The sequence below is a fragment of the Saccostrea cucullata genome, unplaced genomic scaffold, assembly GCF_032062105.1.
Source record: "Saccostrea cucullata isolate Sc308-1 unplaced genomic scaffold, CSIRO_AGI_Scuc_v1 ctg2015, whole genome shotgun sequence".
In the NCBI taxonomy this organism is placed as follows: Eukaryota; Metazoa; Mollusca; class Bivalvia; order Ostreida; family Ostreidae; genus Saccostrea; species Saccostrea cuccullata.
The window spans coordinates 38070-110158 of NW_026940845.1; the positions used below are offsets into that span (position 1 = coordinate 38070).

The 72089-nt window shown below is 34.6% G+C and overlaps 4 protein-coding genes across 7 annotated transcripts in view; 2 read left to right on the forward strand and 2 right to left on the reverse strand.

The window, feature by feature from the left end:
• Nucleotides 1–2535: 2535 nt before the first annotated feature.
• Nucleotides 2536–38535, reverse strand: LOC134256429 (CNK3/IPCEF1 fusion protein-like). 4 transcript variants are annotated; one of them, XM_062739074.1, is made up of 20 exons: nt 38437–38535; nt 31127–31290; nt 30568–30785; nt 28662–28791; nt 27785–27901; nt 27458–27517; nt 27011–27079; nt 25305–25573; nt 14387–14643; nt 13643–14190; nt 12634–12689; nt 10440–10494; nt 10284–10326; nt 9631–9782; nt 8702–8778; nt 6647–6715; nt 6216–6292; nt 4263–4352; nt 3040–3257; nt 2536–2943 (listed from the first exon to the last, which is right to left on the reverse strand). In XM_062739074.1, exons 1-20 carry the CDS (start codon nt 38507–38509, stop codon nt 2842–2844), a joined length of 2844 nt encoding a protein of 947 aa, XP_062595058.1. In that variant the 5' UTR covers nt 38510–38535; the 3' UTR covers nt 2536–2841. The 4 variants fall into 4 exon arrangements, with proteins under 4 accessions (XP_062595058.1, XP_062595057.1, XP_062595059.1 ...); XM_062739073.1 differs by having other exon boundaries at nt 13424–14190; XM_062739075.1 differs by lacking the exons at nt 30568–30785; nt 31127–31290; nt 38437–38535 and adding an exon at nt 30192–30268 and having other exon boundaries at nt 13424–14190.
• On the forward strand, nt 14961–20057 carry LOC134256431 (uncharacterized). The gene is made up of 5 exons (XM_062739077.1): nt 14961–15006; nt 16832–17012; nt 17551–17741; nt 18172–18275; nt 18516–20057. Exons 2-5 carry the CDS (start codon nt 16994–16996, stop codon nt 20011–20013), a joined length of 1812 nt encoding a protein of 603 aa, XP_062595061.1. The 5' UTR covers nt 14961–15006; nt 16832–16993; the 3' UTR covers nt 20014–20057.
• A 1743-nt stretch (nt 38536–40278) lies between the features above and the next one.
• Nucleotides 40279–51680, forward strand: LOC134256433 (calcium-responsive transcription factor-like). The gene is made up of 11 exons (XM_062739080.1): nt 40279–40494; nt 40804–41046; nt 41796–41926; nt 42368–42557; nt 42877–42973; nt 44833–44970; nt 47435–47632; nt 48217–48367; nt 48468–48612; nt 49288–49427; nt 49739–51680. Exons 1-11 carry the CDS (start codon nt 40326–40328, stop codon nt 50135–50137), a joined length of 2001 nt encoding a protein of 666 aa, XP_062595064.1. The 5' UTR covers nt 40279–40325; the 3' UTR covers nt 50138–51680.
• Nucleotides 51681–60923: 9243 nt separating this feature from the next.
• The window catches only part of LOC134256432 (beta-1,4-N-acetylgalactosaminyltransferase bre-4-like), a 23414-nt gene continuing 12248 nt past the window's right edge, over nt 60924–72089 (reverse strand). Inside the window, exons 3-7 of the mRNA XM_062739079.1 lie at nt 63767–63954; nt 63234–63356; nt 61339–61443; nt 61050–61194; nt 60924–60929 (exon numbers count right to left, since the gene is read on the reverse strand). Of these exons, the coding sequence (XP_062595063.1) occupies nt 60924–60929; nt 61050–61194; nt 61339–61443; nt 63234–63356; nt 63767–63954 (567 nt within the window). The remainder of the gene's footprint in view (nt 60930–61049; nt 61195–61338; nt 61444–63233; nt 63357–63766; nt 63955–72089) is intronic.

The window sequence follows — 72089 nt, forward strand, 5'->3', positions numbered from 1 at the left end:
AAATTGTGACAGAGATGCCAAGCGGAATCTCTGGTAAGAGATAGATGCAGCGTGGACATTAAGTACTTTCCTTTAAGATGCGTTTCTCTGTTGGAGAAAGAGGATGAAAGAAGTTGGGGAACATATTGTTTTTACTCTGTTTCTTATTATTATTATTATTATTATTATTATTATTATTTTTCTTCTTCCTGGGAAAATTTTGTCCACGAGTGATGTAAACTACACATCCGACTTAGGTGAAACCTTTTTTTAGAGGCATGTTATGTAGAGTTGCCAAACAAAGGTATTTTGCGCGCACTCTCTGCATTAGGTGAAATTACTAATATAATGGATATTGTCGTAACTTTTCTATTTTTTGATGAAATTTTTTGAAACTCATAATGTAATGATACATTAGTGGTATAGACAAGATAGCATGGTCAAAATAGCAAGATTTCACGCGCATGCACGTGCGCTTTGCTCTGATTGGCTGAAACTAAAGCTTGTTTCTTGTCATAATCTTAGTCCTACATTATAATGTTCTACCGCATGATATATAAGAATTTTCATGAAATGCATGTGCGTGTGCTCTGAAACTTTAAATGGCTATATCTCCTTTGTTTTTTGACGAAATTCGTTGAAATTTAAAAAGTCATGCATTGGGATATCCTACAAAATGTATAGAAAAATATCATGAAATTAGCATGCAAGAAATTTGATCGGCTGAAACTTTAAATTGCTATTTCTCCTTTGTTTTTTGACGAAATTCTTTTAGTCATACATTAGGATTTCCTACAAAATGATATTAAAAAAATCATGAAATTACGCGCATGCATGTGCTGAAATTGGCTGAAACTTTAAATGGCTATAACACCCTTGTTGATTTAGAACATAGATAGATGTAAGGGACTCCTACAAGAAGGTATGATCATCATGCACATGCACGCACGTGCGTGCATTTAATTGAAAGACAAGATGATATGGTCATAACACATGCTTTTGCAATGTTAAAAATTGAATATAATTGGTATCCTTCTGGAAAAACGTTGTTAAAGTCAAAAATGCACAGAGTTTGTTTTATTTAATGAAGCTTACAGGGAATATGGCAAGCGTTTGAACATCTGTAACGGTTCCCGTTACAATTAGCACTAGTCTTGAGTATGAATTACTAATTTTGAATAGGAGTTGCTAGCTCTCTCACAGTAAGAATTGATCTCTTCAAGTGCAAATTGTCCTCTTTTGATTTCAAGTTGCGCTTGAAGTATGAGTTGCTGTCGTAAAGTGAAAGTCGCTGTCTTCGAGTGTGAAATGCAATCATTAGGAGTTTTACGTGTAAAGCTGTATGATAAATGTGATGACTTAAATTTTTCAGTCGTCAACTTCCCTTACTTATGCAGAAAAAAACCTTTATTACTTGCATATGGTGTTTATATTTCTCGGTTGATTCGATACGCAACAGCATACTGTTCGTATGTGCAATTTCTAAAAAAAAAGGTAAATAATTGACAAACAAGTCGATGAAAAAAATATCAGCAGTCTCGTTTAAAGTCTTCATTTCGTAAGTTCTAAGGTCGATTCAATGACATTGTCAGCAAATACAATTTATCATTGAGCCAAACTGACGTTTTCCTTACTTATTGTTAGGCCATTACTTACACACTGAATTGTCGACAGATTTTTCCTTTATTTCCCGATCGTGACAAGGAAACATTGCGGGTGTGACCGGTCAGCAGGGGATGCTCACTCCTCCCTGGCACCTGATCCCACCTCATATGTTTTGGAGGTCCGTGTTTGCTCTGCTAAGATTTTGTATTGTTAAATGGATTTTTGAGCTTGAATACTGTTCGTTATCTCCATATAGGTCATCTTGGTCATTCTTGATAGAGACAAATCATTAATTGTAGCATCTATTTATCACTTTATTCATGTATACTGTAAAGAAAAAAGACAAAAACATGAAGCATGGTTCCTTTACATACTTTACTGATTTGGTAGCGTGATACTATTAAACAAGGTTTCGGGATAATCTTGAACAAGATGCAAGAACTACAATGGTATTTAACCAAGTTTTTGTCCAAGAACCAAATGCAAGCTATGACTAAATAGCACAACACCATGAGCCCTGTTATCAATTATATCACGCCCATATTTTTAGAAACGAGAAAGAAATATATTTATTTTTTTCCATAAAACACAAATTGGAAAAAATGAACTTATGTCTATTACAGTTACCACAACCGAACAGCCTCAATTTGACATAATGTTTTATTATCATAAAGAAATCATAAGATGATAATAAACACTCTAAAGATAGCTCAAAACGTTCCATTCGAACGGGAAATTTTACCACTTCAATGCGCTTCATTGTATCACGAATATTTATTTTTTTCCATTTGGAAAAAATGTATTCTTGCCCAGCCTAGACATAATTAGGCATTATCATCATAAATCTGTTCATCGACTTTCCTATTAAGCCCCCAACCTTCCAAAAAGGAGGGAGAACGGAAAACATTCCAAGGTTTCATTACCTTCCTTTAGTAACTGTTATTGTTACAAAAGAATTACATATGTTTATTTATATATCACAATCCTAAATGGAAACTTACAAAACAACATAAGCACAACACATTGACCAATTAACATTAAGTGCAGAAATTAAAAGTACATGTACAAGGAAATTCCCATTACAAATGTTCAACGTAATGTCCGCCATTTCCATTATATGGAGGGTTCTCTCTAGTTTTCCTTCCGGAATTTAATAGTCATTAATTCATTTTTTACTAAAAAAATTTTGGTTTCAATCCTGCTATCAAAGGTAACTGCGAGAAGAACTCGATGAAAACAATGGCGCATCCCTTAGAGTCACATGGCATCTGGGTGATCCTCCTTAAAACTACGAAGGAGAGCTTTTTTATTTTCACTTTTAAGTAGATTTTCTAATTCCTGAAGCTCCAATTCTTTTGCCTGGTAATAAAAACATGAATTAAAATATTACTTTTTGGCGATATCAGTTATATCTGCACATATTTTACGACAAGAAAGACATTATCATATCTTCACCTTTAATGTTCGCATTAATGAATGTTTCCGTTTGAGTTTCTCTATACCATCAGCAGACATTTCGTCTGATAATCCTTCCTGTGGTAATATAGCGCTAGTTCTCTGTTTCCTTTTGTCCTTGCCGTCAAAAGTAAGCTGTTCCTTGTGAATATTATCCATAAGGCGAGTCAAATCACCTGCACTCCTAGAAATCTCTCCTGAACTAGTAATCATGTTCTCTGTTAAACGAAAACAATCTAATAAATTATGAAAAAATGCACGGAAAATCACATAATTTTTAATCAAGGTAGGTAAATATGTAAAATACAATCATGGTTTTACATAAAGTTTAAGCCATCTAGAAAGTTGAAATCTTGTAAGTTGAAAGATATGTGTTAATGTTAAATCAGCACATCTTCGTTCAACCTTTACAGGTCAACTGACTGGTGCTCTGTCCTACACTGTTAAGTGACGCCATACTTACCGGTGCTCAGTCCTACACTGTTAAGTGACACCATACTTACCGGTGCTCTGTTCTACACTGTTAAGTGACGCCATACTTACCGGTGCTCTGTTCTACACTGTTAAGTGACTCCGTACTTACCGGTGCTCTGTCTTACACTGTTAAGTGACTCCGTACTTACCGGTGCTCTGTCCTACACTGTTAAGTGACGCCATACTTACCGGTGCTCTGTCCTACACTGTTAAGTGACTCCGTACTTACTGGTGCTCTGTCCTACACTGTTAAGTGACGCCATACTTACCGGTGCTCTGTTCTACACTGTTAAGTGACACCATACTTACCAGTGCTCTGTCCTACACTGCTAAGTGACTCCATACTTACCGGTGCTCTGTCCTACACTGTTAAGTGACTCCATACTTACCGGTGCTCTGTCTTACACTGTTAAGTGACTCCGTACTTACCGGTGCTCTGTCCTACACTGTTAAGTGACTCCGTACTTACCGGTGCTCTGTCCTACACTGTTAAGTGACTCCGTACTTACTGGTGCTCTGTCCTACACTGTTACATGACTCCATACTTACTGGTGCTCTGTCTTACACTGTTAAGTGACACCATACTTACCAGTGCTTTGTCTTACACTGTTAAGTGACTCCGTACTTACTGGTGCTCTGTCCTACACTGTTAAGTGACTCCGTACTTACCGGTGCTCTGTCCTACACTGTTAAGTGACTCCGTACTTACCGGTGCTCTGTCCTACACTGTTAAGTGACTCCGTACTTACCGGTGCTCTGTCCTACACTGTTAAGTGACTCCATACTGCTAGCTGTAGACGGATGAAAATCTTCATCAGAACTCTCGCTGTAATATTCATCTAGAAACCAAAAACAATATGATACAAAATTTTATTTGTTCAGCATATTTATAATTAGGAACATTTTGCGCTTAGTCTTTAAATGATAAAGATTCCTGAACTATCATGAACAAGAGGCCCATGGGCCACATCGCTGACATGAGTAACTTTGGCAATGCTGTTCTCAAACAGATTCACCATCTTTTTGTTATGACCTTTTTTACCCAACCCTTCCACCAGGGGCCATAAACAATTGAAAACCTACACTACCCCAGCATGTTTCCACATATGATTCAGCTTTTCTAGCCCAGTGGTTCTTGAGAAGATTATTTAAAGATTTTTCCAATATACTTCAATGTAAAACTTGGATTCCCTGGTGTGGCCTCGCCTTCCACCGGGGTCACGAACTGAACAATTTAAAACCACACTACTCAAGGGTGCTTCAACAATTTAAGCTTTTTCGGCCCTGTGGTTCTTCAATAGATTTTAAAAGATTTTTCCTGTACATTTCAATGTAAAACTTGGATTCCCTATTGTGGCCCCACCCTTCATCAGAGATCATGATTTGAACAATTTAAAATCTACAATACCCCGGGATGCTTTCACATAAGTTTCAGCTTTTCTGGTCCTGTGGTTATTGAGAAGAAGATTTCTAAAGAATTTTCCTACCGGGTAAACCAGCGGTTTCTCAATGTAAAACTTGGATTCCCTATTGTGGCCTACTCTTCCCCCAGGATCATAATTTGAACAATTAAAATCCGTACTATAAAATCCCCTTTACCCAAGAATGCTTTGTATCAAGTTTGGTTAAAATTGGTCCAGTGGTTCTTGAGAAGAAGTTGAAAACCTGAAAATTTTACGATGGACAACAGATGATCAGAAAAGCTCACTGAGCTTTCAGCTCAGGTGAGATTAAAGAAAACAGAGATCATATGCTTCACTAACAACACTTCCAAAAAACTCTTAGCATAGAAACATTTATAGTTATTTTCCTACCAATTATCCTCCGAATAAGGATCTCCGAATTACAATCCAAAAGCAATTGTGGTCACTGCTTAATTCGGAGGTAAGTCACTTTTTTCCGTATGAAGTAACACTGAGATCCAGCAAGATTACATTAGATTCGTATGTATGAAATTTTATAGTATTTAATTACGCTGACATCCAGAAAGATTAAATATAAGTTACTGTAACATAACTATAGGAATGTATCCTGAGTAAATCATCCGTGCAGATCTGGTATATATACAATATTACATTACTTCACAATAGGCTTACTTACAACTTTATAGGCATTCATCCGTATATATAAGCCACAATTTCACCGTATTACAACATTAAAGATGCTGTTGTCCATGAGTCGAACTTTTATGAATAAGCAATATTCAACATGCTGTATAACTTAATTAAGGTCATATTTCTTTGTATAATGTTTCTTTAAAGGCTTTGATACTATAGAATACATTTCACCGAATAAATAACAATCAAAGGACTGTGTGACCATATATCTCTGCATTGTAACATTCAAAATGTTGTGTCATCGTAGGTCATTTTTCTCTGCATCACAACATTCAAAATTCGGTGAAAGTGAACGCTGTCTTTCTATGTATAATATTCAAAATTCTGTATACCTATAGGCCAGATTTTTTACGACAATTACGTGCAAAATGCCTTTTTATTAGTAACTCATATTCAACAAAATAAAATATTTTAAAATTTGCTTTCAAAGTGCTATTATAGACCACGGTAAAAATACCAGTTTGGTAACATTTAAGGTAGGTTACATCGTGGAATTTTCAGAGTGGGAGGCATTGTAGTCTTAAATGCTGCGTTCAATATGCCGCAATATGACCAAGTTAACGGCCTTCAATAGGTCACACTTACTGGTTTTAGTCTGATCTTGTTTGATTACCCTCGGAGGAGAGAAGGATATAGCAGCTAACCCCATCTTATTCATCCATCTAGAACAAAGAAGCCTAACGTTATCACATTTCTTTTAAACAAACTAAATTAATATAATTGTGAACTTTGACATTACTCACAATTCTTGTCCAGAGTGAATACATTCATTTTAAATTGAAAAAAAGGGGGTGGGTGGGTCTCTGAATTAAGTCCACCAACCATGTCCATCGGTTAATTGTTTGTAACTGATATGTTTGTCATGAAATAAATGTTTTGAGAATCTAGACTCTGAATGACATATTTTTTAAGGTTGTACTTGTGCTTGTGTGTTTTGTTGACAGTTATTGATAAAGGTATGCAGTATACAAAATGAATGACTGTTTATAAAATTATCACAGGAATATCAGCATTACTTTTTCATATCTTCTTGTCGCTCCGAGGCAAAAACAAATGATGTACCAGCATTATGAATTTTGAAGGCACTGTAAAGAAAGACAAACAATGAACATCAATAACAGAAAAGTACAGCTTTTTCCAACTTGCGTATTTTCATAGGAGACAGAAAGAACCAAGATATTTTGAAATTTGGATATGAGAAAGCCCTAAATCAATACTGACTGAAGGAGAATTTGAACAAAACAAAATGCATACATGTATATTCTTTAAAGCATTTGAACAAAAGAAAATGCATAAATACAGGATATAATATACACTTAAATAATTTTACTTTTTAAGCAAATAGTAAACGATGAAAATATATAATATGTAAATCTGAGAAAAGATGTGAACTTATACAAGTGTTTGCTATTATAAAAACAATACAGCTGTTAAACAGTTCTCAGATTCAATTTTTATGCCAATAGCTACAACGCTACATGCAAAGAATTATTTGCATTAACATACAGCGTGTCCCTGGAAGTTGATTTATTTACATGTATTAAAACTTAATTAAATCAAGTATAGAAATAGTGAATTCTATTACCTTAAGCTTGCATTAAAATCATATGAAATGGAAAGTTTAAAGACAAAGTTAAATCAGCACCAGAAAATGAAAATGTTAACAACGCGTGTAGTGGAGATATATGATCGATCTTTATGCACCCATCTCTAAAAATTCTGACAACCACTGTGAAAGTAAGGTATATTTTATATGGTTTAATCCTGCGACTCAAAAACAAACCCCCAAAAAAATAAATAAATAAAATTAAATAAAAGAATACAGCAAAACTGAACGACTACGAAGACTTTTTCTTCGACAAAAAACCCCCACCTTATTTAAAAATAATCATGATAACAAACTTCTGTCAATTATTGCTTCTGAATAAGTAAAACATCACATATAAAATGACATTTGTACAACGTGAAACGTTGGTAAGATTATAAAAGGCTTTGATTACCAATGGTAAGAAAAAAGAAAAAAAAAAGAATGCTTGTAAAACGAATTCGAAAGAACATGCAATACACGAAGAACGTGCAATTTTGCCACTTTGCTTAAGAGAAAATGTTCCATGCAACAAAAGCGATCTCCTATACAAGTTGATAGAGGACAAAAGAACGACAACTGACAACATTAACTACTTACAAAGGACTTCAGGTTGAAAAATAAATATATATAGATGATAAACGTTTTCATTCAATGCATCATGACTCTAAATTTAATCAAGGTGACAGTCAAGAATGAAATACATGTATCATGATACTTACACATCTACTTCATACATATTAAATTCATCTCAATTCAACCACTTCATATAAAAATATGTGAAGTAGTTTTAAATAATAAATGATTAAATTATTTAAAGAAAACGTTTTTACTCGTTGAATCGCTTGACGACCAAATTCAGTTAAGCTGAGCCAATAATGACCAAGAAAAAGTGACAGCTACATTTTGTACGAAAAATGATTTTTTTTAAAGCCACCTCTTGAAAAAAATTATTTGGATAAAAGATGTTGACAACTATATATAAATCCCAATTACAGAAATTCGGCCCTGGATACAATTTTATCTTTAGAAAACGATAGATTTTCACACATAAAATAGAAAAATTATGATTTACTAGTAATTCATTGATTGTTTGAATTAAGTCCCTCCGAGAATTTTTCACTCATGTCGTGGATAATTTTATGTTGAAATCTTAAACAAGTTACCTCAATTCTTTGAAACGTTTTTATACATATATATCAATTTACAAATATTGCTTTTTGTTTGTTAAAAACAATAAGATTAGCACAACTTAACTAAATTTTAAAGTTTCAAATAATAGTAAGCTGAATTATCAGAACTGCAATGCTTGATACAATATTTCTAAAGTTACAAATATTGAACATCTTGAATGCTTATCTTAAGAAAGAGATTTTAGTAAATAAAGTACGTCCAAACAAACTTTATCCGAAATACTGATTTCAGTATCAAAGTGCTTGAATTTTTTTAACTTCGCTGCTAAATCTCCACAGTTAAATGTACTCACAATTTTTTGGTTTTGACTTCAGGTGCAGGAGAAACTTGAAATGCTGGCAAATGTAAAACTCCTTCTGCCTTCAGATCCTAAAAAAGACGAGACTTCATTCATTGTGAGCTAAGATGTAGCAAACATTTCTGTTAGATAACAAAGATATGATAACTATTTCATAAAGGATTGAGAGGACTTTGATAAATACACACGTATTATGAAGACGACCATTATAAATTATTAAATATGTAAGGTGAGGGAATCATTGTTAAGACTATCTAAAATGTTGTATAGAAGATCGATAAACCGGTAAATATACTATGACAGTCTGAAATATCTGACGTTTTCTTGGCCTTTTTTACGATTTTGATGTTTATGTGTCAGGAGAACGTCAGAACCGACGCCATTACGAAAATTTGGAACTTCTGTTTGACTTTTGTTACTTGGGAACCGAATGAGTTCACAACTTATCCATAGTACAAAGTCTTAAGTTTATTATTTATCAGCATCGTTTTTATGGTTTGTTCTCAAAATATACAGTCCAGTGAATCATTTTACTAGTATTAGATCGTCTAGTTTTGTTTTCATTTAAAATCTTGCAAAAACATGTTTCGAAATATGAAGTTATATTTTCTTTTCATTGATATTGTTAAGTAATAGAAGCATATTGCTATTAATAAATTAAATTGCATATTAGGCATTCAGTTCGAAAATTTCGAAAATCAGCTCCGATTTAAGACGGTGAAATTTCCAGTTTTCGTAATGGTGCCGGTTCTGACGTTTTCCTATCAAAATCGTCAGAAAAGCCTGGAAAACCTCAGATACATGTATTTCATTGTTAAGAATACCTAGAAAGTTGTACACCAGAGTGCTAAATGTAAGGGAGGTCATTGTTAAGACTGCCTAACTAGTTGTATACTAGTGCTTTATGTATAGGAGGACCTTACCTCCACGTCTCTGTAGAAGTACATGTTGTACTGCTTTATGACACACCAGCGCTTCACCCAGTGTCCCGACATGAAACCCCCTTTGTCTCTTTTCTTGTACAGCCAGCCTTCACAATCCCCTGTACCAAGATCCTTACAACTCACTCGACGATCTTAAAACATAAAAATAACGCATGTGTTACTAGTACCTATCAATGCGAATTCTTAAGATCAGCATTACCATGTCTATTTGTAGGAAGTATCTGTCATCAAAAACCAACTCTGATGTACAGAATTTCTTTAAGAAATAAATTTTTTCTAGATATTTGTGAACTTTGTTTCAACGAAATCGGCCCAAAAAAACCCAGAGATTTCTGAAGGAATTTTTATAGAAGGACAAACAGCTACAGAGTTCTGATCTACAACCTATGGAGCCAAAAGATCCCTATAATTTAGCTGTAGTCAAAGGTAAATAAATCATTATTTACTTATATAATAAACGGAATGATAAATTATAACGGATCTAGTAATATTTGTAACTACCTGGGTCAAGTTGAAACATTCAGAAAGCGGCAAATCCCCCCAAACATGCTATAGATATTTTAGTCGATTGATACACTATCTTGTAGTAAAAACACACCCTAAAAACCAAGAATTTTAACAGAAATACTTGCCGACACGTTTTGGTTTCTTTTTATGTCTCATGACAACGGCAGGCTGAAAAAATGGATACAAAAAAAGTATCAAAATCAAAAAGGTCTAAGAGGAGGTAGGATAATGTATAATGATAATAGACTGTTATCGTAAAACAATGTTGTGGATAGACGAACCTCATTTGTGACGGGGATTTTCTGAACTACTCCGCCCACCACGATTGTCTTGTAACTACTCATTAAGAAAAATATCATTAATAACTTAAAAAGAGTAGTTAAATCATTCATATCAAATTTTACATAAATAAGTTAATGTGAAGATTTGTCGATCTGTCTTACATTTTTTTTAACAATTCTTAAATAAAAATAAAATATGTAAAGCAGCAGTGAATTTAAGATACGGAAACGATTGAAGACACAGAAAACATTTGACACCAACTCTCAAACAATTTGATTTAATACAACTTAACATTCTCTTTTTCTATTTCTAAAATTAACACTCTTAAATTTCAATTTTTGAAAAGGATAAAAATTTAAATCCTTGGTGGAATCAAGTGTATACACGAAATATACACGAAAAACATGTATTTGATGGTTGAAACGATAATCACGAAACAAGTATGGTCAATTATCACCAACTTAAAAAAGAACAATGTATTAAATCTTTTCGTGCATTTTATGATTAACCACTTAAAATTTTATAATATACAATATATACAATGTATCATAAAATATAATGTCCATGTATTTTGTTATCTTATTGTATGTTAACCAAGACCTACATATTAATAGTATTAATTATTATACTTCTATTAAAATGTTTCCTATATAAAGTTCAGACGGTAAAATAACTATCCTTTATACTCCACGCATAGCAAAGCTATACCCCGGGGTATAGTTTTTGCTATCCACCCTCGGAAAATTTTCATGCAATTGTTGCCGCAAATTTTGATTTCCAGCGATAAATCTTTGAACTGATGATGTCATAATGACTTCATCAGGTTTCAGATTATTCTTGCAGAATTATCTTACTCCAAAAAAAATCAAACCTCAGAAATTATATTATACATCAGTATAATAAAACGCTTATCCGCTGGTTGTGAGTGGGATAGCTCTTTTATCAAACCCTTGACAGGAACTATTCCCCTCGGGCAAGCCCTCGGGGAATAGTTCCCTGTCGCGGGGTTGATAAAAGAGCTATCCCACTCACAACCAGTGGATAAGTGTATTTAATATAAATTAAAATGTAACAAATCGCCAAGTTTCGAATCTAATTTTATCCTAGACTTTTGGAATCAGGCATAACAAATCCTAACAAATAGACATAATGAGGAGAGAGTTAAGTGGATACAAATTCTTAAATAAATGAAAAAATAAAAATAAAAAAGGAAGAAAGAAAAATAATGATATTAAAATAAACAAATAAATAATAAAAATAATAAATCTTTTTTTTTGTTCACTTACAGATCCAATGCTCTGCCATCCTTCATTTTATTTTTTAAACAATCAAATTCCCTGATGAGTGAACAAGAATACACGTAAATAAAGCAAGAGGAAACAAATGTATACTTAATAGTATAACAGGAAGGACGATTTCTCAGTCCAAATCAGTTTAAATTGTCGCCTTCTATGATATACACTTGACCTAACCTTTCAGTGCCTTCAAGGGAGAGAGTCTTTAGGTAAACTGTTCATTTTCACCGCTCTATTTTACATTGATAAAATCTCACAGAATACGGAAGCAGACTAAGAGCTTATTCATAAAATAATCTGAAGGGCGCAAAACCATTTATTAGAAAGGCTTATATTACTCCATTGAAATTCTTTAAATATAAATAAAGATTAGAACACATCAACAAAACAGGGAACACATCAGCAGTCTCGTGTAGTGCTTTTTTGCCTAAAGTTTTTTCCATAAATTATTTAGAAACAAACAAATAATGTTATCTAATAAGTGATATACAGTGAAGATGTCTGAAATGATATCAAATTTGTTTCAGATCAACAGAGGGCAATCACAATATTTCTCAATTGTAATTTAATTATCAAAGACGATCAAGAAAAAAAGCACTTTGCGCACGGAGTTCACAACCCCCGCCCTGCGCAACCCTAATGTGAGTATAATGGTCATTTTTTCCAAATAATTATATATCAGATTTTGTGTAGGGGTGTGAAATTCTCAATAAATTTTATTCAGTGGTTGTTCTTCATCGTCGAGAACATTTTCTTTAAATGTTGGATAAGAAAATCAGAAACATGGCTAGAGTAAAATGATGTCAAGGGAGCGTTTTGTTAAGCCTTTTCACGAGTGATTATGATACATGTACTAACTTATACATATCACTGACTTCATAACAATCATGAAATTTACCTGACATTTTCCTCCTGTTTTGTTGACTCAGAAAAAGCGACTTTTTTGTTCCGATTCTACAAATAAAACAAAAAATACAATGTTATCATTTCAGTCAAGTAAATGACAATGAGGAGGTAAGCAAAGATTGTTAGCAATGATTGTTACATAAATTACGTACATTGTCATCAATAACCAAAAAATAAAAATCAGATACAAATACAAAGTTAAAACCAGACTACATGTATAATTTCAATAATTCTTCATTAATGTATAAGTAAATGATGATAAGTAAATGCATTTTTTTTTTTAGAAAATCACAAGAACTGTTGCTATGGATAAATGATCAATGTTTTTTTGTAAAAAATTACAAAATAAAGAAAGCATATACACGTTACACACTTTCTTTATCAGAGGCAACGGATTACGTAAAATATTTCGTGCCCATCATTTGAGCGTAAATCATACAGAGAAAATATTAGGCAAATTACAACAAAAAAATAGTCAAATAATCGAAGAGAATAGTTGAGTATGCTGCTCTTCAGTAGATAAAATGCAAATAGAACACTGAAAAACAGCATAATTCATTAACCCATGCTTACTTTGAAAAAAATAAGGGGAAAACCCGTTCTTGTTTAGTGTTATGTTATGAAATACTGATTATCAAGAAAACAATCTGTAAGTCTAGACATCTCTTGGATACATGTTAAGTATTAATCAACTATCTCTTGGATACACGTTAAATATTAGTCAACTATTTTATCAGATTAATATTTGTTACCCATCACCGTAACATAATGATGTTACATACCCCTCCTTCTATAAAAGAGTCAATTTTTCGAATTTTCATCAGTTGAGGTTCACTCTTTTCTCTAGTAGAGGTAGCAACAGAGGAAAAAGCCATATTTCTAATGGGTTTTCGCATATCAACATAGGAGGCATCCAGATTTTGTGGAGCAGTTTTAGGCATCAGGGATAAAGGCCACAGTTCACTTGTATCCAAATGTGCCTCAACTGTGTGCAGACTTACCCCAGATGAATTCTCAGTGTGGAGATCTGGAATAGCAGTATCAAGAGTGGTATCCTCCTCAATTCTGTCTGTACCATCAATAGACTTTGAGCTAGGAACTTTCTGCTCATTCTCAGCAGGGCTGGTCTCTTTAGCTGGACTTTTTACTTGGTGTCCACTATCCGCCTCTTCCTCTGCGCCATTCTTCTCGGAGTGGTCAGTTAAGGTATCAGTTGATGATGGTGAAGACATACATTCTGGTTTCTCTACTTCCTCTACATTGTCTGCTGTCCGCCTGTTTGGATTTTGAAATCTAGAGGGTACCTCTAATAAGTCTAGAACTTTCTTTTGATCTAACAAATCTTGGAAAGTTTTCTGTTGTTCTTCACTAGCTGATTTTGGTGTTGATATTTCAGACTTGGGTTCTTGGACAATCGGTACCGGTTTCTTGACCGTGAACTCTAGAGACTGCGGGGAGGTCTTGCCTGTCTTGTAGTCCTGTCGCTTCTGCTGAGCGTTCCCTGCCTTTCCACTACCACTTCCTAGTTTGGTTAGATTACTGTCTTCTCCTGTAAAGGGAGTACACAATAGAACGACGACATATAAATGATCATCGAATTTTTTATCCGCTGCTTCATTTGTTTCGTTTTGTACTTGGTTCATAATGCATCTCGCTATTAAATAAGTAAAGTATCTTCAACTGAGTTTCAATCTTAAATGTAAATTTAACCTCGTTTGAAATATGAATAGGAGAAAGAAGCTTGCCCATTATGTCTTTGTATTCAGCTGGCGGTAAGTCGGCCGAGGCCACAGTGAACGATTTCGGTCTGGTGGGCGTGTCTGGGTCTTCTATCCCCAGGAGAGTGCGACTGAGGGTCGGCGATCCGCCGCTGACGGTGGCGCGGCGCTGTTTGGGATCAGTGATCACCGGAAGGGAGAACTGGGGCGACTCGGATCCGCTCCTGAAGACGTCACTGTCTGTATCATTCCCATCATCCTTTTCGTCAGTCACTATCTCCTCCCTGTTATAAAATACAGTGTTTTCAATAACATCCATTTTATTAAATCTGCTGCCAGAAAGCACATTCAGGAAGTCAAAAACAAGGGATTAAATAATGATAACATAAAGTACATGCCAATTTAGTATCAGACGACTTTTTGGGGAGTAGGGGAGAAGACATTTATCGCATGAAACAACACTTCAAGTCATGAAAATATGAGATCAGTTAACATAAAAGCATCGCTGCATAAAAACCGACACAAGTAAGAGTGTAGAATAACATGTCTAACAAAGGAACATTTCTTATGTTAACAAAATATATAAAAGTAGCTACTTCCCGGATCGTCTGTAAGCTGCCGTACATCATATATATATTCTCCGTTTGGTTTGTATTTGAATATTATTTAACAAATGCTTACTTCCCTATAAATTTTATTATATATATCCTTATTAACATTGCATCATTTTACATTTTTTAAAATTCTATTTTTAAAAGTTTCCTTTGAATTGTGATTTGAATGTGTATCGTCGCACAAAATTCATATCGATAAACAAAATTATCCGTCGGAACAGATTTATGGACGTATACGAGATTTTTTCATATCCTTGCATGAAAAAAGAGAGCGTTTGTCTCCGACTTCATTTAGTTTCTACTGTTCTCTGCTTATTGATGTTCAATGTCCTTTAAATATTTGGAGAAAACCAAGGTGAACTGTGATGGAAAATCTGAAAGTTTAACAACCCATCCAGGGATGTTTCTTTATGTATACTCGGTAATAGTACATGTGTAATACTGGACTGCGGAGCAACCTTTCGCGAGTTTTGCCTAACATGCGGAAATACTGCAATACCATGGAACTCAATGTTTGTGTTTAATATTAGAAGGTTCAAAGTGGGCAATCTTGACACAAGGAAGATATAATATCACGATCAACATTCTACTCTTAAAATATAAATTTTATGTCATATTTATCCTCATAGTGATTCTTTTTGTTAAGTTTTGATATTTACAATTAACTCGTGATTTCCCCCGTCCCTTTTGAGCCTTGAGTTTTCTACATTGAATTGTTGTCTAGAAAGATCCGGTTGTCTAGAAGCAGAGGGTCAATTTCAACCAAATCTATCAAAAACGTTCACAACTACGTAGATTTCTACAAGATCAAAGAAATAAGAGTAACCCTTTTCGATGCATTGATAGAGGAAAAACAGTGTAGTGTCATTTAATATCAATCAAAAACCACCAGGGCAGTTTAATTATTCAAGAATCTAAAGTATTGTGCAACGTTAATTTGTTTGAATGAGGGAATTACGATAACAATTAATTGCAGACTAATATGTTCACGTACAGAAATATTCTATTTTCTATTCCTCTTCTTTCCCCCATCTATTTGCCATACTTTACTCGGCACTGCGACACGAGAACTCGAGAATACGGTCTCATCCGAAGGGCCGATCTGCACGCCCCACAGTGGGATTCGAACCCGCGACGTAAGGATCAACTTCTTACTTCCCGACTCTCTAGAAGACGCTCTAACCTAACCACTAGTGGCGAGTTGACTTTGCCCACAATACATCACTGGGGATTTGTTCGGGAATTCTCTAGATTACTGATTTTTTTCCCATGCAAATTGACAATAAAAACCTCCTTGAGAGAACTCGCGAAAAACCTGATGATCTTAAAATAACAACCTCTTTTTCGGTTTTAAGGGTGTATAACTAAGTAACCGCGTCTTCAAATATCATAACGTTTGGGCCCCTTTCTGTCAATAACAAACATTTCCCTTGAAGTTCCTCGGATGTAAGGATCAATATTTGTATACATGTATATCTTTGTTACTGATTTCTACCTGGGACTCAGATGCAGTGAACATGGGAGGATATCACGTTTGGGTAAAAAAAAAAACACAATTTTTTGAAATCAAATGTGCTTCTCACCAATCGTTTATGAAAAAGTTAAGAAAGAAAAAAATAATTTAAATTCAATGGTAACAATTTAATCTTAAAACGATCCAACGAGCAGTAATACCATCGAAATAAAACAAGACAAGTTTAATTGTGGAGATGTACAAATGTAATTTTATTAATTAATTCATTAAACAAATATAACCAATTGATATGTCAGAAACATTGTAAGGATTTCTGCAAATCTATTTTATATATTATATCCTTATAATATAACCATAAAAATATAAATATGCATTTAATTACAGGTACCATTTTTGTTGCTGTTTCTGTTACTCTGTGCTCTAAGAATTCAGGCCAAGGTACAACCTTATCATCTCCCCGACAGTTTGTTTAACTGTTTCCGAACCTTCTCTAATGAGACTTACTTCCAACAACTTCCAGCAGAGAAACTATCAGCGACCTGCTTAATGCGTTATATGTGGTCAGGTGCGTTCTACTCAAGTTTTCAATGACAGGAGTTAGCGAGGTTTTTTATTGCCTTATGGTATGTCACTTGTCAGCATTTTAGAAAAGTTCAGGCAGATTCAATTACTTCAATTTGCATGATTTGTTCAATTATAAATATCATTCAATCTATTTTACGCAAAATAACATTATATTTATCGCCATATTTACATTAGGTAAAATATGATAAAGATTTTAGTGATTAATCAAAGAGCTACAATAATTATTTAAGTGCAAAAAAAAGTCAACTTATTTATATCGTAACTCAGTAACATGCACACTGAACCCCCATTTCTTTGCGATTTTGAGAAATGCTATGTGAGTACTTATCTAAAATAAACTTCTCTCAAAATTCTTGATATAACTAATCTCACGAGTGACATACCTTAATAGGATTTAACCCTTGTTCAAGCGGAGTATCTTTGGCGTGAATTCTTATATGACAAGATTTTGGAGTGCTTCAACATCTTGATACCATAAAACGTGAATACATTTTTCAAACACCTCTTTCCTATTGTAGATGTTGGGATAAATTGTCACAACATGACTCAGCCCGAGTTAGACTACATTGGAGAACTACTAGGGAAGTTTCTCAATCGTCGTAAAAAGCGTCAAACCAACAGACGCAGACGTCGTGAGTACAGGAGTCTATCCCAGGGAGACAGGACCATCTACCATAATGCTGTCAGGTCCCTCAAGTCCAGAAGCCCTGTACGTACTCAATACTCCCTTATTCATTGACACTATTTTCTAATAAGATTTCTTTAATATCATTCAATGTGTGAGAGAACTCCGTAGGATAAGAATTTTTCAGCTAAACACTACACAGTCTTTAATAAGTGCAAAATGTTACAAAACCTTTGAATACATTCTAGAAAAAAGATTGAGTACCTCTTCCTTTTGTAGATGATGTTATGATTATACATTCAATACACGATAGATATAGTAATTAAGAGGTTATATCATTGGTATCCATTTTTCTTTATATTAACTATGTATCTAAGATATTGCTCTGCGTTGTTGATCTTTATTTAAGCTTAGGGTTCTAATAATCAAGCATTTCCGAAAAAGAAATTATAACAGCACTGACATGCAAAAACCTTACTGAATTTTAAAAAGATGCATGCCTTTCTCTATTAAGCCCCGGAACTATGACACGATAGCAAGATACCATCAAGCCAACGTCGGAAGATCGGCTCATGGAGGTCCTAATTTTCCAGGGTGGCACAGAGTGTTTCTTCTTATGTCAGTATCATCAATTATAATTCTATAGATATCTTATGACGTAATTTGCAAATCACTTAATCCTACGAATGCTATAGTTGTCATATTTATAAATTCCCCGTGACCACTACAACTGCCTCATTTCAAAATTTAAACCTCAATGTTTTAATATTTCAAGAACTCACGGGGGAAATTTGCCATTTATAATTCTCTATTACACTAAGAGGTACGTTGCTGAGATCTGTTGTCTTTGTACTTCAGATACGAGGAGGCCCTTATTGAGGCGAGTGGTGGACAGCTGCAGGCCCTCCCATACATAGACTGGCGACTGGACTCCCGACTCAGCGACTCCACACAGTCTGTCCTGTGGACAGCTCAGTTCCTAGGAACTGGAAATGGACTTGTAAATAATGGACCGTTTGCTAACTGGAGAGTGGATGGCTCGTCACTCATCCGTAATGTAGGACTGGGACCTCGTCTTACCTCTGACGCTGACGTCCGACGCCTTTTCAGAATTAATAGTGTCCGTAGATTTGGGACAGATCTAGAGTTTCTCCATAATACCGCCCACGTATATATAGGAGGACTGATGTCAGAGGTAGAGAGAGCCACATTTGATCCAGTGTTCTTTATGCATCATTGCTTCATTGACTATCTATGGTGGCGATACCAGTGTCCTAACAACAGATGTATAAGTGACAGGTTCAGGTATCCAGGTACCAGAAGGGATGGATTACATGCTCCTAACAGATTTATGGATAATTTAACATTCCAAAATCAGCAACTTCGAAACAGGAGAGGTTACGATCGAGATTGGTTAAATTACTTCACGTATGAAAACTCGCCCGCAGAATGTACCAGTGGTTGTTCTTCCTTTTCAAATCCTGGTGCACTTGACTGTACAGTGACCACCTGTAGATCTGCCAGGGCTGGTGGGAGTACAGGAGGAAGTGGGGATGGGGGCGGGGGTGGAGATTATGACGACTATGATTACGGTAGAATTCGAAAGAAACGACAAGCCATTCCACCAACCCCATTCCAACAGACTTTCCCTAGCAATGAATACTTCATAGCTCGACCAGTACAAAATCTCTTTACAATTAATTGTCAAAGTAATTCGAATCAGTGGGGATTCATTCCAGTCAAAGTGGTTAATGTACGGTCCAAAACAGAGGTGTACAACTCGTATCCGGTACGAACAGGCAAAGTTCTGGTCTCTTCATTGAATGATATATACGATCAGTTGCCGGGCATAGAAAAAATAGATAAACTGACAAGGCCAGGTCATCCCAAGAGTTATCAAAACTGTACAACTGACGATTCCGGAGCATTTCGGGTCACGATCAACTCATATGGCTTAAATTACTATGGTTACTATCAAGATTATGCCATCATGGACAACAGAGCACCTTTGTATTCGGCGATGACGTACATTGCCGTCAGACGTCCGACTAAGTATAAGCCAAGCTTTGTTTACCTAACATCTTTTGACAACTGTGGAAGATTTTGTACCCCCAAATGCCTTGAGCCTGGGTCGAAGCCACCAAGGTATAGAAGCTGTACAGGTGCCATAAAAGTTGACGACAGCTTACCACGGGGGTATGGCACCTCGTATGATGATGCAGTTCTCCTGTATTATAGTTTCCAGGGTGCTGGAAGTTGTCCTCGTACTACTGAGCAGAATGTTCCTATCATATTTTACTGCAATAAGGCAGATAACTGGCTACCAAGGGCAACAAATTCTAATTATTTTGGTTAAGTTTCCAAATAAATTATCAATACCAAGTGTTGAATATCATTTACCATCTTCACCATCAAAGGGGCATAGACACATCATTGAAGTTTTTATCTACCAGAATTTTCGGTAGAATTCCATGACATTCATGTACCACATATTTCTGGATTTCTTTAGTTTCGATAGTTGAACACGGAAAAGTCCGATGGTGCAAATAATTAGACGTGTTCATAGTATTACTGTGCCAATTTGAAATGCCATACAATGCCAAGGTCCGATTGTTTTCAATAAATACCTGATAGCAAGCGTCTAAAATTGTTGTTAAAATTGAGACAAATAATCCAAACATGCATTCATGACGTTTAGAATTCCGTCCAATGTTAACGTTTGCTATAGACCTTATTAAATCTCAGTCTCGAGCTAAAATGCGTTATGAAAACATGAAAGTGATCAAAAACAAGAGGCCCACGGGCCTTCTAGGTCACCTGAGTATCATATCACAACTTTCCAACAATTGAATTTGATTCTTGTTTTAAACCAGAGGCCATGAAATTCACAATTTTGAAAGAGGCACCATTGCTTATCATAATTACATATATGTATAAACTTCGCATACTTACGCTATTTATTTATGAGTAACAAAGAGAAAATGCACTTCGAACCACTTTATCACCAGTTGTGCACCCCACCCCAAAGGAACCAATGACCCTGGAGCCACATATTTCAAAGTTTTGGAAATTTTATCATAAATTTTATTTCATCATATATGGTTGATTAATACCAAAGAGCAGATTTCAAAGCATTAATTTATTTTCAGACTATGTAACCCCCCCCCCCATCCAATGCCTCTGACCTAGGGGGCATGAAATTAACCATTTTGCTAGATGCACCTTTCTCCATCATAAATATATATACTTGGATCATTAGCATAATACCCAGGAGCAAAGGAAAAGATTTTCAAAGAATTAATGTATTTTTACTATATAATCAAAAGACCCCCCCTCCTCTTTACACCAAATGGCAAAACCTCTGACACTGGGGCCATGAAATTCACAATTTTGGTCGAGGCAATCTTGCTCATCATAACTATGTACTTAGTTAGTTTATCTAATACTGGGAGAAGATTTTTGAATAATTAATGCATTTTCACTATATAATCAATAGAGCCCTGCCCTAACACCAGAACCCCTGACCCTGGGGCCATAAAATTCACAATTTTGGAAGAGGCACTCTTGCTTATCATAACTATGTACTTAGTAAGTTTATTTCATACCCAAGAGAATAGGAGAAGATTTTCAAAGAATTAATGCATTTCACTATATAACCAATAGAGCCCCGCCATAACATCAGAACCCCTGACCCTGGGGCCATAAAATTCACAATTTTGGAAGAGGCACTCTTACTAAGCATAACTATGTACTTAGTAAGTTTATTTAATACCCAGGGGCAGAGGAGAAGATTTTCAAAGAATTAATATATTTTCACTATATAATCAATAGAGCCCCGCCCTAACACCAGAATCCCTGACCCTAGGGCCATAAAATTCACAATTTTGAAAGAGGCACTCTTGCCCACCATAACTATGTACTTAGTTAGTTTATTTAATACCCAGAAGCAGAGAAGAGGATTTTCAAATAATTAATGCATTTTCACTATATAATCAATAGAGCCCCACCCTAACACCAGAACCCCTGACCCTTGGGCCATAAAATTCACAATTTTGGAAGAGGCACTCTTGCTTATCATAACTATATACTTAGTTAGTTTATTTAATACCCAGGAGCAGAGAAGAAGATTTTCAAAGAAATAGTGCATTTTCACTATATAATCTATATAACCCCACCCTAGCACTAGAACCCCTGACCCTAGGTCCATAAAATTCACATTTTGAAAGAGGCACTCTTGCTCATCATGACTATGTACTTAGTTAGTTTATTTAATACCCAGGAGCAGAGAAGAAGGATTTCAAAGAAATAGTGCATTTTCACTATATAATCTATATAGCCCCGTCCTAGCACTAGAACCCCTGACCCTGGGGCCATGAACTTCACAATTTTGGTAGAGGACTTAATAGACATTACATTCATGCTAACAGTTTGCCGGCTTGATGTCCAGGAGTAAAGAAGAAGATTTTTAAAGATTTCATTAATTTTAGTGGTTTTCATTTGGCCCAACCCATCAGGCCCCAGGGGGGCAGGGACCATTAAAATCACAATTTGTTCCCCTTCACCCATAGATGCTCTATATAAAATTTGGTTGAAATTGGTTCGGAGATTTCAGAGAAGCTGAAAATGTTCAAATGTTAACACACGATGGACAACGACGGACGAAAACGGATAGCAATAGGTCACCTGAGTAACTCAGGTGACCGAAAAAAGGTGTTAAAGCTGTAAACTTCAGCTTTAAAAGTATGTTTTGAAATTTTTTTATAGGGAAATTATCAAAACTGCTTCAGGTTTAATTTTAAACACATTTGATTGTCATTGGGATTTCATAGCATTGGAGTATTTGACTGTCACTTGGTTAAGGACAATTTCTACGAAGGTTTTTTTTCAACAATCATGAAAATGATAATCAAGTTTAGCAGCATGATGTTTTTCATTTAGCAGAAAACATCCTGGTACATTGATATTTCTTCCTGTAATTACATAATGAGCTTATACTAGTTACTGAAAATACAGATACAAGTACCCGGCATTTGTTGTTAAGCTCTCAAATTTATACACTACATTTCTGTGAAATTGTTTAACATCAAATTCACATAAAAGGAATAAGAACAAAATTGACATTGCATTGATTTAAGTAATAAAATGAAGTATACAAGTAAATCCCTGCACTTATGATAACATTTACAATTTCACATACATGTACAATTACTTATTTTACAAATTTTAAATACATTTCTATATGTACATTTGGGTTTTTTACATCATGTGTCTAACTAGATTGGATGTTGACTATGTACTGCATTTTTAAAACAAGAGGCCCATGGGCCTTATAGGTCACCTGAGCATCATGCAACAACTTTTCAAATGATTGAATTTGGTTCATGTTTTAAGCTAGATGCTATGGCATTCACAATTTTGAAAGAGGCACCATTGCTAATCACCATACACTTAACAATTGTTTAGTTTGTCTACTTAATACCCATAAGCAGAGTAGGGGAACAAAAAATGCATTTCAGCTAATCAGTAATATTCAGCAATAATCAGAAGTGCCGCCACCACACATGAACCCCTGACCCTAAGTCTACACATTGCACAATTTTTGAAAAGGCACACTTGCTTATCAAAAATGTTTAATTAATAATTATTAAATACCAAAGAGCAGATTTCAAAAAATTCATTTTCAGTATATAAGTAAAGCCCCCCCCCCTTTGGAATCTCTGACCCAGGGGCCTTGAAATTCACAATTCTGGAAGAAGAGCCCTTGCACACCATAACTATATAGGTAGCTCATCTGCTTATTACTCAGGAGTAGAGAAAAAGAATTTTCATAGATGTAATGTATTCTCACTATATGATCAATAGAGCCCCGCCCCAAGACCAGAACCCCTGACCCTGGGGCCATAAAATTCACAATTTTGGTAGAGGCACTCTTGTTTATCATAACTTTTTACTTAATTAGTTTATTATTCTTAGGAACAGAGAAGATGATTTTCAAAGAAATAATGCATTTTCACTATATAATCAATAGAGCCCCACCTTAACACCAGAACCCCTGACCCTAGGGCCATAAAATTCAAAATTTTGGTAGAGGCACTCTTGCTCACCATAACTATGTACTTAATTAGTTTATATATTACTTAAGAACAGTGAAGAAGATTTTCAAAGAAATAATGCATTTTCACTATTATAATCAAAGAGCCCCGCCCTAACACCATAACACCTGACCCTGGGGCCATAAAATTCATAATTTTGGTAGAGGCACTGTTGCTCATCACAACTATTTACTTAGTTTGTTTATTTAATAAACAGAAGCTGAGCAGAAGATTTTCAAAGAATTAATGCATTTTCATTATATAATCAAAAGAGCCCCGCCCTAACACCAGAACCCCTGACCCTGGGGCCATAAAATTCACAATTTTGGTAGAGGCACTCTTGCTCATCATAACTATGTACTTAGTTAGTTTATTTTATACCTAGGAGCAGAGAAGAAGATTTTCAAAGAAATAATGCATTTTTACTACAGTGTATATAATCAATATAGCCCCGCCCTAGCACTAGAACCCCTGACCCTGGGGCCATGAATTTCACAATTTTGGTAGAGGACTCAATGCTGATTACAATCATACCAACAGTTTGACTGCTTATGTCCAGGAGTAAAGAAGAAGATTTTTAAAGATTACACTAATTTTAGTGGTTTTGGCACCACCCCCCCCCAGGCCCCAGTGGGGCAGGGACCAGGAAATTCAAAATTTTTGTTCCCCTTCACCCATAGATGCTATATGCCAAAATTAGTTGAAATTGGTTCAGTGGTTTCAGAGAAGAAGCTGAAAATGTTTAATTGTTAACGCACAACGCACGACGACAGACGAAAACAGATAGCAATAAGTCACCTGAGTTTACTCAGGTGACCTAAAAATGAATTATAACTTTTATATTTTTTACAGGAAATCTTTCTAGAACTTTAATTACCTAATGATTCAAAATAATCCAGATATCAGGATATTAAGGCTTGTACAACCTTAATTTTGGCCTACATGAGCACTGTCTGCATATTTATTAAACCATTCTTAGCCATGCTCTCTACAGAGGATACAAGTAACTAAAATGACCTAAGTATGGACATTCTTTTGAGATATTGAAATTTTGGATCTATCTTGTTTATCATTACTAAACAAATCTGATTTTGATTGGGAAGCTTTAATATATAAGGAAGTTGAGCTATATCTTGCCCTTTTGACAAAGATTCTTCATGAGAAAAATCAACTAGTTTTTACACTGTATATAAAACAATTAACACTCTATTACATCCCTTTGAAACCACAAGGTTTGAAATATATGAAAAAAGCACTGTTACAGTAAAATTAAACTTAAAACTGCAGGTAACCCACTGTTTTCCTGAGAACATGAACAAAACTTTAGCCTTCTCTACATAATGAAGCATTAAAAAGGCTTTGCTCTGCGTAATTTTGCCAGAAAATCAGTAAAAAAGGACTTTCCATTTTACGATTTTCTCATACTGTACAATGCATTTTTTAAAGTTTTTATTATTATTAGAATAATCATTATTGAACATACTTAGTTGTATGAGGATCATCCATTGGTGTTGAGCTAACATTTTGTTTTGTTTACAAATATACATGTACATACCTTGTTGTATAAAGATCGTCTGTTGGTACAGAACTGGACAATTCCTGGAGGGAGGGTCTGGGCTGTTTATTATGCTCCCCCTCTCTAGATCTCCTCTTCTTGGAGGGTAAGGTGTTGACTTGAGGGGGGTGAAGGTTGGTGTTTTGGTGACGTCTGTTTGGAAGCTGACCATACGGACTAATGTGATGAGGACGTTTTTTCAAAAGAAGATGCACTTCCTTTGGTCTTTCCTTCAGTATATCAACCAATCTCTGAAGCTGCCAACCAACCTAGACAATAACAAGACACACATGGGTCTCAGCCATTGACTGAATCATCTATGCTCTTGCAGCTGAACTTCAGGAAAGAGATATATTTTTCTCTCTAAATTCTACTAAAAATCATGAACCTTATCACTGTATTTTATGGATTCTGATGTTATACCACTCTGTTTTACTGATTCTGATGTATTACCACTGTATTTTACTGATTCTGATGTATTACCACTGTATTTTACTGATTCTGATGTATTATCACTGTATTTTACGGATTCTGCTGTTATACCACTCTGTTTTACTGATTTTAATGTTATACCACTGTATTTTACTGATTTTGATGTATTATCACTGTATTTTATGGATTCTGATGTATTACAACAGTGACTGTATTTTACGGATTCTGATGTTATAAAACTGTATTTTATGGATTCTGATGTACAAATGTATTACCACAGTAAATGTATTTTACAGATTCTGATGTTATACCACTGTATTTTACGGATGGATTCTGATGCATTATCACTGTATTTTACGGATTCTGACGTTATACAACTGTATTTTACCGATTCTAATGTATTACCACTGTATTTTACTGATTCTGATGTATTATCACTGTATTTTACTAATTCTGATGTATTACCACTGTATTTTACGGATTCTGATGTATTATCACAGTGACTGTATTTTACGGATTCTGATGTTATACCACCGTATTTTACGGATTCTGATGTACAAATGTATTACCACAGTGACTGTATTTTACGGATTCTGCTATACCACTGTATTTTATGGATGGATTCTGATGCATTATCACTGTATTTTACGGATTCTGAAGTTACACCATTGTAGTTTACTGATTCTGATGTATTACCACTGTATTTAATGATTGTGATGTATTTAGTGTATTTTACCAATTCCTATGTACGACCATTGTGTTTAACTGATTCTGATGTAATACCATCTTGACTGTACTTTACTGATGTATTACCATTGTGTTTAACTAATTCTGCTGTGCTACCACTGTGATTGTATTTTACTGATTCTGATGTATTACCACTGTATTTTACTGATGTATTACCACTTTATTTTACTGATACATTACCACTGTATTTTATTGATGTATTACCGCTGTATTTTACTGATGTATCACCACTGTATTTTACTGATTCTGATGTGCTACCATTGTGACTGTGCTTTATTGATTCTGATGTATTCCCACTGTATTTTACTGATTCTGATGTATTACCAATGTATTTTACCGATTCTAATGTATTACCATTGTAGTTTACTGATTCTGATGTATCACCACTGTATTTTACTGATTCTGATGTGCTACCATTGTGACTGTGCTTTATTGATTCTGATGTATTACCACTGTATTTACTGATGTATTACCACTGTATTTACTGATTAAGGCGTATATTACCACTGTATTTATTGATACATTACCACTGTTTTCTGGTCCACCTGCACCACCTCATCACCTTTCTCTATCTTCCCACACAGACCAGCTGGTGACTGACAAATACAATACGACAGTAAGGTATATTGAAATTATTATCTCTGACTCTATTTATTGTAATAGATGAAATGTTATTTTATCTAATATTTTATATTTTATAAGTTTCCTTTAAATATTCTTCATAATACATTATTTTGCAGATGTTTTCTTTGTTAATGCTTACATTATGTAATTAATTGTAATAAATAAGAGATCTCTAATACAGTATATGAAAAGTGCAGTTTGTTTGGACCTCTGCAATCATAAAGACTACATGTATATGATTTCCTTTTAATTTGAAAGTGATACATCAACAATATTAAATTAATCAATAACAATTTCTTAAAAGCATTCTTCTCTATTTTCTATCTGACACAACAAAACGTTCCTCTTACCCTATCCTTGACTTCCCCAATCACGTGCACACCATAGTATGCTGAATGTATTCTCATACCCTAGACAAAAGTCAATCAAATTATATAACTTATAAATCATATAGATCACTTAATTTTCACGACACCTTATTTTCGTGAGATAGTCATTTACTCTTGATTAGTGAGACAAAATTTTCACGAATTGTGGTCATTGCTCTATATACACTTATGGAATACTTTTATACGCGAGAATTAAATTTCGCGTGCACACTGTCTCGCATAATTATGCAAAAATAAGGTTCTCGCGAATAAAAAGTGATTTACAGTAACTCAGAAACGACTTGTTACCAGTTCCTCTCCTGGTTTTTTGCGGATGGTGGCTTGTTCCAGTAGAGCGGGCTGTATCACCAGGGTCTCTGTATTGTTGACTACCAGGCCATCACAGTAGTCAGCCAGCATGTGACACTGACAATAGACAGAATAACACTCACAAAATCTATGTATTATTATAAAATAATACAACTCCAAAAAAAATGATAATAATCTACATCAACTTGGCCCTTTTATTTATCTTCAGATTTTCTTTACTTTTATAAGAATTCTTTATTCATAACAGTTTTTTTTAAAATCAGAAATGAAATGCTTACTGTAATTTAACACTAAATTAGTTTATCTTGAATATATACATTTGTCTATAGTACTGAAGAAATATCATCATGTTGAAGAAGTGTTTGCAATAAAGGAAGTCTTGTGGAAAATGAAATACCAGTATATGTAGATAAAGAACTGTATTCAAGCTCAAAAGTCTATTGAATGATACAAATAGGATCAGAGCAAACATGGACTTCCAAAACATCAGAGGTGGGATCAGGTGCCATGTAATATTCATTCCAAGGCCTCATTTTAAAATACTACATGTGTACTTTAAAATGTGGGCTTCATATTTTTAGTGTCTTTGGTGCAGACAATAATGCCCTAATTCATGAATACCGCTAAGAAATCATTTACACATACAATACACTGAATGGACATGTGAAGCGCTAATTTATAATTGTGCCAACAACTCCATATCAAGTGCTTGCACTAAATTTTGAATACGCCAAATTATGTATATGCACAGAACATTGTTAGCTAAAGAGTATAATGAATGAATTACCCTTATAACCAAGAAAAATCAGCCATCCTTGGCACTTTCTTGTAAGCATGTTTAACTTTAGTTACTTACAGCTGTGGATATCTTTTCCTCTGGGTTGGGGTCGGATACATCTTTCTGACAGGCTGATATTAGATCTATCCCAAGCTTCACCAAAGTATTGCGAAGTAACACCATATCATAGATTTTCTCAAATGGTGCTCTATAAAACAATAATATATCAATTTGATTAAGAAATGGCCCTTTAAACACATTCAGCTTGTCAGGGGTATAAGTATACCAACAATGAACTTAAACCCAACTATGTTCTTGTATGTCCCTCATTAGCTTATGAAAAAAAGTTTGGTCAGAACTTCATACATCAAAATTATAAAAATATTTGAAGCAGACATTGCAATTATAAAAATACCTCATTTAAAAATTCATAAAAAAAGTTAATAAGAAGTTAAATTTATAAAGGACTATTTCTTGTGGTGGAATATAATTTAGAAAAATCCTAAAATCTAAACTTTTTTATTTATTCTGATGGCCCTCATTTTTTATACTTGTAGAAGTATTTTTCAGTGTAGGTTTCAAGGTAATATTTTTAAAACAAATTTCGTACTTGATTTGAACTAACATGTACCTTGCTAAAAATTGTAGATATATTAAAGGTACTTGGACACAGATTTGAAGTTCATATTTTCTCTATAATATTTCAACTTATATATTTTAATAGCATTTCACACAAAAATTAATTAAAAATCTTATTTCATTTAAAAGTTATTAAAACTTCAAATTTTTTGGCAGGTTTGATTGACACATCCTTTCACTTTCACAAATTTTAACTCTATTTTTAATCCTTAGGAAAAGTGACAATCTTGCTGACTGTGTGTATTAATGAGAAATATTAAAACTTTAATCCAGAAAATTCAGAGTAGACATGTTCGAAAGCAAAACAACCACACAATATATGTCAGTCCGTGCAGTTGTGGTGAGCAGACTTTGACGATTGAACGCACCCGGTGAATCGTAAACATCAACAATAACAGAGCTCGTGCCCTGTTTACAAAAACTGTGTACATAACACGAGTGTGATCGATCTGCTAAACTCTGTATACAACATTTAGCTCGGAATGACGATACTTGTGAAGGAGTTTTGCTTTCTAACATTTCTACTCTGAATAAAATTATTTTTCTGGATTAAAGTTTTAATATTTCTCATTAATACACAGCAAGATTGCCACTTTTCCTAAGATTAAGAATAAAGTTATAATTTGTGAAAGTGCAAGGATGTGTCAATCAAACCCGCCAAAAAATTTGAAGTTTTTATAACTTTTAAATGAAATAAGATTTTTAATTAATTTTTGTGTGAAATATGCTATTGAAATATATAATTCATGATATTATACAGAAAATATTAACTTCAAAACTGTGTCCAAGTACCTTTAAGCAAATCAAGATAAAATCAGCATTTTTAAATTTGAAATCTGCATATATTTTTGCATATTTTAGTCATATCTCAAAACTGGTCCAGCCATTGAATGACACACTTTAGTGTGATAATTAGGTCAGCTACAGATGACAAGGTGTCTACTGACATGTGATGTAGTCAATACTCACCTGTCTAGCCATTGAATGACACACTTTAGTGTGATAATTAAGTCAGCTACAGATGACAAGGTGTCTACAGACATGTGATGTGGTCAATACTCACCTGTCTAGCCATTGAATGACACACTTTAGTGTGATAATTAGGTCGGCTACAGATGACAAGATGTCTACAGGCATGTGATGTGGTCAATACTCACCTGTCTAGCCATTGAATGACACACTTTAGTGTGATAATTTGGTCAGCTACAGATGACAAGATGTCTACAGGCATGTGATGTGGTCAATACTCACCTATCTAGCCATTGAATGACACACTTTAGTGTGATAATTAGGTCGGCTACAGATGACAGGATGTCTACAGACATGTGATATGGTCAATACTCACCTGTCTAACCACTGAATGACACACTTTAGTGTTATAATTAAGTCAGCTACAGATGACAGGGTGTCTACAGACATGTGATGTGGCTTTGTGTGGGAGTTGTTGGCCATGTTAGGGTCGTTCTCCAGGTTACGTGGCTGGACTTCATTAAACAGACTTCTAGCCTTACAACCCAGCTGTAGAGCCAGGGACTGAAGGTTCTCAGTCTCATAGTCATAACGCTGAAACAAGACAAATATAGCTTACAAACTGTATTTAGTATATATGATATACCCAAGATACTTAAGTTAAAAGTTGTTACTGTATGGTCCCATATTAAAAATACAGCAACTCAAAAATATCATTCCTTTTCTTGGATTGAGTTTTCAATTTTTATTTACAATGAACATGAAATTGAAAGTTCTTATTGTCATGCAGTGGTCTCCAAATCTCAAACATTAAACCTGAGATAGTGTCTATGTAAAAAGCAATTTGTATACATTGATACATCGTAGTTTTGACATATATGAAAATTTAAACTACATGTATTTAAGTAAATTTGAGATAGAATATGTCTTCATACCAGAGACCTCAGAAGGTCTACAGCTTCTAAGATCAACTCCTGGTGCCCCAGTTTGTGGACTCCTATCTTTTCCAAATCATAATGCGTCAACAGCAACAACTTTTTCCCATTAATGTCTTTGTCCTTGAAGTGTGCCACGTACTGCTGTATAACATCATCTAGACCTGTAGGAAAATAAGACAATTATTACAAACACAGTTTTTATTTCTACTTTTCTGGAAAACTTGCAATATTGTTCGCTAAAACGTAAATATAGAATTATGGATCATTGTGTAATCTAATTTTGTAATAAAGTTTTATTGAAATGGCATGGTCCACTTAAGTCAAAGCGAGGGGTCAAGATCATTATGGATATTTATCCCCAGCTTGGTTTCTTAAAAAGGTACCAATTTAAATCACAAAAAGTATTTTATGGATCTAGAGTGTTTCACAATGTTAAAAATAAAAATATCTCTATACACACCAGGTGTACATTTTTGTTTGGTGAATAGGTGTGTATAAATTTTCAGTCAAGTTCATGTGTAACAAAAATCATGTCTAGAAACAGAGAAATATGCTGACTCAATAATACCCCTCCTAAACTTCTTGTATGAGGAGCACAAGGACAGATTGACAACTCATACTAGACAAACGATAGACACTTTACCATCATACCAAGCTATATCCTTATCCTTTACCATAAAAGCCTATATCAGGTCAACTTATTAAGAATGGGAAAAGAAATCACCATGAATACTGAATACAATGTTGTAGGCCCAAGAAATTATGTTCTTATTCGTTTCCACTCAAACGAACATAAATTAATTATAAAATAAATATCAACATGTATATAGGTAGGTACAGAAGCGCTCTTGTAAGTGCAGTTTAATATTATATACAAAATATACATTTCCAACTTTCCCTCATGACAACTCATCCAATCTACAAAACAAAAGCATATAATTAATAAAAACAAACATGATACTTGTGAGGGTGGGTGGGTAGGTGGGGAAACGTCTGACTGCACTGAGAAAGAGCCTTCAAATGGCATTTAACTTTTACATACGCTAAAGCATGCTTGCTTTAACAGAATACCTGTAGAACAGGTATTCTATGAATACTTTAACCAATCAGACCGACACTCTTCCTATACACCAGATAAACATGTGTTCGATTGATACACATGTTGTGATAACTTCAATAAATACATTACTTGAAAACTGAGAATGCAGGAAGTTTACAATTATAATATATTCACTATCTACTGGGGTGAAAAATGATTCAGAATAAATTTAAGTAATTATAATGCAGTGTAAATACCTTATCTACAGTTATTTAGTACATGTATGATGTACAGTGTAAATTTTTTTTAAAAATGCGAATGAAATGTAACATTGGTTGTTTGTTTGTTTTTTTTTTTACATTATTTTAATTTGGAAAGTTATGCAGAAATGTGACCAATGGAAAATATATCTTATATGTCCATAGGACATGAATGCTCCACCAAGGCTTATGCAGTGTCTGAAATTTAAAGGAACATAGGATATTAATTGAGAAAATGTGAGGTTAGAATGTCATGTAGGAAAAGGTTAAAAAATTATGAAACATGTAAATAGCCCTCACCAGATGAAGTTTGATGAAAATATATTGTCAATGAATATTTTCTTAGAATCTGAGTGAGTTTAAACTCCTCAAATAGTAAAGTCAAAAGTTGATCTATGGGAAGATGGCCCTGGACCCGTATATTATGAAAGAGAGTAGGAGACTCACCACTTCTGCAATGAAAATGTACTGTACATAATTACTGTGTACATATAAGTCATGTATATTTAAGTTTATAGAAAATGTATATCAAATGATCATGTGCTTTAATTATACACAGTATATCCACTACCCATTTCATCAGGTAATGTATTTATTACAGTAGGTCAAATGCTGACTCACTTTTTTCACACTGATTGTTTGGCTATTATTTACACATTGAGTTGTCCAAAGATTTTTTTCCATTATTTCCTGATTATGACAAGGAGCACAACACGGGTGTGATTTGTTGGTAGGGGATGCTCACTCTTCCATGGCTCCTGATCCCACCTCTGATATTTTATAGGTCAGTGTTTACTCCGCTCCGCCACATTCCTCCTGTAGTGGACAGTATATAGGGATTTTACACTGCCTCGCTAGTGAGCTAGCTTTTCTAGTGATGCGGCAGAGTTTCCCTCTATTTCAGGCAAGTTAAGCAATGGCAAGCCTGTTTAACCCTTGGATGGGTGACCACTTCATGGTACAAAATTGGTGGCAGCGCAGTGACTCTGGTATCTGCTGTCCTGCATGCTTCAGGAAGTCTCAGAGCTAGGACTTACCCATACCACCTGTGCATTAGTGTCCATTTACAGACATTGTGTATGTGGACAGCAGGGATTGCCGCAACTGAAGAGGTTCCGACCTGCTTCAGGAAGCTTTGAGGCTAGGACTTTGTGTCCATGTACGGACTTCATGTACGGGAATGGCATTGGTTGCCGTAACTGAAGAGGCCCAGACACTCAGAGAGAACTCATGCCAAGCTTCGGGTCAAAGCTTCGCTGAGCGGGGGGAAGTGTAGCGGACATTATATAGGAAACTTATACTGCCTCGCTAGTGAGCAAGCTTTTCTAGTGATGCGGTAGAGTTTCCATCTATTTCAGGCAAGTTAAGCAAAGGAGAGCCTGTTTAACCCTTGGATGGGTGACGCTTCACGTTACACTCCCTCCTTAAAGGTTTTTGGCCCCAAAGACCCCAACCAAGCCTCATCCCTGGCATGCCTCTCACCTGTCAGTTCCAGGGCATGGCATGGCACCAAATGTAACGGGAGAGGAGAAAATGCAGCAGACCACACCAAGATTCCAACCCGGACCCCCTGAATCTCTGGTCAGGTGCTCTACCAACTGAGCTATCTCGCCACCGGCGATCAAACCCGGCTGACCGCCCCAGTTTTATGGCCTTTTGAGCTCAAATACCATTTGTTATTATATACCTTCACAACTTTCATGTAATACCTAATCCACAGGTGTTCAAATACAGAAAAATTATGACAATTTAGGCTTTTCTCTTAGTGCAGGTGTTTCCCCACCCCCTTGCTCCTAACATCTCTCCTTTCTGAAGAAAGCTCTTGTAACATGTTTTGTGGGTTCGACCATGGATGAGGTATAGATAAAGAATTTTCCTTTACGTTACTTGACGTATTTAGCTGATTGGATTAAATATAAGAACAAACACGATCAATAATAATCAACAGAACAATGATTTAAACTTATCGTCTATATAATTATAATTTTCCTTAATTTGTCATCTCCAAGCCCTTCGTCTGACACTTCTGTTTGAGCACTAAAGCTCCCAGACCCTGTAGTTTTAACCACCGGGTTTCCAACACCCGTTTATAATATTTATTTACTACTTTGTTAACCCGTAAGGATCTATGTTTCTCAAATGGTCCTTCTGCAGTACTTTGAGACACCGCAAATGAGAAAAACACAAATACCTTACCAATGAGACGTCCTCTTCTCTTGACGGCTTCTCTACAACTGAACACCGGGACTTGAATGAGCCCGCTTATATACTTTTCCAAGATCTGCTGAGTCAGATCTTGATCTTCTGAATGTTTGAAACATTGACTGGACATAAGAGATAACTTTTGATTGCTAAGACTAATTTAAACCCTGATTTTATAATTATTAACTTGATCAAAGGAATTTCACTACAATTACCCATGCCTCCGAAACATATGCGTCCCGCATATAGATAAATAAGATTCCTGATCATAAACTTTTTTTTCTTTATTTTATCTTTTTTTATAAGTCACCGATCACTAATCATAAAAGAATTCCTCTTTTTCGACGATCTCCTCTACCTTCTTGTCATCCTTGACGGAGCTAGATGTTATCTTGTGAAACTTCCTTTTCTTCACAAGGTTTCGTGACTTTTCTGCAAAGTCAGTTTGTGTGCTTTTGGAGAGATATGACCTAAACCTGAATCGGTCCAATGACATATCCTTCTCCGGCATGTGGTCACTTGTCTTTCTTTTTGGAGCGAATACAGGTAATGGGGCTGTGGCTTTCCTCACTGTTCTACCTTCCTCCAAAACACTGCTATTGTTTTCTTCCCCACTTTTCTTGTTTGTCTGGTCAACCTGTGACACAGGATTCTGTCCACTTTCTCTTGATGAGATTTCCTGCCCCTTTTCTTCCTCTTCACCACTGTCGCTACTACTATCGTCAGAGCTATCATTAGAGATCTCCCCGATCAAATTACCAGGATCTTGATCTAGCCACTCTTTGTCTGCTTCGCTTTCCATCTCCGACGGGACTTCATATTCATTATGAAACTTTCTCTCATGACGCTGTAGGTAAGAGCTCTTCTTAAAGAGTTTGCCACAGGTCTTACATGGGAACCTTCCTCCATTGCCTGGTACAATTATTTTTCCTATTGTTACCACTTCTGTTTTTGATGCCAATGCCATTGTTCCTGAGGCCTCTATCCTAAAGCATCCAATTTTTCCTTCAAACTCTAATGAGTGGAGCTCGTTCCCTAGTTTAAGACTTTTATTGCATATATCTATAACACCTCCATTTGCTTTCAAGCAATCTAAGCCTAAAACAGCATCAATAGTCATGTCTGCAACTATTACTGTTTGAAATATTATTTTCTTGCTGAATTGAAGCCTCACAACTGTTTTTCCATATACATTAAGAGGAGTGCCTGAAGCTGATAAAATTTTCTGGCTCGTCTCATTGAGTTCCACGTCATGCTTCAAGCAGATTGCATCGAACACCTTACGTGAAATAAGTGTAACTGTGGCACCAGTGTCAACTAATATCATGGCAGACACATCATTGATGGTTCCATGAATGTACATGCCTGGTTCATTGGACTTTTTGTGGATTCCAATGGAACCCTCAAGTTTCTCTTCTGACTTTCCTTTATTATGGGTAGCCATTTTAAATTGTCCAGACTTCTCTTTACCGGTCTCTGTATTTTTGAAAGACTTTCTTTTGCCATAGGAGTCAAATGGACTTGGCTGAGCATAAGTCTCACTCTTATTTGGACTTTTGGATCTACAATCCTTCTTGAAGTGTCCACGCTTACCGCACTTGAAACACTTTTTGGAAGTACCTGCTGTCTGCTTCTTCTTGTCAAACCTCCGAGATGTATTATAAGTAGTTTGGTAAGTACGAGACTTCTGTTGCTCAGTTTTCATCTTATTCACTTCGGTCTGTAGGCTCAGCAACATCTCCTTGATAGACTTTACAGAGTCCTCTAGACTACCACTGTTAGTCTCATGACGAGTATTATCGCCTCCTGCTTCTCAAACAAATCCACTGTCTTCATTTCTTCTGCGTTCTGCCCCGACAAATGCATTGAGCTCAACAGCGTGTCGAATGGCATCATTCAGATTCTGGGGTCGTGACTGTTTAATTCTCAAACGCATGTCAAAACTAACAAGCGCATCGATAAAATGTTTCACACACATCTCCTGGAGCTGTTGGATATGCTAGGCGTGTAAGCCGTCTAATGTCTTGGCCTAGCTGCGGTATTGTTTCTGACGCTTTTTGTCGTCTCTCCCTAAGTTGCGCCCTATACAGTTCCGTCTGGTTGGCTGGGGAAAAACGTTCTTCCAGGGACTTGGACAACTCTTTAAAATCCATTTGCAGATATTCTGGTAGGTTTCCAAGCACACCTTGGGCTAGATCTCTTAAGGACACGGCCAGATACATCCCTTTCTCTTCTTCAGACCAGTGGTTCAAGCAAGCACATGCATTGAAATGCGACTTATAGTCCAACCACGACGTCGTTCCATCATAAGTTGCAGGTTTCAGCTTACTGGATTTTTCATCTTTTCCCAAGCGGTCCCGAACACCATGTGCTTCAAATCTATTGTCTCTAAACCTGCGTGCTGTAACATTGCTTGGAATATTTCTAGGTGTTTCAAAATATAGCGCATGGTCTGAAGCTGGTCTACGTGTTCTGTCACTGATGTAGTCAAAGTCAGTTTCTGCCTCAGCCTCAATCTTTACTTTAGGTTTAGCACCTCCAAACTCTCGTCTTGGTTCAGAACTCACTTGTTCCGAGGCACCAATGCCAGAATCTCAATTTGTTATTGGTGTTGAGGCTGTCTGTCTCTCTTTTTCTCTCAAACGCATACTCTCATTTGAGAACTCTTTGATTTTCTCTTCAAGATAACTTATCTCTTTATCAACGTCATCCATGGTTTGAGACCTAAACCTAATTTTCTCAAACAAAGTTCTTTAACAAATAATTGTTCTTATAACAAAAATCACAAGTAGGTTTTAGATCAATTTATCCCACCGCTGCCACCAAAAATTTGTAACGTGTTTTGTGGGTTCGACCATGGATGAGGTATAGATAAAGAATTTTCCTTTACGTTACTTGACGTATTTAGCTGATTGGATTAAATATAAGAACAAACACGATCAATAATAATCAACAGAACAATGATTTAAACTTATCGTCTATATAATTATAATTTTCCTTAATTTGTCATCTCCAAGCCCCTGGTCTGACACTTCTATTTGAGCACTAAAGCTCCCAGACCCTGTAGTTTTAACCACCGGGTTTCCAACACCCGTTTATAATATTTATTTACTACTTTGTTAACCCGTAAGGATCTATGTTTCTCAAATGGTCCGTCTGCAGTACTTTGAGACACCGCAAATGAGAAAAACACAATTCAAATACCTTACCAATGAGACGTCCTCTTCTCTTGACGGCTTCTCTACAACTGAACACCGGGACTTGAATGAGCCCGCTTATATACTTTTTCAAGATCTGCTGAGTCAGATCTTGATCTTCTGAATGTTTGAAACATTGACTGGACATAAGAGATAACTTTTGATTGCTAAGACTAATTTAAACCCTGATTTTATAATTATTAACTTGATCAAAGGAATTTCACTACACTCTGAACGTTAATCATTCAAACGGAAAATATTACCACTTGCTCCATTGAACATAAAAATATTTATTAAAAGAAGGCCTAATTACACAAACATAATTAATTTACAATGATAGATACATACAGGTCTAATAATAAAATTGTAAATTTTTTGTTGAACATGCATTGTGTCCACAAAAAAAGACGACTGTACCTACAAACCTTCATAACACACTAAAACACGTCGTCCGTGTTATGACACAATGTATGCTAAAGTATAGTACTGTAGTATAACCCCACAATGCCAAAATACTTTAAATAGTGAAATATATACCCTGATACAGCTGATACACATGTCAAAATTGTGTTTATTACAGTCTTGAAGTTAATTTGAAAACGTAAATACCTTTCAACCAATCTGCAACTTGATTCGCAGACCAATTTTCAAAGTGAATGTTATTGACAAGAGCTGCAGACATTCTTAATCATAAAAACTTCACTATATATTTTATCCAACGACTGGGTGTTTACATATTATTCACTCACTTCCGGGGCCATCGGGTCAACATGGAATGAGCTCTCATTATCGTGACCACTCTTTTTACGGTGATATGTTTTTTTACAATGAAAAAAGGGTATATTTATGAATAAAAATATACAAGTGTAGAAAAAATTATTTTAATGGAGGCCATTAATATTTGACCTTTTTGTACTTAAAATATTTCGGTCAACAATTGAAATGCACGCATGCGTTTACCACATTCGCCATTTTGATCGAAGACGAGGTCGTATGATTTCGAGGTTGGTGACTCGTTTTCACACCCTTCTGCCTCTTTTTGCTTTCCCCGCTAAATGAAAACATAAACAAACTGACAAACACATGTTTTATGGTTTAAAGTATTTGAAATACGATTTTATAACATGAGGACCTGCCAGTCATTTATTTAAGGTTTTTAACAATGAATGTTTGTCTCAGGAGGCATTTTCTGCGTTCAATTTGATGTAGGCCTAATCGTTTATCCCGAGCCTAAAATGAGAACTCAGTATCAGTGTCTAATATCCAAAAAAAAAAACAAAACAAAAACATGATCAGTTTTTCCCCAATGTCTGTTCAACGGGTTTTATATTTTGAAAACTACCTTTATCAGTGTTTACACCATGTTTACTCTTCTTACTATTTAGTTACTGGGAGTTCAAAAGGCGGATCTAACATTTTTTGAGGAATACATATATTTATAGCCGTCTTCTCTCAGCTGTATTGAAAAAAGCACTGTGTCAAATTATCAATTTATATTTACATCCACTGAACATTTTCTCCTTTATTTCTTAAGAAACCCCATTGCTTTCATCACTGCATAAACTACAGTAGGCAGGTCGCCTGTACAGATTTCTTTATCAGTGGCTGTTCCATCAATGAAACGTATAAAGACGTTCGCATCATTAATACAATAATTAATCTTTTTAATCCTACTTTAATTGATTATTTAAACAGATATAAATATAAACAATAAAATGCTTTCTTTGTTTGTTGTTACTGGAATGAACGGTCGCAGCTATTGCAGAAAAAATTTACATAACCCGCTTACGCGGGTTATGTATTTTTTCTGCAACAGCTGCTTCCGTTCATTCCAGTAACAACAAACAAAGAAAGCATTTTATTGTTTAAATAACTAGCCTAATAAAGATAAACCTGGAGGCTGGAGCTGGGGGGGGGGGGGGGATATAACCTTAATTAAATGGAAATAAAGTTAAAGAGCAAAATTAACATTAAAAAATAATGCATCGATCATGTGTATTTTAAAGAATGATTGAATTTTAAAAGCTCATGAACACATATTTAAATGCATAACCTTTTTTTTGACATTTTATACCTTGTATGAACTCAAGTTTAAGTTACTGTAGCTTCTGTTTTTTTCGCTAGTACTTACTATCGCGATTGAAAGGCTTCTTCAACGTCAAATCATGAGTCAGAATAATTATTCGCGAATGGACAGTTGATCAAGAGATTATACAGATATTTCAGCACCACAAAAATAAACGCAAGTAATTTTATATTTTATTCAGTGAGTGGTGCTTCTCGCAGCAAATATTAAAATATATATGCAATGATTAATTCAATGCATATAATTAGGAATCTACAGTAACTGCAAAGCAATTTTAAATCATAGAAATTTAAAAGTGTAATTTGTTCCAACTCAGGTTATACAAGTATGTCAAGCTTCCAGGTAACGTAAGTTTAATCATTAAGTGCAAAAAATAAGGTAATTTTCTTTTCCAATGTTTTAGAAAAAAACAATGGTGGATTGTTTAGACATGGTAAGTTCAACTTCCGAAGTCATTAACACAGTTACCATGGTGTCTGGCACAGAAACTGATGACATCATCACAATTGATCCAACTCTGAAGGATGATTTGAATGATGAAACAATTGTGGACACAGAGACAGGACTAGCTGTTACATCCAGTATGGAACTTTTTGTTCATCGTAACAAATTCAAATATAACTTGATAACCATTTTAAGTTTAATGAACTCCTTTTTGTATAGTTTTATTTTTTAAATAAAATAATGCTATGAAATTCTGTATTGACAAATGCACCATAATTCACAAATATTTTATTGCTCAGTAACATGCCATACTACGTACAATATAAAAAAAATGATGATAATTATTTTCTTTATTGATAAAAGAATTGGCACGTTATTTAAGGAATAATCTGTTGATGGCTTTAGATATATTCTATGTTATACAGTCATGTATTTCACTTTTTCAGTGTCCCCTAGTCTTGCTAACCCAACCATTCAGGGCCTGCTTTCCTCTCCCGCCGGGCTTACTTTGCCCAGTGGGCAGCTCCTGACAACTACAGACGGGATACAGATCATTGCTGTCAATGGAACCAATGACCTCACCAGGGAGGGGCAGATATGGCAGGTGGTCCACCCCGACATGGCCACTATCATCGCTGTAAATGCCGATCAGACATTTGAAATTGAACCCAAAGAAGAGGATAAACTAGGTAATGAGCTCTCTGTAAAGAAAGTGCACAAACATGTAGAATAAATAATACAGCTATTCACAAAAAAGAAATAATCAGAATACCTCAATGATTTTGTAAAAGCCTTCATACTACAGTTTTGGTAATTTTGTACACAAGAAGACTAAATCAAAACTCATGAATCTTATATCTAAGATTTTAAAAGAACTTGTGACTATTTAAAAAGCTTTTCCTCCTTTAAATTTTGTAAAAAAAAAAAAAAAAAAAGATTAGGAATTTTGTAAATATTAAACTTCATAGAAAAGTTTTCAACCTCAGATACAACTTAATTCTCCCAATGTCATAAATACAAGTCAGTAGAGCTAAAACTTATCAGAGACTTGATTTGTAGGTGATACTGGCATATCGGTAGAGCTACGTCTTATTATTTAAAGACTTTTAATTGTAGGTGATACTGATAGATCAGTAGATATAAGTCTTATCAGAGACTTGATTTGTAGGAGTTAATGACAAATCAGGAAAGCTAAGACTTATCCAAGACTGTTGATTTGTAGGAGATACTGACAAATCAGTAAAGCTAAGTCTTATCCAAGACTGTTGATTTGTAGGAGATACTGACAAATCAGTAAAGCTAAGTCTTATCCAAGACTGTTGATTTGTAGGAGATACTGACAAATCAGTAAAGCTAAGTCTTATCCAAGACTGTTGATTTGTAGGAGATACTGACAAATCAGTAGAGCTAAGTCTTATCCAAGACTGTTGATTTGTAGGAGATACTGACATGCAGGATGGTGAGACTAGTCGCTCAGGGACTGGATCGGTCGGGGACGGGGTACCAGACAATGCTGATGTTCTCCCCCCAGACACTCCACTGTGGGCTCAGAGGATGAACAAGTGTCAGGTCAGTCTCTGTTAGTGGTCCTTATTATGAGGACTAGTGGGTCAATATGATAGTCAATACACTACAATGTACCTTACTTGCAATTGAGGAACCCCCCCCCCCCCCAATTATATGACAGCCCAATTCATATTTCATCAAAGTAGTATACACATTTAATAGATACAAAACAAAAAAATGGGTATATCTAAGATATAAGCAAAATATGTATGGTATACATGTGCAGATTTTATTTTTCAGTGCATGTATGTACAAATAAAATTTTATTGTGCAAATGGGTTAATTAAATGAGAAACCACCTGATAGACAGATAACCATTTTCATCGACCAATACAGATACATGTACTGCTTGGTTATTCAAGACAACCCTATTACTTTTTAATGGATATGCATGTAGTTATTTCTATCCATAGTTAATTAAATAACTTACTTTGGATTTTTCAGAAAATAGGAGACTACTACCGAGGGTATGTGGATTCTGAAGCTGACCTTGACCTTTTGTTGACCTACCACAAGCAGCAGACCCAGAGTTTCTGGGGCACCCGTCAGTCGCCCTGCCCCGCCAAACCCTCCACCCGACTCATGTGGAGGTCACAGTATGTCCCGTTTGATGGAGTTCCTTTTATGAATCTAGGTGAGGAGTGGTTAATCAATGTATTGAATGTAATCTAAATTGAGTAAGAGTAAACTAAATTGATCATAGCTAGCCCTTAATTTCAGTAAAACTTTGTACATTTATAGATCATATTATTTGTAAAAATAACATGCATTCCGGTAATGATTGTTCTATTTACTATCTTACATTTTATCTTACATTTTGTTTACATATGCATTGTTTTGACTTAAAATACCAGCATTGGTAGAAGTGATTAAATTCTACTGTTAACCTGTCACACAGAAAATGTAAAGAGTGTTTGCCACGTTGTATAAATTATCATAATGTTACTATACAGGGAGTAGAGCGGTAGTCATGGAGTGTCAGTTTGGGCCAAGGCGACGAGGAAATGCCAAAAACACATCTACAGAGTATAAACAAACCTGTCCTGCAAGGTATTCACATATAAAACACATTTACAGAGTTCAAAAAAACCTGTCCTGCAAGGCAGAGCTCCAGATAATTTTTTACCCCAAAGTGTATTTACTCCCTGATTTTTTAATCAATGCAGATTTTGATTTTCAGCAAAATGATTGAAGAGTATTTTGTTTATAATTATATAAGTGTTTTGACCTTTATTTTGAGCTTGTAATTGAAGTATGTGTTTTTGAAGAGGGAAAAAAATGCAAAGGTCAGTTCCTGCATTTATTTAAATAAATTTTATAAATACCAACAAGACTTTATGCTAAGATTGGGAAGCATTCTTTTTTGACATGGAAGATTATACAGTAGTTCAAGGTACCATATAGTCAGAGACACAGAAAACTTTTCCTTCATTTAAGATATCGTATCAAGAGTAAACTGAGAGAAAAGAATCTTCGTTAATGTGGCAAGTTGAGAGAGTTTAAAAATTGGCTATGAACCCATAATAAAAAAAGTTATGCCTAGTGCATAATCTTTCTACGTAAAAATTGATTTTAATCTAAATCTCTGATTCTTCCTCCCGAAATGGAGATCGTCGTCGCCATTACTAGAATATTCCTGGTCACTAAAAGGCTTTTAAATCTGTACTTCGTTTTGAGAAAAATCAAACACTGCAGAGTTAACCTCAATTCGTATCATTAAGTAAGTCGTACCTGTGTTCTTCAACTTGTTGTATGCAGTGGTTTTGTGATGTAATGCGTATCTATGATTGCTAATGCGTAATTGTACACTCTATTTTAATTTTCAATGCGTATTTTGTAAAATTTAATGCGTATATTTCTGCAAATACGCTCCTTAGGCCACCCTTAAAAAATTATTTGTTTGGAATTGCCGCCTGGAGGGTTTCAGACACAGGAGGGAGGGAGGGAAATTTTTTTTTTTTAATTGAAGATAAATTTTAAATTTTTTTTTATAAAAATCTCAGTAAACACATTTTCTGACTTTTTAAAAAAGTATCTACCATCAACAAAGAAACTTAATTTTGCATAGATATGACACTACATTTCAGTGTTTTGTATTGTGCATGTGATAACGGGCAAGAAAAAAAAAAACTTCCTACTTTTGATCAATAAAATTTTTTAAGTAGGGGGCATTTCAATGAGGGGGGAGGCAATTCCAAACAAACAATCAATTTTATTTTGGCCTTATCTGGTGCTCTGTGCAAGGTATTCACACAAAACACATCTACACAGTACAAGCAAACCTGTCCTACGAGGTATTCACACAAAACACATCTACACAGTACAAACAAACCTGTCCTGTGAGGTATTCACACAAAACACATCTACACAGTACAAACAAACCTGTCCTGCGAGGTATTCACACAAAACACATCTACACAGTACAAGCAAACCTGTCCTGCGAGGTATTCACACAAAACACATCTACACAGTACAAGCAAACCTGTCCTGCGAGGTATTCACACAAAACACATCTACACAGTACAAGCAAACCTGTCCTGCGAGGTATTCACACAAAACACATCTACACAGTACAAACAAACCTGCCCTGTGAGGTATTCACACAAAACACATCTACACAGTACAAGCAAACCTGTCCTGCGAGGTATTCACACAAAACACATCTACACAGTACAAGCTAACCTGTCCTGCGAGGTATTCACACAAAACACATCTACACAGTACAAACAAACCTGTCCTGCAAGGTAATCACATATAATGCTGAGATTGTTAAATAAAGAGCTGGGGGGGGATGCATGTAATTCAATAAAACCAACTGAACCACTGGTTTGCTAACTTTATGTAGATTTTAAATACAATATAAAGTAATTATATGAAAAATGGGAAATTATTTATCCATTTTTTTTCAGAATATATATCAAAAAGGTCAAGAAATTTCCTGAGTTTGCTGTAGATGTTAATCAAGATAAGAAATCCCTCAAAGCTGCAATGGACAACGCCTTTCATCAGCTGAAGGTTCTTGGAACCAATGACATTGGTAAAGAATTGTAAGTAAATACCGTCATTAGTCAGACAATTTACCGTCCAAAATATGTTTGTTGTTACACAGTCTCCTCTGCCATTGTTCAAATTTGCCAGAAGTTTGTCGGAGAGAAATTTTAAAATCTCAAATACTCCAATTTTACACTTTAAAAATGCAGGCTATAAATTGCTAGCAAATACCCAACAAATTTAACTGCAATTTTCACAGATCGTATGCAATATTCAGACTGCAGAATTAATCGCTTACAAAGTAGTTAGTTCACTTGTCACAAAGATTTGATGTCTTTGATCAAGAGTCTATTTCAAAAATAATGTATACGAGGGTTGATCAAAAAGTTCGTGGAATTTCTTTATATTTCATTCATTTATAAGTGAAATTGGTTGAAAATTACAAATGATAATATAGACACTTGTTGAATATTTTAAATTAAAAAATATTTTAAAGATTTGTGATAGTAACTCTATAGCAATTGCCATAGAAACAGATGTTTGGAAATGCGGGGGAGACATCAACGCGTTTATTATCATTTTAATTCTTAATACTTGAAATGAGAATAAAATCGCTCTTCGTGTTATAGAAAGCGAAAATTATGTCATTATTACGATTGCTTGATCTTTTATAAACCTTTGTGTGTGTATTTTAGTGATTTTACTGGATATTTTGTTTATTAGTTGATAATTTATTGTTAATCTTAAGGTTGTCATACGACGTCAAATTTCGTCAAGTCATAAGTTTTGTGAAAATCTCGGGATCACTCTGTCTTAAATACGTATATTATTGACATAGACTGAGGAAAAATGCATTTAGCCACTGCTTTTCCATTGGCGTAAGAAAGTGAAGAAAAATAGAACTTTCCTGGACGTTGATTAAAGGTGTAGCCGCCTTTTTGAGGCTCTGTTTTAAGTGTTTGTCCCCCTTGATAAATTGAAAGCCGTTAATAGACTTGTCGGCTGACGTACTGTTCTTGACATTGCTACTGAAATCGGAACATCATATGGAAAGATGAGGGGTATTTTGAAATATGAGTAAAAAATGAAGATAAATTGGTGCGAGAGCATACCCAGGTTTTTCTTGAGAAAAAAAAATGGAGAAAAGGGCAGCATTTTGAAGAATTACGTGTTCAAATTTGACATTAGGGTGAGATGATTCTATAACGTGATGTGATACCTAACTTGACGTTACGTCGAAGTCTCCCACGGGTTTCACAACCATCCATTTTCAGAAAGCACGTGTGACCTTATTGGTAATTGGAACGTGGTGAAATTTTCTAGTATTGTTGCATTATGACTCTATTTTATAAATACAGCTTACTCCACTTATATTGAACTCGCTTATTATGAAATTCCGCTTATTTTGAAATAGAAATAAATCCCCAGTTTTTGCCTCTCATATTCTTTGCATTAAAATAACGGTTATATTGAAATTGGATATATTGAAATTTCGCTTATATTGAAGCCACTGATCGGTCCCCACAGGTGATAATGAGTTGTTTTCATAACGGTTATATTGAAGTACTCCCTAGCGGCTGTCGTTACGGTTGGTGACAGTAATTATGCCTGATTGACCAGTTGATATACAAAGGTGTGAATAATTAAGTTTTCACCTTATGTTTTTTCATACTGCATGCTCTTACGAAATAAAATTTTTCACTGTTAAATTCTTTGCGTCCACGTATATGATACGGACATATCGAGACTAAACATCTAAACGTAATATAGTAACCCCCACAGATCTTGGAAAAAAACATAACTCTGAAATTGAATACGTACTGTTGGTGGCTATTGATATGCCTAAATTCGAAATAACTAAGAGACTGATTAGCCCGAGTACACTTACGATGAAATGCAAGCAGCGTTCAGCAGTACTCAGCCGTTTAAGTCCTGTGATTTTTTTCCAAAACGTAAATAAATGCGATTGGGGAATAATAATTAATGAGGTTCAAGATTGTCTTTTCAATGAAACAGAAATTAAAAAAATATTTAAACTTTCAAGGACTCATAATCTATGTAATCTGTTCACTGTTGTAGACGATGACAAAATTAATTTATTCGGGTTTGATCTTCTTTATTTTAGATAGGGATTGAACTTGTAAAAATGGCGGCTTCACGATTTCGCTTATATTGAATTACGGATATATTGAAATAATTTGCATGGTCCCCTGAATTTCAATATATCCGGAGTAGGCTGTATGCCTATTATTTGCTTTAGTCAAATCATGATAAAATTTTAGAAAGAAATTCCATGAACTTTTGGATCAACCCTCGTATGTCTAAGTGTGCAGTATTTCATGTATCTGTGGTGTCAATTAGATATATTTTAAAAAGAAAGGCAATACAGTGGATTCCACTTAATCTAATAGAAAATTTGTCAGCCTTCTGTTTTCAGAAAAGCTGTAGAATTATCCTACAGAAATATATTACCAAAAAAAAATTAGATTGGAGTACAAATACATGCTTTCAATGTTTTAGGTATTATGTCCAGTTACCTATAGAGAAAGCCCATGAATTCCACGGAGAGCTGCAGCTGACCCCAGCGGAGGCCCCCGCGACTGTAGCCCCTGACCCAGAGTCCCCCAAAGAGAGACTGGACCCCCGGGTCCGACAAAAAATCCGAGAACTCGTGGCAGCGGGAGAAACCAGTGTGTACGCTGTCAGAAAACAGCTGAGGTCAGCAGGATTTACTTTGATACAATCATCAACTGAGATTTATATCAGTTATTATTCCTTTATATCATACAGCTATATAGTCTGATCTCATCTGGAATTCAAGATGGTTAATTTTCTATTTAAGTAAGTTTAGAAAAAAAGACAATTTTTGATATAAATAAGACTAGTTCCAGATGTTGTCCAAATAAAATAATATATATCAGTACATATGTATTACAACAGACAAAATACCTGTAATCAGATTAGTGGCTTTGTCACTCTGTGCTCATATTGCTTGGAACTAAGATTAGAAAAATTAATTTAACCTTTTTATTTAAGCTGGCAACAAGTGAAATTATCATTTTTATTCCCATCATTGCATGCTTAATGAATAAGATAAAAATCTAACCAGATTATTTGTAAAATCTTTACTGACAGTTTTTCAGTAATATATGTAATACATAGAGGAGAGGGGGCCAAAAATTAATTACAAAAAGGATTTTTTTTAAATAATCATTTTGGAAGCAATTGAGGTTGATTAATTTCAGTATCTATTGCTTTTATGTTGTCAGATAATTAAATAAGTTCTTGTTAATTAATTTCAGAACTTATGTGTCCAAAGTGCTGTATCTGGGTACAGAGGTACCGGAGAGACATGACTTGACCCTGTTTCCTACAGTCAACGACCTGAAGAATCAGATTCACCAGGCCATGGTAGACGTTGAGAATGGGACTCTGGCAGTTACCACTCCTCAGGTGGAGCAGCTGTCAGATTTATTGACTGATTTAGCAGTGTGATATTTATGATTTGTTAGGTCTGTGTTGTTTTATTTATCTTTGTTTTTATTATGGACAGGTTAATGTGGAGATTGTTGGTCAGTCCTCAGCCAGGCAGACAACCGAGTTTTCTTCTGTAGTGGACGGCTCTGTGTGGTCATCTGATGGTGTGGAGCCCGTCCCGGAGACGGTCACTGTGACCCTGACCCAGAAACCAGGGGATGGTAAGTAGCATGACATTACATGTAACCCGAACCCAGTAAACAAGGGGGGGGGATAGCAGAGGCATTACATATAACCCTGACTCAGAAACCAGGGGACAGTAAGTAGCAGTGTGACCCTGACCCAGAAACCAGGGGATGGTAGCTGGTAGCGGGGCATTTCATGTTACCCTGACCCAGAAACCAGGGGACGGTAGTGGGGCATTACATGTGACCTTGACCCAGAAACAGGGGGACAGTAGGTAGCAGGGCATTACATGTGACCCTGACCCAGAAACTGGGGGGTGGTAGGTAGCAGGGCATTAAATGTGACCTTGACCCAGAAACCAGGGTACGGTAGGTAGCAGGGCTTTACATGTGACCCTGACCCAGAAACCAGAGATGATAGGTGGTGGGGCATTACATGTGACCCTGACCCAGTAACCAGTAACCAGGGGATGGTAGCGAGGCATTACATGTGACCCTGACCCAGTAGACAGGAGAGGGTAGGTAGTGAGGCATTACATGTAACCCTGACCTAGTAAACAGGCATTTTACATAGTACATATACTAACCAAGGCTTGCATTTATATTGATTTATATAATATTCAAAGGGGTAGATGAGACTTATAGATAAAATTTGAATTATCATTCAAAACTCCCTTTATAAAATTTGTTAATATAATCTTTGTTTTACAGATGGCCATCATGTGATATCCCGCATTGAGACCCACTTGAGTGATGGTTCTACACGGATCAGCACACACCTGACACCAGAGACGGCCCAGCTTCTGTCTCGTCTTCATCCTAACATGTTCCCTGCAGGATGTCTTCTACCTGTACGTACAATTCTTAATACACTGTCTTCTTAAATATTTGTCATTTTACGTTACTTTAGCTTTTTGACATAAGACTGAATATTTTTACCAAATTGAATATAGCTTTTCCATTTGATTTAGTGTGAAACTTGTATTCCTCCAAGCATGGCTTAATTGTTATCAGTTGGATATTGACCTATTTTAGGGCCATATCACATATTGTGATAGTTACCAATCTTAAGCCAAGCATGTTGGTATTTTCTTCATTGCAAAGATATGGTCCACGTAGCATCCTTTTGTGCTATTGATGCCTACTTCATGTTCTGTTTCAGTCCAATGATCCCGATGAATCTCAGCAGTCCCTGATCGAGTCTAAAACAGACGACTTCCCCCTGAAGGAGGACTCCTCTGACACTCTGTGTATCAGTGCTATCCCCCCCTCCACCAGCCAGATCCCCCCCATGTTAGACGGTGCAGAGACCCATGACATAGAATCCCTGGCTGTGATAGTTAACAGTGACGAGTGTGCTAGTCAGACAATGATGGTGTCTATAGACAATGGTAACCTTGACAACGCGTCAGATCCTCCATCCATCGTCCATCACGCAGAGGAGGAAGATACCTCAATAGAAAACCAACTCAACTGTGTCGGTGTTTCCATGGAAACAGACTCCGAAATCATTCTCAGTGATACACCTGTGTCAGAATTTCAACCTATTACGGATTCCTAGTGCAATATTTTAATTTATTTATTTCTTTGTTATGTTACTGAGCTTTTTATTTTGATAGCTAAAATTTTATTTATTTATATTGAGCATGCCTTAAGTTGTGTATTTTTGGATCTGATATGAGAGGTAGACATATGGTGATCAGTGTGAATTGTACAATTTTTCATTTTATCTTTTTCCTCTAAACATAATGATTTGCAAGATTGAACCCTTTTTACAAATCTAATTAAGGACCCTCCATTGTTGTGGAAAAATTAGAAACAGATCACCAACACTCCATGAGAATGCAGCAGGTATTTTGTTTAGACGATGGTCATTGTGAGAACAGTCAAGCATGTCTGATGAAAAATGTATTTTTGGACTTTGAAAAACTTACATTAAAATTTAATGCCTTCTTTACTTAGGAAAAATCTCCAAAAACAACATAGGACTGATAATTATATACTGATAAAAAAAATCTATGTTGACACAAAAAGGCATGCAATAAAAGTTTTTAATTTCTCAATCTTGGAGAAATATCATTTTTAGGACTCTTGAATTAATTACAAATTATTTATATAATATGTCATACAGTGCAGATTACATGCTATTCTGTTTAATGTCAAATAGTGGTTCAGTCTAATTGCACAATAGTACCTTGAAGTTAGTGTGTAGTGTAAAGAGGGTCCTTAATTTTCAGATTTTATATTCAATTCCTAGCTTTGATTTTGCTTATCTTTCCTTACCAGAGAGTTTGAAAAATTAAAATTGTTTTATAATGACATTTTTTGTATAAGAGTACAAGTACATGTATATCAGGAATTAACACTTTCACATTTTTAAGTACGTATATTAGCATTTATGTTTTGACAGTTAATTGTTAATACCCAAAGATGACCCATGAATATCAAAATACTATATACAGGAAATTTTTGCCCCAGTTTTATTTGTTTTGTTTTCACGAATACTCTTAGGTGGCTAAATATGAAATTGGACAAATTAAAAAGAAACAGTACAATTTGAAACGGAATTGTGATTAGGGGAATTTAAAATGGAGCAAAATTGTTGCAAGTGTGAAAGGGTGAAAATAACACTGCATACAGTATTCTCAAAGAGAATGTCTTTCAATTTTTAAAGTGATCAACAAGTGCACAGGACTATGAATTGCGTATCTTTTGATACCCTTGTCTTTCTCTTTTGGCAGACACAAATTACACTAACAATACTAGCATGTTTCTACATGTACTTATCTCATACAGTATTTTTCTTTTCTTTATGGAAAGCAAACCAAAGATATTTTATTATTGGACAGACAGTGAGGCTGAGATGTCTTAAAATGAAGGCTTTAATCATAAATAATGTGTACCAGGCAAAATTCACTTCTCCTTGTTACACCCCTTATAACTTTGGTTAAGAACATATTTTATTGAATGAATCAAAAGGATTAAAAACAAGTTTTTACAACGTACTGGTTCCCTGTCCTTCACTTCTACTAGGTACAGGTGCTCTGCTGAAGGTTCCAAATAACTATACTACATGTGAATCATTAAAGTCATTTGAAATACTGTTTATTGTGTCTGCTCTTTTATTTTGTTGTAAAACACAGGCATATGATTGAATCAAACAGATGAATGGAATAATTTAATTAATATGCAAAATACGATTGCCCCCTCACAAATTACAAAAGATCATGCAACTGTTTACTGATACATACATGTACACAATCAATGATAATGCCATGACCCATATTGTACGTTCAGCAGATAAAGTATAAAATTTTCTAACATTGCATCAGGTCTGAATGTTACTGTTTTCCAAGGGAAAGATTTGGCATATAATTTTTGCTTAGAAAGAATCACAATACATGTATTCACTAAACGAAGGAGAGGTGAAACATGACCAAACTCAACAACCAACAGAGGAGAGCAATAAAAATATTTTTCCATACGTTAGTAAGGTGGAAGACAAGCAGTTTAATGGTATTCATTAATAAATAATGCTAAATAAATGGTTGCTATGATGGTTAAACATTTTTCAATAGGTAAATACAAATCATGACTAACTACTAGCTGCAGAACTGTAGTATAATGGTTTTTAATATTAGTCATTGAAAACAAAGAATACTTTTGCTATTTATACAAAGAAGGCAAATTGTTTAGTTTCCCCCTTTCATCAGCGATTTGTTGTCCCTGCTTTTGTAAAAGCGAGGAGAACATTACATGTATATCTAATTCATATGTCATTCGGCCAATCTGAAGTCTCTCCATCTGTCAGTTACTAAAATTCAAATCTGGTTCAAGACTTTCAAGGAAAAAAAGTTTCAGCTTTCATTTTTCAAAAATTCCATACTTCTATTTACCAAGGCCTTTAAAAAAAATACCAATGAGTTTTTATCTTGTGTTCTTGACCGATTAGATTTACTCTAGTATTTTTAAAAATAAGCATTTGTGTAAGTAATGAAAATTTGGAATGAAAAATTGAGGACGTCGATTTCTGCCCAGTACATTATCTGTGACAGGGCCTTAACTGACATTGGCGATAACTTTCGAATGAGAAAATGAAGGCATTCATATTTGGCTGGTACTAGTATATTTATACCTGTTACAAGGCCTTCCCAATTGTACCATAATATTTACCATCGTGAACATCGTCTTACTTTTCCAGATAAAAAATACTGTGTCGTTAGTGACATCTTTTGAGTGTCATCAGTGACATCTTTTGAATGAAAAATAGGGTAATAATATTTGATCTGTACATCAACTGTGACAAGATCTTTGCTCATTTACCATCATTTTTTAACTTGTGATCTTGATTTGAAATTTGAACCCCTTTTATTAGAAAAAATATAATTGATGAAAAGAAGATTTGACATTTTTGACATTTGCATTACCTGTGACAAGGTCTTTTTATACCTTGAAGTTTGACAAACTCCTCAAAGTTTATATTACTGGAAGAACTTTAGGATAAGAAAAGATTATATGATTCATATATATATTTGAAATGTGTATTACCTATTACAAGATCTTTAAGTATTCTCAGAATTCTCAGCAAGGACATATGCAAAGAAAACCGTTAAAAAAAAGAATTTTTATACAACTGTACAATGTATCTCTAATCTAAAAATGAATCCTTTTTCTGTTTCTCCAATACATGACTATAAAAAAATAACTATAAAGCATAAAACAAAACCAAAAAAATTCTCCAGTCCAATTCTTCTCAACAACTTTAAAAGTTTTCAAAATGGCCGGAGGTTAAGTGAACGTTACAAATGATTGATCACATAATTAGTTCCCATTTAGAAAAACCCGTTCAGAATGAGTGCTACTAAGTCCAAATCTTCGGTCAATAGAGCAAAAACAAGCGAAACAACTAATAATATATCAAATGATATGTAGACAGAGGAATACACACAATAAAAAAATATATTATTAGATTATTTTTGATTTTACTTATTATGAAGTCAATTTTCTGTCGTACTCACTGTAGCGTATAATGTAAAGCACAGTAAAGTCAGTTAAAACCACAAATGCCAGATTAGATCTAGCCCTTCATCCTAATTTTGAATAGCCAATAACATTAAAAATTTTAGGATTTGCTTGCCTTTTTAGCTCACCTGAGCTGAAAGCTCAAGTGAGCTTTTCTGATCACCCGTTGTCCGTCGTCCGTCCGTTTGTAAACTTTCCACATTTTCAACTTCTTCTCAAGAACCACTGGGCCAATTTTAACCAAACTTGGTACAAAGCATCCTTGGCTGAAGGGGAACTTAAGGGGGGACCTATGTCGTTCTACGTCAAAGTAGCGTTATGTGACGTCACAATAGCGACGTTAGATTTTCACCAGTTGACTTTTGCAACCCTGATATAGGCATAACATTGTTATTGATCAATAATGTACACAATTTACAAAAACAAAATTTATTCATCATTAATAACAGTTTTATTTGATTTATGGAGTTTGTTAATATTAGAATTCTCTTCCTTTGTTTGATAATATTCATAGTTATTTCAGTTGTGAAGAAATACCTCAGTGATATGCTGATATAAAGGGGACGACCATTTGATTCTGAGGAGGGGGCCTGGCAGATTTTGGAAATAAATAATCTGTCCCTGAAAATGTTGAAAATAAATAACCTGTCCTCCTCTGCTTGGGCCTCTTGTAGAAAGAAAATAAATAATCTGACCTTGACTTATGATATTTAAATATTGTGTAAATACCTTTTTCTTTACGTTCAATTTAACCTCAGAATCTTCAATTCAGCCATTTTAGAACCAAATAGTATTTGAAATCAGATTACCAGACTGGATACTTGTAGTCAGTTGATCAGCATGGCAATGTGCACTCAGTAGATGTGATGAATCACTTTAAATACAAGCCAATTCTTAAACACCACAAAAGATAAATTTTCTTGTCGAAAAAGTATACTTCCCGATAAATTAATACAAAGTATACAGTGGCGGATTTAAGGAAGGCGAACATCTGTATGATCCCTCCCCTAAAATTTCAAAGTATGATATGAATAATATTAATATTGCCATAGTTTAGTACAATACCAATATTTTTGTGCCTAGTTTTACTCTTAAAATACACAAAAACCCAAGTGTTTCAGGGGGAGAGCCCCCTAGGCCCCCTTCATTCAAAGTATGATATGACTAGTATTAATTAGGTCATACTTTAATTGGAACATAACTAACCAATTCCTACATAATTGTCCTGGTTTTATTCTTAAAATACCCGAAAACCCAAGAGATTCTGGGGAATTTCCCTCCCTTGGCCTCCACCAGTTGCTTCACCCAGGACCCACTGAGGGCCTTAAGGCGGCCCCAGACCTCTTGCTTGAACGATGTTATACACGCCCCCCCCTTCCCCTCCTGAATCCGCCTATGGTCTGTAAGTGATTAGTTTTTTTAGAATCAATCGATCAAGGTACGTAAGACAAAGAAGAAAATAAATAATCTGTCCTCGATAATCTTGAAAATAAATAATCTGTCCTTGACAGGCATGAAAATAAATAACCCGTCTCAAAAAAATTTGCCAGCCCCCCCCCCCCCTCAGAATCAGATGGTCGTCCCCTAAGTGCAAAAAGATTTAAGATAAAATTCAGTAAAGAAAGCGACTTTAATTAGGGAAATATATTTAAATCTATGTTTACCATTAATTTTATTTAAGCAAATTGTAATTAAGCAAAACCAAGGATAAAACTAAGAAAAAAAATTAAGAAATGTATTTGTACCTATTCATAGTACATGTAGATTTTATTGTATAAAGTCATTCCTAGGTTCTGAATAAGTGTTGGTTGTTGACGGGGAAATGGGGGTGGGGGAGGGGGGGGGGAATGATTAGAATGAAGAAGAAAAGAATAAATCTGTTTAAATTGTTTCTTATCAAAACAAAATACTTGTTTTTCGCAAATAAGTTTTATATTCAGATGTTTGTCAGTGCTTACTTACCTTTTTAGTGCAGAAAGGTCAATATCAATGACACAAGAGTACAAAAATAAAAGAAAACATCATAGTTCTCGTTTATTTTATCATAAAGGTACACTTTTTTCTTTGTTAAAATAAAGAGATGAATCATTTCTTTTAAAAAATATGAATTACAACATTTTCGCACAAAGACTTTTTAAGATATTACCTATTATGCATGTCGGAATTGTAAAAAATACGACAAGAAAACGGGGTGATACTTACATTGTGCTCCTTTATAATTTTTCATGCGAGATGAATTACAATGAATTTGCCTTCATTTTAAAGATACAAGTCATATAAATTAAATACTTAATGATTTCAAATGTGATTTGACATTTTTGGTTCTTTTTAGCGTATATTTGGAGTAGAACAATAATGTCTTAAAATAATCTATTTTTAGCATTTCACACTGTTTTTGCACGTGCTCCTGTGTGCAAAAATAAGCATATAAAGGTATTGTTTTCAATACCTAAAAATTAAGAGCAAGTGGTCAGGAAAGAAATGTCAAAAGTTTGAAAATTTCACACAAAGACTTTTCGGACATAGGTCCCCCCTTAAATTGTAAAATCAAGGGCCAAGTCCCTTTCCAAGGGGAGATAATCAAGAAAATACAAAAATAGGGTGGGGTCATTAAAAAATCTTCTTCTCAAGAACCACTGGGCCAGAAAAGCTGAAACTTATGTGGAAGCATCCCGGGGTAGTGTAGATTTTAAATTGTTCAAATCATGACCCCCGGGGGTAGGGCAGGGCCACAATAGGGAATCCAAGTTTTACATAAAAATATAGAGGAAAAATCTTTAAAAAATCTTCCGAAGAACCACTGGGCCAGAAAAGCTGAAACTTATGTGGAAGCATCCTGGAATAATGTAGATTCTGTTCTGTTCAATTCATGGCCCCCGGGGGTAGGGCGGGCCATAATGGGGAATCCAAGTTTTACATTGAAATATATATGGAAAAATCTTTGAAAATCTTCTTCTCAAGAATCATTGGGCTAGAAAAGCTGAAACTTATGTAAATCTTGGGTAGTGTAGATTATAAATTGTCCAAATCTTTACCCCTGGGGATAGGGCTTGGTCACAATTGCTATTACAAAGGGGGAAAATCTGATAAAGAACAGCATGGCCAAAGGTTCTCAGGTGAGCGATGTGGCCCATGGGCCTCTTGTTCAATGTAGAGCGGACAAAAATGTCTGCTAGTATATGACAGAAAGAGCTGTTTTTGGCTTGGTCGCCTTTTTCTGGGCTCTAACATTGTATATACATTGTACGTTTTTAGGGTTTACTTCGTGGATACAAATCAACATATAATTGTTTGCTGTTATATCATTATTCAAGAATATCAAATATTTGAGAGAGTGTGAGAGTGCAGGGAGAGAGGATGTGAGTGTGCGGGGAGAGAGGGTGAGAGAGTGCGGGCAGAGAGAAAAATTGACAGTGTGAGTGTGCAGGGGGAGAGAAAGAGTGAGAGATCGGGGAGCGAGACTATGAGGGGAGAGAGTGTAGGGAGACATAGTGCATGGAGGGAGATCGCGGGGGAGAAAGAGAGTGCAGGGGAGAGAGAGTGCGGGGACACTTTCTGATCTCCGTTTGCACATAGACATATATAAGAGTACACGTCTCTGCTTTGTGAAATATATTTTTTTCATTTTTTGGCCTTGTGAGAGTTCTTCGATTCGGAAACCTGTTAATGAGAGTTTCCGAATGTATGCCGCCAAGCAACATGTCGCCATGACGTCAAAGAAACCTTAAACAAAAGATTTAGATAAACAAAATGAGAAAATGGATCCAAACGGTCTATATATTAATGATTCAGGATTATAAACATTGTTAATGTAATATGCTTTAAAATTACAAAGAAGACTCTACGTATGAATTTCTAAAGAATGAACCCACGTGTGTTTTTGAAGTTAGATTTAGGATGCTTTAAAAAGGATGATAAAATCATCCATATAGTCAAAATGGTGCACAAAACATTTTCTTCATCCATCTATTTTATTTATAAATAATTATCCTTGAAAATTTCAATGTCAAAATGGGTTTTAAAAATTGTTACCTCCCTGAAACTGAATAATACTATGCTCACACCAAAATAAATAGTATTATAAGGCTACAAGGGCTTTTTGCATGCTATCAAGGCCAACACACTAAAGAGTTTCTTATGTTGTTTCAAATTTATCATTTATTTTGTCGTCACTGCTTAAGGAATAAGAAATGCGCAAAAACCCCGAAGGGTATAAATACAAGCCAATTCCGCCAGTCAGCATCAGTTGTTGTTCAGAAGCCTTAGCATCCATAACACTGCTGTTAACAAAGTAACCATGTTTGAAAATTTGAGGTCGTTGGGTCTCCCTGAGATTTACCGGTAAGTATTTTTAAAAGTATTTTTAAAGTAATATTGAATAAGTAATCTTTAAAGAAAGTATATACTGAGCATGATTTTCATAAAAATAATTAGAATTCTTTTTTTAATGTTCTTTATATTTGTACTAATTAAAAACTCAGAAAAAAAGTTACACCGTATGCGGCGTTTGGCGCAAGAAGAACGTGCTAAAGCAGACATTATGGCGTGTGCAGGGGGTTCCTTTAAAGAAATCTGTAAAAAATGAAAACAATAAAATGCTTATGAATTTCACTCATGAAAATTTGTTTTAAATAGATTATCAAACATAAAAATGTTTACGTCAGATACCCACGCTTTAAGTTAGCAGCATGCAATAAGTTGAAAATCGTTCTACAAAACTACTAGTAGGTCAACCGGAAATTGAGTGGATTTGGTATGGACACTAAATCACCGGATGATTAGTGGACTTTTACGAGAAGCACTGACTTTTACAGTTGACGAATTAGTCTTACATTAGGACAGTTTACGGGAGCTCTTTTACGATATAATAATTTAGCTTAACATCTAATTCAACGAAAATAATGGGCTATTTCAAAGCACAGATAAGTTGTCCTTGAAGAAAACGACAACCATCCTACCCTCAAATCCAGACCTTCACAAAAAAGTGCCCCTAGCACAATTGCCATGACCACTAGAAAGGTTTTCTTTTCTATTATCAATTCTGTACCTCCGTAGATGTGAATGTTTAAATGTCCAACTAAATAGTCAACTGTAAAAGTCAGTGCTTCTCGTAAAAGTCCACTAGGCGATATGATAGTCAATGACTGTTTGTTATTTGATTTATAACTCGGGGACTACTCCTGTTGCAACCTCATAAACCCGACCAATAGTAATCAAAAATTTCATATCTGGGCAAAAATGGTGCGCAATGCACAGCTGGAAATTGCTTTTCGGACACGAAGGTCATTCAAGGGTCTCTTCATGATAAAAAGACATTTGTCAATCCCACTGTTTTGGAAAAAAAATGTATGTTATATACACTAGCACAGATCCGGCAAATGTTCAATCCACAAATAAGAATTAACAAGTGGTGTGTTAGCAATTTTGTCTACTGTAAATAATAATATTATCTTTAATATAATCTTGAATGAAAAATATACACCATGATTTCATTAGATGAGGTTCACACACTGCATCAGTGTATGTGGCGATGTGTGATTTTCTGTGCCTAATACTCCTCCTAGTACACCATGTACATTTTGTAAAAGATCTATATTACAAAACACAATAAAAGACATATTCTGCTTTTCATCAGTAATGTATCATATCAATTCTGCTTTATGACTACCAGTATTATAATAATCTTTATTTGGAGTTAGATAAAACCCGATTAACCTTACGTCTTCTGCTGTTTGAAAAAAAAATTGTAAATCGAACTCAGCATTCATTTAGCCTGTGTTACAATGAAGCGCATTGAAGTGGTAAAATTTTCCATTTGGACGAAACGTTCTGAGTCATGTTTTGAACGTCAATTATAACATAACGACACGCCCATTTCTTTATAAACGAGAAAGGAATATTCGTCGTAATATTTTGGGACACTACACTTTCCGCGACAAGCAACATGAGTTACACTGAAATGAAAGATTTTTAAAAAGAAATTAAGAGCTATGTAAAGAGTTCCCGCTTATGTAAAACACGCATTGAAACGAATTTGTACAAAATTATGATTTTATCATGTATATTGGAGTTAGCATAGCGCATGTATCAGTCGAACACGTGCTTACTCGGTGTTTATGTAGACCGTCAATTTCATTGGCTATTATATCTATGTAATACCTGTTCTACAGATATTCGATTGAAACATTTGACCAATTAATCCTTTCTAAAGAAATGGGCGTGTCTTAAGATACAATGAAGCGCATTGAAGTGGTAAAATTTTCCGTTTGGATGAAACGTTCTGAGTCATGTTTTGAACGTCAATTATAACATAATGACACGCCCATAATTTTAGAAACGAGAAAGAAATATTCGTCGTAAGGTTTTAGGACACCCCACTCTTCGCAACAAGCAACATGAGTTACACTGAAATGGAGCTTTAAAAAATTAGAAGAGAGAGTTAGAGATTCTCCGCTTCTGTAAAACACAAATTGCAACGCATATTTGCATATTTTTGAATTTATCATGTCTGTTGAAGTTACCAGAACACATGTTTCGGTCGAACACGTGTTTACTCAGTGTTTATTTAGACTGTCAATTTGATTGGCTATTATATTTACGGAAAACCTGTTCTACAGGTATTCGAATAAACAAATTGACCGTTTTATCTATTTCTAAAGAAATGGGCGTGTCATCCTATGACAAACAACCGGTTTAAAAGATAGCTCAAAACGTTCCATTCGAACAGAAAATTTTACCACTTCAATTCGCTTCATTGTAGCTCAAAACGTTCCATCCAAGCAGAAAATTTTACCACTTCAATGCGCTTCATTGTAACATTGATCCATGGTAACAATAAAAAAGTTAAAGGCTCTACGAAGGAAAATAAATGTAAAATTCGTTTATTTTATTAGTACATATTTAAAATGATCCGATTTTTTGAGTAAACTATATTTGATGATGTTGAAAACAACCCCTAAAGTGAAAACCATGTCTAGAAAAATTACCGGGAAATCTTTCTCAGCTTCATTCGCTAATTTTTCACTGTGACGTTGCATACGATAAGGTCGATTTAGAACTATCCGACGAGGCTCATATATATTTCTTTGCGGGTAGACAGTTTATAGATGTGTTGGATTGTAGACAGTTGACGATTTGTATGATTACGTTTGTAGACAATTAGAGATGCGTGGTTCGAATGAACGTTGAAGACATGCATATTTTGTTTATTAAAATTAAAAAAGATGTGGCTGGTTTGCATGTTGTTTGGAAAAAAAAAAACAGCTAGGAAGTGGTAGTCTGTCTGCTGATGTTTGTTGGTAGAAGTTGGACACAAAACACCTTCTTTACTTCTGAAGAAAATTTATAATAGATTAATACATCTATAAGAATTCATCAATAGCTGCATCTGCAAGTCAAAAATTGGAGCACGCGTTCAAAAACTTTTCAAAAATGAATAACAGTTGACTTACATGTATACTCATAACTTGGGTTTCGTTAATGGACACGATGATTCTCGTGTGTAGTTGTCGGAACTCCATTGCCAGTCTATTATATAGCAGTTTATTGATTCCGTCATACTTATATCTTCTTTTCCCTGTACTTACTAAATTATGCCTATAAAATTGGATGTTAAAGAATTTGAATTCCGATTCTCTTAAGGCTGTAAAAATGGGATTTCGAAAAAAAAACACCACTAAATTACCGTTTTGAGCGAGTGAGAGAAGCATGATACTAGTATTTTGGTAAAGAATGACTTGCCTTTTTTTATTTGCCTTGTTGCCTGCATTTTTTCGGTGTTTGATCATTTTGTACCTGGACATTGCCATTGGATATCTTGATATATTAAATCCATGATGTACCAACCTATAATGATACTTCAACCTGTATAAATAGCGGTACTCCGATTTTCACAATGCAATGAATTACAATGATACATTAACCTTTGTTATACAAATCTTTATTGATACAGAAACCTTTATTGAGAAATCAAGTTTATTTTGCGATAAATAAACTTTATTTTTATGCCCCGCCATGAATATGGCCGGGGCATATAGTGTTTGTCATGTCCGTCTTCCGTCCTTCTGTCCCTCCGTCGCACTTTGCGTTTAGCTCAGTTCAAAGCTCAGTTTCAAAGAAACTATCCAAGATATTTACATCGAACTTCATAGGGTGATAGATATTGATGAGAGCTATGCAACAGCCTCATCTCATCATTTTTTGACCTTGAGCTTTCCTTTGACCTTGACCTCACTTTTCTTAAATGGGTGTTTAGCTCAGTTTTACCATTCGAATTCAAGATAGTGTTATCAAACTTCATATGCTGAGACATACTGATGAGAGCCATTAAATTGCATCAGCATTTTTGACCATGACCTTTCCTTGACTTCACTTTTCTGAAATGAGTGTTTAGCTCTGTATTAAAGATACCATTCAAGATAGTGTTATCAAAATTCATAGGCTTATACATACTGATGAGAGCTATTCAACTGCATCAATATTTTTGACTTTGACCTTGACCTCACTTTTGTTAAATGAGTGTTTAGCTCCGTTTTAAAGATACCATTCAAGATTCTTTTTATCAAACTTCATATGCTGATCCATACTGATTAGAGCTATTCAACTGCATCAACATTTTTTTACCTTGACCTTTCCTTTGACTCTGATCTCACTTTTCCTAAATTAGTGTCAAACTTCATATGCTGATACATACTGATGTAAGCAATTCATCTGCTTCAACATTTTTGACCTTGACCTTTCATTTGACCTTGACCTCACTTTTTAATTGTGATTAAGTCAGTTTTAAAGAAACCATTCATATTTTTCAACTTCATATGCTGATACATACTAGTGAGAGCTTTTCAACTGTATCAACATTTTTTTTTATCTTGGCCTTGCCTTTGACCTTGACCTCACTTTGCTTAAATTATAGGCAATTCAACTGCATCACTTTTCAAGATATTCTGAAATTTCATACACAAATTCGAACTTTCATGTTGCATTACTGATATACCCTCGGCGGGGCATTCATGTCCTATGGACATATTTCTAGTTTGATATATAACATAATTTTACTAATAAATAACCTATATTTGATACACAAATCTACACTTTGATACACTTTACTAAAACATCAACCTGCACTGGGTAAGCAACATCAGGGGGATATAGTACATGTACTTTTGAAAATGTTCATGATTGAAAAGGCTGGCCGTTCTCCCCTCTCACATTTTGTTGCAGTAATTTGATCAACTCAGTGTGTTAATATAAAAATAAAATTTGGTTATGACAGAAGTTGGCACCTAAACCTAATGGGAATAAAATGCTTTCTTCTAAAACCCTTTATTTGCACCATTTCACCTTTAATTTTATTTTGAAGAAACAGTTGAATTGACCATTGTAGGTTAAAAATAACTTAACTTTTGTGTATTACTAGTATCACGATGTTTTTATAATATTTTGTGTTATACAAGATCTTTTCAACGTAACATAAATCTTATAAAACCATTTTTAACAGGATATATCAACCCTCCGAATTAACCGTAAAATACAAAGCATAGCAGGATCCTAACCTTCTCCACAAACCTTAAAATACACGACAGGACCCCAGCCTTTTGACAGGAACAAATTAAGACATACTGTGACCCGTTCCTTACCTTCTGAACATGTCATCGTCCTCCCCGCCCCAACCAAAGAACTTGTTGGAGTGTCCGTTCACTTTCTCAAAGTGTTCTCGTTTTAAGGCAGTCACTCCACCAAACAGGGTGACATAAGGTAATCTAAAATACATTAATACGTATGATTAATTAAAAATTTGGTGGCATATAGGTTTTGATCTGTCTAGCTGATTGGCTGTTTGTCGAAGTACTCTAACATTGCTTTTAACTTTTAAAGGCTTGTTTGTGCAAGGGCTTTCAAATTTACATTTGCATTTCTTGTGAAAGGAACTTTCTTTAAATAACAACATATTTTCCCTCTTGATCTTTAGCAAGGCGTTTTGCAAAATTTTACTAAACTTTAACCATGGTCATATCTTTTGAATGATTGGAATTATGCTTTGATATTTCAAAAGTCCTAGTATTCCACGTGTATAAGACTTTTCTTTGGGTATGACCATATTCATTTTTTTACCTTGGCCTGTGGATTACCTAAAAAAAACAAACCTTTTTTCTTGCCTTGCATCACATACCTATATTTGAATTTGTCCACTGCACATGACAAATGACGAGGACTTCCGATACAGTCGTACATAATGCGATCATTCTCTGGAATCAAGTCAACATCATGAAAAACGAAGCAGGTGTAGTTGTAGAGTTTGATAGATTCGGCGTAGCCAATGTTCATCAACATCGCCCTATTAAACTGTGTACCATTTATCTACAAAAAAGGATTGCTCCATTCATTTTCCAAATATTGTATAGAAAGTTTTCCATAATTAAAAAATATTTAAATTAGATATTTGATTTGTAATCCAAATAAAAAGTGCAATATATAAGATTCATGCCCTTCTTTTAAATGAAATTAGGCAAATTTGATGTAAAAAAAAAATTAAATCGTAGAAAGATGAAGTATACCGGGGGGGGGGGTTATATTTTCATGATTTTCAAAAATCATAGAAGATAGATGACCTTATTCATAAATATACAAATCTAACATAAGTCTACCATAAAAGAAACTCAGAATTTGTAGAAGGTAAACGGTCTGGTGTATTCTGTACAGTAAATATATTTTGAAAGTACTGTTGTCACAGTTGTTGTTATCATTTTCCAGCAAGCTCACAATTGATGATATAAAACACATTTCAGTATCATGATGCTTACTTAAAATTCTTCCTCATCCAATAATGGACAATTTTCTCAGTTGCAAAGTATATATGTAAGCAGAGTAACTAACATTATCACAATAGGCTTACTCATAGAACCTGGGGATGAGTCTCATTTGGCATTAAATATACATATATATATATAGCTTACTATAGAAAAACAAAGCTACTTTATTTATGTGCCTCCACAGTAAATATTTGTACTTCTGATTTTCTTTCGCTTGTCAGTAGTATAAGCAGCCTGGATGGGGGTCAACTGAGTGCACTTTTTATGCAAATGACGTAGAAAATGCTGAATTCTGACTGGTCAGCGGGATAGGCAGGTCAACTGAGTGCACTTTTGGCCCTGGGGGACAGCCGGGTCAACCAAGTGCACCCCCTGGGGGATAGGGGAGTCAACAGAGTGCACCCCTGGGTCTGGATAGGGGGTTAACTGAGTGCACTTTTAGGGCTGAGATCTGGAAAAACTTATTTTGTCAGATCTCAGGCTTCAGATCTGGAAAAACCCAATTGAAGATGTGAGATCTCAGGCTTGAGATCTGGAAAAACCAATTTGAGATCTCAGGCCGTTTAGGCCTGAAATCTGGAAAAACCCAAGACTATGAATACACAGACTTGGCAGCGATTCAAATCACAGCAACCTATGCATTGTGACGTCATAAACTTGGCAGCGATTCAAATCTTGATTATGACGACACGTTAGTCCTTCACAGCCTCGGTGGCTGGTTATTTTGACACAACAACACAAAATTACACAGCCCTGAAGACTTCATGTAAATAACTGTATGGTCCTATGGAATTCAGTACTTAAACTGATTTTCAGCCATTGTTCTTCCAACAAAGTTCTGAACAGCTGAATCCTGGATCAGGTCAGATGTTATTTCACTGGATTATTTAATGAATATTACTATACTAAATATAAACATGGTTATCTGGTAAGTTTCACATATATTTGTTTATACATTTTCTATGAAGGTAATCTTTGTATTTATCCATTATTACTGTGTTATATACCTAATGTGTATAACATTCATATAAACACTGCCATGTTTACCCTAAAATACACTAGGACACTAAGAGGTCCTCAAAATGCTGATAAATCCTTTAGCATGAGTTATGATATATTATCTCACATTCCTTTTGTTGGATCAGTATTCTAAATATTCTTATGAGGAGCCTCATAGCATATCTTATAAAATCCAAATTCTGATACATGCTTTTACAACAACTAAAGTGACGTTCTCAGTTATTATTTTCCTATGAATCTTTTATCACAGTGACCAAATGAAGGATATTTGACATAATCACTCAGATCATATTATGCCATTGAATCTTATCTATTAGATCTATTAGTTCTTTTTTATGAAACATGCAGAATCTCTTGTTTTATTTGTCACTCATACTTTTACATTCTGGTGCAACAGTGGCCCAGTGAAAGTGGCAAAAACTCAGTCTGAGAATCTCTGTAAATTTATAAAATGTGTACCCCCCCCCCCCGTTTTTTAACCTTCATGTATATACATCAGTTATTTATTAAGTGTAATTGGTTATATATGTAAAGTTCTGTTTATATGAATGTAAATGTGGTATTTATCCTCAGTTCATGTGATAATCTGCATGTAACCCAGAGTGCATTTAATATTTCTATGAAAGGGCATTCTATGATTGAATTTAAATAAGAAAAAAATGTTTACTAAATTTTGGTTAGATACAATTTGCTATCTTTTACAAGTCTGTCCTGTTTGTCTAAAAATTATTGATTCACTTCAGTGTAAAATGAGGTTAATTGTTTATCACTGAATATGTATGATTTTCCAGGATCAGCGGAGATGTTGTTTCACTGGATTATCTACTGGATAGACTTATTGGGCATATAGTTGAATATCTGGTAAGTTTGTCTTGTTTTTTTTTGTTTTTTTTCATTTCCTATGGTCATCTTTGCATTTAACCATGATTATATGGTTTATATATTACAGAATATAATTGTTGTGTAATACTTATGTGATCTAATGTCTCTAACAATGATATAAGCATGCACAGCCTTAATTAGCCTGAAATATATTAAGGGATCTTCAGAATGTTAGTAAGACCTTTTGCATGAAATATGATATGATTTCATAATTCTTTATGTCGGTCACCCATGGAATTCAGAATTACTAAATGGTGACCAAAGAGATATTTACAATGTAATAAGAAAAAAGTAAGAATTTACAAGAGATTAATCCTAAGTCATTTACTTTTTGTTTTGTTTCAAAATATATGTGACATGGCATACACATAGTTTCATTTTTTACACTTTCCTTTCTTAGTAAAGAGCTTTTGAAAAAAGTTAGGACTACATGTTGTACATGCTTGTAATTTTTTTTGTATACTGTACTGACAGGTATTTCAAAAATTTGAATCTGCTGTTGAAGGCAGAGATTTTAAGCACCGCCTTCAAAAATATCTGGTTTGGGTACCCCTGTCAATCAAGTGCATGAAAGTCCATCATTGGATGCTGGAACTTGATTGACATTTACTTACTGATCCCTGTGTATACCCTGTATACCTTGTATGGGACTCATGGGGAACTTCAAATTAGCTTTTGATTCTTTGATGTTTACCAAACAATGGTATAGAGAAACTGCATCACTATGAAAATTGTTAGTTTGATAATGTAAACCTTTAGTATTTGATAGAATTATAAAAATAATATGCATTTTTTTCTAAAATAACCTTTGGTATATAAAACTTTCTTTTTCGAATTAAATTTTGATATCAATTTTAATATGCCAATTTTAAATCATTATAGTAAACCTAAAGTGGAAATGTTATTGATAAAGTTCAGAGCAGCACTGTGTGAAATAATTAAAATCAAAAACATTTATAAATGTTTCTAATCATGGGTCACTATATTTTCCTTTTTTATTCAGATAAGAATTTACAAGCAATCTTTTTTAGCATGTTTCATATGACAAAGACTTATTAAGATTAGGATAAACCTAGATAATTTTTATGAAATGTACTTTTAAAACATGGCTTTCTTTTTATTTAATAAATGGGATCCTAGGGATGAATGAATTTAGTCAAATTTGGTTGTTACATGAGTTGTTTTTTTTTTAAATTATCACATACACCAACATCTAAAATAATCTTTGATGAAATTAGATATTTGAATTAATAGCATGATATCAATATATTTTTTTAAATGGAAAATAAAGCAGGAAACCTTTTTACTACTACATGTAATTTAAAATTTCTCAAAATCCCCAACACAGGTAAAGTTTGACATCTGGGTATTTCACTGTGTATTAAATCACTTCCTGTGTATAGGGATTAGGAGACAGATGGCCACAGGTAGACTGCTAGCCCCAAGGCATTCACACCTGTACAGAATAAGCCCCTCCCTCACCTGGAATTTACCACCCGGTAAAAAATCTTTGCCTTTAAGAAAAAAAGTCTTTTAATGTCTAAATAATTACTCTGATTTTTTGTTATATCAATAAAGTAATTAACAAGTGTTTTTCTAAAGACAACATGATGTACTTTTTTCATCTTGAGTAAATGTTAAAGACATTTTTACAGTATTTTTTAGAAACAAATATTTAGGTAATTGTTCAAAACAAACATTTTCTTCCTTTTTGGCATTATATTTAAACGTGCATTGTTTCATGTAATATTGTGTGTCATAATAACATAATGGTTTTCTTTCTACAGTCATCAACATTGAAGGTATGTTTTGTTCCTGGACCATCTATAATCAATTCTCTATCTGCTCTTCCTTTGGAAATACACAAACAATCAACCAACATAGAAACAAACAAACTTTAAGGTAAAGTTTTAATGGCATACAATTGTAACTTTCATTTTTTTACTATGCATGTTTATACTTTGAAATTAATTAAATTGATAAGTAAAAGATATGATTTTGTAAATCAAGAGATCTGGTTGGTTCATGGTCATTATAAACCAAATTGTTCTCCTTTAGAAGAAGAGCTCCATATAAAGATATAAAAAAAATGATCAAATTTTGAAGCTAAAATGTATGACATTTTTCTTTGCCAAATGATTGTGAACACCTTAAGATAGCTTATCTAAAAACTAAGTTATACATGGCTAATTTATTAACCCCCAGCTTCCTTAATAGCATAGTTGGTAAAGATAGAAAGTTTTATCCCCAAGTGCTGATGGAATCTAAAATTTTCATTGAATATTTACATTTTACTACAGGGAAAGAATACTATAATGTGGCCTATCAGGATGAACAGTGAATAAATCTCATTGACTCTCATGACTATGTCTAAAGGCTGTAACCTTATAGCTAATGTAAGATGATCTGATTGCATGGAATTAGAATTTCTTGGTGTTTCTATTACCCAAAATCTTCTTATGAGTGCATGTGGACCTTCTGTTGTTTTAATATACCTTGAAACATGACACTTTATTCATTAAAGGTACTTTCAGTATCATTTGTATCATTTCTATGAGCTTTTATTCTTTCTATTCATAATCTAGTAATTAATTCCACCATTATATCTCCTTTTACCTCATTAATATGTATGCTTCCAAAATCTTAGATCTGTTTGTATATTGTCTTCAGAGTGTATATCACAATCGTGACCAAAAGTCATTTTAACAAGGTCAAAGTCACAGCAAATGGAAGTGAGAACATTTTTTTTATCAGAATACACAATTTTGTAATGAACAAACACTGAAAATTCACTCTCATATATAGGCTTAGTATCCTCCAAGAGTTCAGTTTGGACTTCCTTCATTAATCCTTGTCTCTTCACCTCTATGAGGTTAAAATCCTATGTCTATAACACTTTTTTAACAACTGTTTTCTCTCTTATCATCTTTAAAATGAACTTCCTCTCCAGTCAAAGGTCTTACAGGGTAATCCAGGTAATTCTTACCCTCTTTTAGTAATTTATGGTTATATTCTTCATAGGCTTCTTCTGCAATCAAGGGTCTGTCTATGTAATCTCTGACATCACAAGGCTCATCCTTTTTGGGCATAATTGGCTATATTCTTCATGAGAAATGATCTCAGTAGCGTCAACTCTTTTTATTTTAATTGGTAAACCTCGTTCTACATCATTTTCTGTAAGAACTCTCTTACCAAACTGAATTTTACTTATTCCTTAACTCTTTTCTTTTACTGGAGGTGTTACCCATACTTTTGAAAAGTCAAAATCTGATGTTACATCTTGTGTTTATAACCCTTTTTTGTCTATGTTTAAAATTCTATTAATCTTATATTGCATATCAATTTTTCAACTAAGATTTTCTTCCTCTAAGGGTTCTCAATGGGGAACTCAGTAAATTATGCAGAGACTAACAGAATGCAGTATATCCTCTCCTAGAACACTGATACAAGAAAATAAAACCGGAGATGGATGGAGGACTCAAGAAGCACATGAATAAATTTGATTCCAAACTAAGTCAATCATGATGATCATGAATTGTGGTTCACAGGATGAGAAAGAAAGGACCCAGGATTGTGCATCTTTCTATATCCTTTCCCCTTCATATCCTTCATATGCTGTCATACAAAACAATAGATGAATTGTAGTCATTTAAAAACTGAGGTGTAATAAAATCAAAGTATTGAAAATTTGATTTTCTAATAGTATGAGATCTTCAAAAAACTAATTCCCACAGATTTCAAAGTATCCAAATATAACTTTTAATTTGTCCAGTACAAATTGAAAACAGTTGTTATGTAAGACTTTTATACATTGAATCCTTTATTTTTCATCTTATTTCTACAACCCCCTAGAAATTGCCCAGATATTCAGAAGCTAGCTTTGGTGTATTTATCACTTTCCTGGAATTTTAAATGTTTTTTTTGTGTATGTATCATGTCCTATTTTAAATTTAAAATAGGTCTCAAAAGGACCCCCCATAAAGATGCAAGTGTCCCTAATCTGTGATTTAAAATATCTTGAATATCTTTATCATCCCATCTTTATCATCATTTTGTCAAGGTCAAAGCATGAGATTATTGAGATGATTACTTTGACAATAATTTGTAACTTAAAAACTTCACATCATAAGTATACAAATGAAGAATGAATAGGAGATTTCTATAGATTTTTTGGATCATTTTTCTCCTGGGTAAAAAGTTAGTTACTGAGATTACTGATATGAGTCTTGAAATACAATTACTTCAACATTGTGTGATAACTTATAGACTTTATAAAAATTAGGTGCAAATTCTTAAGAAAGAATTAAGATATTAATCAAATGTACAATGTCCAAGGGTGTTTATTTAGCTATTAGTATGTAATATCTTGGGTTTCTGTAAAAATCTTCACTACATAAATAAAGACCGGATTAATATATATTTTGAACTATGATGAAGGAAATAAAAGGTTAAAAGCTCTCCCCTTTCATGCCCTTCATATTCTGTCATACACAACAATAGATAAATTGTAGTCATTCAACAAACTGAAGTCTAATCAAATCAAAGAATTGATATTAAGATTTTCTGGTAGTATGAGATCTTCAAAAAAAAATTCCACAGACTTCAAAATATCTAAATATAACTTTTAATTTGTCCAGTTCAAATTGAAGACAGTTGTTATGTATGGTTTTTATACATTGGATCCTTTATTTTCCATCTAATTTCTACAACCCCCTAAAAATGACACAGATATTCAGAAGCTAGCTTTGGTGTAATTTTTTACTTTCCTGGAACTGTACATACATTTTGTTTGTTTGTGTGTTTGTCCTATTTTGAATTTAATAGGTATCAATAGGACCCCCCATAAAGATGCAAGTGTCCTATAATCTGTGATGTAATAATATGTTGAATATTTTTATCATTCCATAAACTTCATACTTACTACACATGGAGTGGTTGGAGTAATACACTCAGTTGTACAGGACAATGTTCAAGGTCAAAGCATGAGATTTTTGAGATAACTACCTTTGTCAATAATTTGTAACCTTCAAACTTCACATCTTAAGTGAAGAATGGATAGGAGATTTTCTATAGATTTTTGGATCATTTTCCTCCAGGATAAAAGTCAGTTACTAATATTACCGATTTGAAATATTTCAATATATCCTCGAGACTATATCTGCTATGTTAGGTGGAATGGCATACTCTTTGGAAAGAATTGAAATGTAATTCAAATATACAATGTTCAAGGGTATTTCAAAGAATATAACCAAGTTATACCTTAGAATTCTGTAAAAATCTTATCACTGCATAGATAAAGACTGGTTGGAAAAATATATGTTTTGAATTAAGGCCAAGGAAAAAAAGGTCAAGACTGTGGAATGATATGACTTTTATTCAAGTGGTGCAGTACAGTAACTCTGGTGATTTACATACCTTCAGTCATAAATAGATAGGCATGGGGAAGACTCCTATAGATTTTGAGATTATCATTCAAAAGTATAGAAAGGTTTTAAGTTTGAATGATGCAATGGCAGCATATCATTTGCTTGTAAATTTAAAAACAAATCCAACCATATACATCTTTGGATGATTACTGTTGAATTTTATCAATTCCTGGACTTTCGGTCTTAATATCATCCTTTAATTTCTTTAAAATTTCAATGATTGTCTTTTAGTTTCAGTTGAATCAGTTTCTTTTTGGCATGTGTAAATGGCATCATCCAAAGAAGTTCATATAAATTTTATATGTAGGAAAGAATTTTTCATCACAGGGAAAGAAAGAGATTGTCTTGTATAATG

What these genes read in the sequence shown, in the direction of transcription:
- LOC134256431 (XM_062739077.1), top strand. An exon ending in CCCTCAAGTCCAGAAGCCCT is followed by an intron (nt 17,742 to 18,171) that starts GTACGTACTCAA and finishes TTCTCTATTAAG; the next exon opens with CCCCGGAACTATGACACGAT. An exon ending in CACAGAGTGTTTCTTCTTAT is followed by an intron (nt 18,276 to 18,515) that starts GTCAGTATCATC and finishes TTTGTACTTCAG; the next exon opens with ATACGAGGAGGCCCTTATTG.
- LOC134256429 (XM_062739073.1), bottom strand. Translation starts at nt 38,509, where the DNA reads ATGTCTGCAGCTCTTGTCAATAACATTCACTTTGAAAATTGGTCTGCG. An exon ending in GTCATTCAGTGGTTAGACAG is followed by an intron (nt 28,792 to 30,567) that starts GTGAGTATTGAC and finishes ATTGTTTTATAG; the next exon opens with AGCACCATTTGAGAAAATCT. An exon ending in GACGATCTTTATACAACAAG is followed by an intron (nt 14,644 to 25,304) that starts GTATGTACATGT and finishes ATTTTATAACAG; the next exon opens with GGAGGAGATAGTGACTGACG.
- LOC134256433 (XM_062739080.1), top strand. Translation starts at nt 40,326, where the DNA reads ATGGTGGATTGTTTAGACATGGTAAGTTCAACTTCCGAAGTCATTAAC. An exon ending in AGTTCCTTTTATGAATCTAG is followed by an intron (nt 42,558 to 42,876) that starts GTGAGGAGTGGT and finishes GTTACTATACAG; the next exon opens with GGAGTAGAGCGGTAGTCATG. An exon ending in GACCCAGAAACCAGGGGATG is followed by an intron (nt 48,613 to 49,287) that starts GTAAGTAGCATG and finishes TTTGTTTTACAG; the next exon opens with ATGGCCATCATGTGATATCC.